The sequence below is a fragment of the Anarhichas minor genome, unplaced genomic scaffold (genome assembly GCF_050575085.1).
Source record: "Anarhichas minor isolate MPS153535 unplaced genomic scaffold, ASM5057508v1 ptg000028l, whole genome shotgun sequence".
Classification (NCBI taxonomy): domain Eukaryota; kingdom Metazoa; phylum Chordata; class Actinopteri; order Perciformes; family Anarhichadidae; genus Anarhichas; species Anarhichas minor.
In genome coordinates this window covers 18561651-18633739 of record NW_027466474.1, presented here as the reverse complement: position 1 = coordinate 18633739, position 72089 = coordinate 18561651, and the positions used below count along the sequence as shown (strand labels likewise).

The 72089-nt window shown below is 42.7% G+C and overlaps 2 protein-coding genes across 2 annotated transcripts; one reads left to right on the top strand and one right to left on the bottom strand.

The window, feature by feature from the left end:
• Positions 1–28569: 28569 nt before the first annotated feature.
• On the top strand, positions 28570–36376 carry dnd1 (DND microRNA-mediated repression inhibitor 1). Its single transcript, XM_076103448.1, has 5 exons — positions 28570–28593; positions 30614–30719; positions 31848–32173; positions 33090–33222; positions 35829–36376. Exons 1-5 carry the CDS (start codon positions 28573–28575, stop codon positions 36374–36376), a joined length of 1134 nt encoding a protein of 377 aa, XP_075959563.1. The 5' UTR covers positions 28570–28572.
• Positions 36377–40187: 3811 nt separating this feature from the next.
• Positions 40188–52998, bottom strand: myot (myotilin). Its single transcript, XM_076103974.1, is given in 17 exon segments — positions 40188–40324; positions 41421–41554; positions 42133–42298; positions 42471–42678; positions 42776–42914; positions 43288–43325; positions 43901–44002; positions 44243–44393; positions 44968–45935; positions 46090–46290; positions 50756–50925; positions 51037–51156; positions 51593–51616; positions 51872–52013; positions 52316–52378; positions 52572–52740; positions 52991–52998. Coding segments are annotated over 17 exon segments (2940 nt in total).
• Between the last annotated feature and the right edge of the window lie 19091 nt (positions 52999–72089).

The following is a 72089-nucleotide window of genomic DNA, read 5'->3' as shown; positions in this document are numbered from 1 at the left end:
ATATGATAGACAATTGACTGTTTTTAAACATTGACTCCTGAGATGGAGTGGTTGTGGTAAAGTGTGTTTTTTGTTGTTTTCAGTGTCCAAGGCCCAGTACTGTTTGGTGTGTACAGGTTTAGTGCACAGGCTGTGACACAAACCCATTACCAACTTTCAATCAAGTTTCCTTATCCCTATTCAATATGTGTATTGTGCTTTATTTGCTTGTTTGATTTTTTACATCTGTTTGTGTCAAATGCCGTATAAAGTTAGGCAGTATAAATTATAAAAACAATGTATCTAGCAAAACAAAACACAGAAGCAACCCATGTGAACGATAAAAATCATGTGACACCCCAGCTCCCACACACAGGGTATTTCTCCTTTATCAAACATCTGCCGATACTGTGTTCTGTTATTGGCTCTGGGCCTTGGTGAGTGACTGTTCCACGCTACTATCTGAGCCATCAGCACCCTTGTGTGTGTTGGACGTGTGTGTTTGTTTTCTGTGGTGGAGGGGAGATGCAGGGGTGAACAAACATGTCCTTTTGAGTCTCCGGCTGCAGAGCTAATATTGACCAGCGTGCCCGGCCACATGCAGAAGGTCAAATTAAGCACAGTAGCGACGGTCGCAGGGCACAAAGAGCCAATGACACGCCTTATCACCTGGATGAATTAGCCTCCGTCTGTCAGACTGATCACCAACACACCACCAAATGAGAGAGGGATTGGGGGGGGGGTTGTATTTTAAAGGATCCTTTTTCGGCATTTATTCTTTCCCGCCACCACCTTCTGTACAGATAAGAAGAACTGGAAAAAGGGCTTTAAGCATGTCGAACTGAAGACATACTACTAAGCACTCACTTCCTGTTCTTCTTCTTTTCTTTTCTTTTAGTAATTTATGAAACAATAATCCCTTGAAGCAAGTTCCTTAATTTAACTCTGAAAACAGGGTTAAATGAAACACTTTCAACACCTTCCTACATTAGGGTATTCATTTACACATTCATTGAAATACTTGAAACATATTTTAATTATAAATTAGGTGTTGATTAAGTTGTTTTTTTCAGATGCAATCACACACAAATGACACACATGAGCACAATTATTGAAACTGACACAGGTCTTGTTTTCGGCGTTGCACCCACTTGTCAAATTGACATGGCACTTTTTGCAACAAACTTCACACAGTTATCACTAAAGCCCTAAAAGGACCTGTGACTTCCTGTTTACAGAGCTCTTCTAGTCTTCCAACCAATCAAAGTACTTTAACACTACATGTCATCATTCACCCATTCACACTCATTCATACACTGATGGCAGGGGCTACCATGCAAGGTGCCACCTAACTAGCCATTTATATCCATTGATACACTGCAGGCACAGCAATTTGGGGTTAAGTGTCTTGCCCAAGGACGCATCGACACGGAGCCGGGGATCAAACCGCTGATCCGCTGATCCTCTTTTAATCATTTAAATATCTACAGTATAACCGAATTGTCACGTACATTGTAGCGATTACAAGATGACATTTGGATATCATCATTGGACCAACGCAATATTGTCTTGTGGTTGGTGATTGACAAACAACCCAAGGGAGAACACATTCCCTTGGAGTGTCATGTTACGAGTTTTGGCCAATTATTAGCATGAAAAAAGGATTAGATTAAATTGATATCATTTATTTGTCAGCCCTGAGGGAGGACAGGACCTCTACCCCCAACCACCACTTTCTTGACTCTCCTGCAGGTGTCGAAGTATTTCAATAAAATTGTAAGAGCAATATTAGACATATAAGATGTGTTTTGTGATTAAGTAACACAAATGTTGAAATGCTCCTTTAGTTACGCTACTGACTACGTCATAGCCTCTAGTTGAGGTTAATCAGTCTGCGGAGCAAGACAGTTTTTTGACCGTTATGCCAAGTTGAGCACAGAATGAATCTTGTAACTTTATTTTTTGTTGAGTAAACCTTTTAAATGGAGTTCCTGCCTCTGAAGACTCATTTTGCGTCAAGCTTATTGCCAATACACAGACTGTAACCGTAGTGGTAATGTGGATTATCGGATGGAGAGAGGATTGCCGCTACAAAAATGTTTGATCATATATATACAGTTGTGTGAAAAAGTGTTTGCCCCCTTCCTGATTTCTTATTTTTTTGCATGTTTGTCACACTTAAATGTTTCAGATCATCAAACAAATTTAAATATTAGACAAAGATAACACAAGTAAACACAAAATGCAGTTTTTAAATGAAGGTTTTTATTATTAAGGGGGAAAAAAATCCAAACCTACATGGCCCTGTGTGAAAAAGTGATTGCCCCCTAAACCTAATAACTGGTTGGGCCAGCCTTAGCAGCAACAACTGCAATCAAGCGTTTGCGATAACTGGCAATGAGTCTTTTACAGCGCTGTAGAGGAATTTTGGCCCACTCATCTTTGCAGAATTGTTGTAATTCAGCCACATTGGAGGGTTTTCGAGCATGAACCGCCTTTTTAAGGTCATGCCACAGCATCTCAATTGGATTCAGGTCGGGACTTTGACTAGGCCACTCCAAAGTCTTCATTTTGTTTTTCTTAAGCCATTCAGAGGTGGACTTGCTGGTGTGTTTTGGATCATTGTCCTGCTGCAGAACCCAAGTGCGCTTCAGCTTGAGGTCACGAACAGATGGCCGGACATTCTCCTCCAGGATTTTTTTGGTAGACAGCAGAATTCATGGTTCCATTTACCACAGCAAGTCTTCCAGGTCCTGAAGCAGCAAAACATCCCCAGACCATCACACTACCACCACCATATTTTACTGTTGGTATGATGTTCCTTTTCTGAAATGCCATGTTACTTTTACGCCAGATGTAATGGGACATACACCTTCCAAAAAGTTCAACTTTTGTCTCGTCAGTCCACAGAGTATTTCCCAAAAGTCTTGGGGATCATCAAGATGTTTTCTGGCAAAACTGAGACGAGCCTTTATGTTCTTTTTGCTCAGCAGTGGTTTTCGTCTTGGAACTCTGCCATGCAGGCCATTTTTGCCCAGTCTCTTTCTTATGGTGGAGTCATGAACACTGACCTTAATTGAGGCAAGTGAGGCCTGCAGTTCTTTGGATGTTGTTCTGGGGTCTTTTGTGACCTCTTGGATGAGTCGTCGCTGCGCTCTTGGGGTAATTTTGGTCGGCCGGCCACTCCTGGGAAGGTTCACCACTGTTCCATGTTTTAGCCATTTGTGGATAATGGCTCTCACTGTGGTTCGCTGGCTTTGTAACCTTTTCCAGACTGATAGATCTCAATTACTTTGTTTCTCATTTGTTCCTGAATTTCTTTGGATCGCAGCATGATGTCTAGCTTTTGAGGATCTTTTGGTCTACCTCACTTTGTCAGGCAGGTCCTATTTAAGTGATTTCTTGATTGAGAACAGGTGTGGCAGTAATCAGGTCTGGGTGTGGCTCGAGAAATTGAACTCAGCTTTCCAAAGATGTGCTAAACCACAGTTAATTTATGTTTTAACAGGGGGGGGCAATCACTTTTTCACACAGGGCCATGTAGGTTTGGATTTGTTTTTCCCCTTAATAATAAAAACCTTCATTTAAAAACTGCATTTTGTGTTTACTTGTGTTATCTTTGTCTAATATTTAAATTTGTTTGATGATCTGAAACATTTAAGTGTGACAAACATGCAAAAAAATAAGAAATCAGGAAGGGGGCAAACACTTTTTCACACAACTGTATATATATACATATATAGACATAACATAGCTGCTACCTGCGTCATTTTGTGATATTCTTTGGATCTCCTCAAAATAGCTTCCGAATTAGCTTCAAAATGAACCATAATATGTGGTGGTAAAATCATATGGTGCTACCATTTGAACATTAAAAAACTCCCTGAGCATCAAAATGCACACTGTACCGTAGGCTCATTATGCATATCCACAAGTCGCTTAAGTAGATTTATTGAATTTATCATCGTTACTAAGTGAACGGAGCAGTTTCAAACGAGCAAAGGGATGTAAAAAGACAAATATGGTGCTGTAGGAATTTACACCAATGAAGTAAAAAATGTAATTTGTATTGTTGAAAAATCACTATAGAGAGAAAAGAAAAAGCGAAGGAAGAGTAGCCAAAATATATTCTCAATGTTCCCATATTGACTAGTTAGATAAAGTAATACATAGGAGACAAAAAAAAAGTTTAAAATATACTTTGATTTATGCACTTGGCACGTATTCCTGACATCAGTAATAAAAGGGAAACCCAGGTTGTGTTAGTGTGCACGTCCTTATGACTGCTGCTGCTGCAGCCTAATTGTATTTTAAAAGATTTTACTAATTTCATTACAAAGGAAACAAAAGCCAATTTACCTTTTCCTGAAACCAACTGGAGGGTTCTTAATTGGATCAGTGAAAAGCAGGATTTCATTGGAATGTCTCTGTGGTGTGTATTCAGAGCCGAGGTGTGGGCCATTATTACCCTTTACAGACAAGCAGGAATAAAGGAGGTGTTCCAAACTGGTTCTCACAGGAAAGCATCGTCTGTTACTGTAAAAAAAACACACACAGCTGCATATCTGCAGCAGCAGGATTTTAAAGTGTTATCTCAAAAGCTTGTGAGCTGAATGAGACTGTCTTTTTAGGGTGTTTTCACACTTGGATCCCTTCAGCCCTCCAAACAACCTCAAAGCGATTTGTCGGCATTTTTGCAGCATATGTGAACACTCCGAAAGAACTCAGAACCTTCTGAAACAAACCAAATCAGCCCCCCTTAGGAGGTGGCCGGAGTGCGTTGAAAGAAGAATGAAGGTTGAAAGACTAAGGAGGGCAATTGTGACTATGGGCTGATGGATGGAGGAAAGCTATAACGGACCGATGTCATCAGGAGGCTGGAGGGAACCCGGAGAGTGGAGCCTTCTTGAGCTCTGATATTTACAGAGCCCCCAAGAGAGAAACGTTGGGAAGAAAGGCGAGTGTAGGCATATCTCATGCAGTTCAGGTTGTAGTGGATGTATGTGAGGTGTGCAAGAAAATACCAGTGGCCTAAAAATGTGATCACATAGTTGGGGATTCCCTGCCTAGAAGCAGTGGAGTCGCTCTGATGCGGAATGAATGCCCCAAGTATAACCCTGAGTAGATGGCTGTCGTCGGAGCGGTCTGTGCTGCTGTGATAGTCGATATCAATGAGGGAATAGCTAAGGTAGATGAGTCAGGAAAGGCAGAAGCATTAGCAAAATGTGCAAGTATCATGAACGTTTGTTTGCCACGGAGCTTATTTTCTGCAATAATCTGAAATCCAATGGAAACATCCCATTTTTGTCCAGAGAACCAGGGCAATACTAACTTCCGGTTTGGCCTACTGAAATATGTCATCCCTGCAGCACTCTGAATATGTTTCGCTCAGAAGTATGTCACATGACAGAAGCTGTTTCACTCCCTGTCAGTAAGGTACTTTACACCTGTTTTTTTTCCTATTAATAATTAGTTTAAAAAGAGAGAATAACAAAAATGAAGAAGGGGATAAAGATGGAGAGCATGCAGGGCTGGGCCTTCCAACATCAAGGTCCCTTCATTAGCGAGCAGCTGTTGAACTGCAGTCAGATGACTCAAGTTGATTTCAAAGTCTTTAAAGAGTTGACGCAGCCGAGCTACGGCTTGTGTGTATCGGAGGGGAATGAGGATTGAAAAGTGATGGAGAGTGACAGCCGACAGATTGCCGGAGCTCGCAGCTCGCCCTCAGGTGAGACTGGGGAAGACAGATCACCCCGGCTGATGTTTAGGCGAGGGAGGCGTAGAGCACAGCTGTGTGTGTGATGAGGGAGGGTGGGGGGGGGGAGGGAGGGGGGGTGCAGAGAGAGCAAAAGAATGAGCATACAGTATAAGCATGTACACACACAATCTTAAGTGCGTACATGGCGGATCGTGTGTGTTTCTGACAGTTTGGGCCCGTGTGTATGTGTTTAGGGTTTAGGGTGTGTGTGTGTGTGTGTGTATGTGTGTGTGTGTGTGTCAGACGAGGCCCCGCGGCTGTCGCTAAGCAGCTGACACTTCTTAGCGACAGACTGACAGATTTTCACAAACTAATTTGACTCTGAGGAAGACGACACGAGACGCTCATGAAACTTTCCACATCCTGCTCGTGTAGAATGCAGCGCTCATGAAGATGATGGTGAGCAAACCGCAAAAAACTCGAGACACATGCACGCACAGAAAGAGAGTGTAGGAGTGGCAGATAAATGCAGGATAGCACACCTTGTTGACAGAAGAAGACATGACAGGGATGGGGGGGGGGGGGGGGGGGGGGTGTTAGATCACCTGCTGACATGTATGGGAAGCTGATTGAGCAGAACAAATTTAAATACATGCAGCAACTTCCGTCAATGGGAAGCTCTAGATTTAACTATGGGAAAACTATGGGAGGCCGATTAGTGAAAAGATTAAGGGACTACGATTAGGGTGAACATGTTTTCATACGTGCACACAAGCACTAACAATGGGCACACATGCACTGTATATAGCAAATAAAGACATTGCAAATATTACACGCTGAAGTATTACAAGTTAAAATACATGTAGTTAGAAGCTATTGTAAGTAAAAATAACCAAATATTACAGGCTGAAATATTATAGGTTATAATTTACCTTAACCTTCATTAGTTTGCTAAGACTGAGCCTGCAGGGTTGCAATGAGGGCTTCTGTCACTCCTCAGGCTTAGGCTTGCACTTCCAACCTTTCATCTAGCGGGAGCATTTCCAATGTCTTGAAATGTGGAGAGCAGAATGTGGCAATTTTATGGGTGGGATTGATTTAAACTTTTTGTGTAAGAGCAGTCCTGCGCCGGTGCGTACGTGTTGGATGAAGCATGGATCTCTGCAGCACTGTGTTCATTGTTGTCCTCCGAATCTTCTGATGCATCTTTAAATGCCCTCCATGCGCTTTTCATGCCTCTTGTGCCGAAGCAGCTCCATACTGTTCCATCTAGTCTCGCTTTCTTGTAGAACAGCATGCGGAAGACTAAGCATGCTACCAGACTTCTTTAAGTACGTGACCAGGTACTTGCAATTAATTATTTGGTGAGGTCTGACGCATCACTTTCCTCGAATGTGTGCAAACACAAATTTTGACAGGCCTTCAGCTGATATGCTAGCATCTAAAAGTTTCTGGCTGATTTGTTTGTATGTGTTAGTGGCAGTTTTCTTTATTGTTGCGTCAAATTTGAGAGGAAATCACTCAACTCAACAGTTTCCAGTCTTCTTTGACAAAGTGACATGTCAGCACTGTACATGATCTCATATTGAAGCTGTCTGAATTGATGGAGCTTGTTGAGTAGGCTTGCTGCCATGGGGCAGCGGGTGAAAATCCGACCACCTGCCCGAATCTCTTCTTTGCATGCAACCTACGCATCGGCCGTTTTGTAACTTCTGTGATTAAGTCGGCCAGATCTTCGATGGAAGCCTCTTCTATCTGACGAAAAGAAATCCATGCAACAATAGTTTTCGCGCCGGCAGTGTACTATAAACAAAAGTTACAGATAACACTTGGGGAAAAGCACCAAACTCGAATGATGTGTGTATGTGTGTTTTTGAGAGAGAGAGGGGAAGAGAAGGCGGAAAGTGGACTGTTGCGTGACACACAATGTTGCTTTTAGTTATTAATAACTTGAAAGTGTTTAGTTCTGCCAAGTCCTTTTATTTATTTAGTTTATTTAGAATTTGATGTATATGTTTACTGTTCATCTTTTTGGTTATTCTTATTTGTCACATGTTGGAAGTTAATGTTGGAAGTTAATCTATCTGATATAATCCAAATTTATTTACAACGACATCCACTGAGTGATTCCAGACAAGCAGAAGTTCATTCCCTAACCTGGGTTTCAGACCCTGTAAAAGACAGAATCATATCGTCTATAGGGAAAGCCATATGAGTGCATAACAGAGCCAAGTAACTAGGTAGAAAAGAGGAGGGGACCCACAACCAAACCTTGAGGGACACCAGTGGTGAGGCTGCAAGGTTCAGACCTTCTCCACATTACCATGCAACCGTGGTCCTTGAGGTAGTATGTGACCAGCTAGAGTACAGAACCTTGAGACTCCCATTCCTTGGAGGTTGGTCAAATGGGTGTCAAAGGCTGTTGAAAGCAGGGGCATTTCTAGGATTCAAAGAAAGGGGGGGCTAAGCCCCAAAGGGAGTGGCATGTTTGCGCGCAGCGCGCGGCAATTTTTTTTGGGTATATCCATTGTTTCAGACAGTTCATAGTTTGATTCAATCAGAAAGAGTGTGATTTTGCTCTGTAGTTTTGCTTGCATTCAGTATATGATAACACAAGAGACAGAATTTCAGGGTCATACTGAAATTTGACAACACAAATATGAACTTTTCTCAAATAAAGAGAGAGAAATAATTTTCCTGCCTGTAAAGGAAAGACGGATAAACTAGCTTTCATATCCGCGTCACTCCCAAATCCTAATTATTAAAGGGACCGCACACAATGGATGGAGAATGGACCTGACAGTGTCAGCTTTATATCGTTAAGTATGATGATAGGCTATTGGATTGTAATTTGAAGGGGGAGAAAACATACAAACCAGAACGCACGCACAGATGTAGCATGTTAGAGTTATAAATAACTTGTCCATGTGAGAAACAATAGTTTAATTTAATGACATCACCAAAAAAAAGCCAATAATGCCAAATTATTTGGGGGGGCTGAAGAACATTTTAGGGGGGCTTCAGCCCCCCTAAAATAGGCCTAACGACGCCCCTGGAAAGGTCCAGCAGGATGACGATGGAGGAGAAGGAGGCTGCTCTACCAGTGTAGAGTTCCTCTGTGACAGCAAGGAGGGCAGTCTCAGTGCGGTGGCCTGCTATGAAACCGGACAGGTGGGAATAAAGATGGTTGCTCTGGTGGACATCAGAAAGTTGAGTGAAGAACACGTGTTTTAGAGAGAAATGGAAGAAAAGAGACAGGTCTGTAGTTCTTGACATTATAGGGGTTGAGAGTCAGTTTCTTTAAAGCTACTCCATATGAAGTCTTTGGTAGAAACATGTTCCAGTGAAAATGTTTCAGAAATAGATGTTGCTGTTGAGGTTTTCTCGTTACTTTTGGTAGCAGAAATCAATACATTCTGTTTATTCGTACTGTATTGAAGTGGAGGCAGAAGTCTCAGAGGATATCTCAAACGCTGGCTAAATAGAACGGGAACTATCTGCACTCGAGTTGATTTATTTGAACCGTGCCTTTCAAAGATGTGTAACACTAAGTATAACCTCTATGTGTAACTGAAAGTCTGAATGAAATAAATCCAACTACAGAGCTGATATTGTGCGGTATCTCTGAGCAATGGGCTACAAAACATCACAGCTAAGAACACTTTGAAAAAAAGAACAGGCTCTGAAAGAAAGATCACCACTTTAACATCAACTAATAAGTAAACGGTCGACACGCAGTCAAAGCTGCTTGGATCGCTTTGCAGAGCGGCGATACGTTTCAGCCTTCGCTGCTTTGTGAGGTACCAAGGCCAGTAAAAGAGTCTAATTCAAAGGCCAGACACACATTCACTGGGCCATCCACACAAGGATGCCACATCCACTCATCAAACATCCAACACTCGCACAGCTCTTGTGGGAAATTACAAGGCCGACACACAATGGACTTGTGTTTGACTGTGTGCATGTGCATGCTCGCTCGTGGCAATAAAAAAGTGTTGATGTGAACCTGTGGTGGAGCAATTTAGCAACGGACTGAAAAAAAGCAGAAATGAAATGCCACACACACACACACACACAGAGTCACGTAAATCCAACCTCTATATTAACTCCATGGGGACCCTCGGATGGTCAATAAAAATGCCCCGAGACTTTGATGCAGATCTGATTGTCCTGAAAGCGGCCTGGGCTGCTTATCTGCTGCGTGGAGATAGGCTACAGTAATTCACTTAGATCCCCGATACTTCAGATAAACTCCTCTGCTGGGAACACAACAACAACAAGACAGGCATGGCAGGAGGAAACGCCGTATTCCCAACTCAATATTCTCCCCCACAAACCATCCTCCCTCCTTCCTTCTTCTTCTTGTCTATCTGTCCATCTAAGTTCCTCTCCGTTGCCTTTCTTAACTACCGTCCAGTCTCATGAACTCTCTCTCTCTCTCTCTCTCTCTCTCTCTCTCTTTCCCTTCCTCTTGCTTCTCATCTGCAACATTCTGTTTCTCTCTCTCTCTTTGGCACAATGAACCAAGCAGACCACATCCTGCAGCAAAGGCATTATCTAAAAAACAAATCCATAAAAGTCATCAGTGTTTTTTGTTTTTTTTCATTTCTGATCCCGCTGCTTCAGCGAGCTGTACCCCCCAGATGAAAGCAGAGAGAGAGAGAGAAGAGGGTCAGTTGATCAGTAAACCTTTAGAGCAATGCCATTGCTACATCCTCACACACACACACACACACACACACACACACACACACACACACACACACACACAGGTCTTGCACAGCTTGTTTTTTATTCTGTCCTTCAAAAAAACACTAATTAACAGCAGTTTGCTGCTCAGCACACATTTCACTTGCTGCATTTGTGAGGACTTAAGTGGTTGAAGAAGTATTAAAAGCCAGAATTTAAGTCAAAGTCCTTTCGTCAAAATCCAATTTATGTAAAAGTATAGTATCATCAGCAAAATGTACTTAAAGTATGAAAGTTACATGTACTCGTACTGCCGAAAAATGTACCCTGTGACTGATATATTATTATTTATTAGTGCTGGGCAAGTTAACGCGTTATTATCGCGTTAACGCATTAACTAATTAACGCTGACAATTATATTATCGCGCGTTAACGCAGTTTTTTTTTTAATTATTATTAAGCGGACATTTTTAAGACAAGAACCAGGCAGCAAGCAGTGAACAGCTGTGTTCGTGTGGCGTCACTTCCTTCTTCCCCCCGGGTCTGGAACCCCTCCTACACTCCTTCACCGTCATTCACTCTTGTCTCACAAACACACACTCAAATTCCTGGGAATCCACATCACAAAGGATCTGACATGGGCCCTTAACCTCCCACCTGGCGAAGAAAGCCCAACAGAGCCCAATCAGGGAAGGACACGTCATGACTGCTAAGAACCAATCAAGTAGCGAACACGAGTGTGGGCGTCATCGTTTCCATACTTATCCGTTTTCGACCGTCCACACGAATACGCAACCCGGAGTTTTCAAGCTTATCCGTCTTCGGGAGCATTTTCAAACTCCTCCGTTTTCGGTGCTCGAAAACGCTGCCGTAGTGTGGACGCTGAGTGTAAACGTAGCAAAACATATGCGTTTTCAAATGGAAACGAGTAGTGTGGACATCGCCTCAGTCCTAAACAGCTAACACCCCCCCCCCCCCCCCCCCCCCCCCAAGCTGCTGAAAATTCTACTGATTTTACTGATACAGTTTTTACTCTCTCAAAACAAATGTTCACATTGCACTGTTTGCACACATTTTTAACTGTATTACTTTAATGTTCTTATTCCTTTTGTGTACTTACATTTTTAGCTGGGTGGAGCTACTTGTAGCATTTCTCTATAACGTAAAATATTCATCACTGAATAAGCCACAATCAAAGTTATAATTTGGGAGATAAAGAAAACATCATTATTATTGAAGAGGTGAAGATTCAATGTATAAGATATAGTCACATGCTCCAAACAAATAGGGTGCATTATTTCAGCGTCTAACCCCCAGGGGCTCAGGTTTGTGCTGGCTAAATGCTACGGCTAACCACTAAATGGCAAAGTAGGCTAATGGCGGCTGAAACGAAAATACGAGTCATTTTCTCGTTTCTGCCACTTTGGATTCCATCCAATAAACAAACTATCAGGATGCACACAGACCCTGTAACTTCAACGTGATTGACAAGTTCTTGGGGGCTGCTCCAGGTTCTTCTTCTTCGTCCTTTCATATGATTGAGGGCACTGGACGCTACAGTAGTATGGTCATTTGATACATTGTTATTATAAGAAATCAACTATAGCCGCTTAAGCACAGCACTAGAGTGAATATACTGTGTTACTTCCCAGCACAAGAACACTTCTTATTCTATACGGTTATTAATTAATCTCTAACCCTGCCTGGCAGACTGCTTTTTTTAAATAGATGTTGATAGAACACACTGGAGACAGAAAAGACAACAGTTACACACACTCGTGAGCGCGCACACACACACACACACACACACACACACACTCACAGTATCTAAACACTTGCATCATTAACACCGATCACCTGAGGAGTAACAAGCTGCACAGAAGCGGTCCCTCAGGGGCTGTTTTGTCACAGTATTTTCACTCTGCAGCCTCTTCAAGGCCACATGAATGTGTTCAAGCTCTTCATAAAATCAAAAGACACTTACCTCCTTCTCGGTGCATAAAAAATATCAGCTGTGACTGCTAATGAAAGAAACGGCTTAACTGTGAAAAATGCACAACTGTGCCAAAAGCCAACTATCGGGGTGTGAAAGCCCTATTTCAAACCTTTCTATATCTGCTTCACTAAACATTACCAGTGTGTCATTCTACAAACCAAGTGTTTCTTAATGCAGTTTCAATCCACAAATAAGGGACACTCTTGTGATACTAATACCAAGGAGGGTTAAATAAAAGAGGCTATTGAGTTGCATTGTGGGAGCTGTAGGATCCAGTGCTTTTGACGTCTGACACATTATTTACTGATCGTGAACTTACAACAACTTATCGGCATCCGTCCATCTTTCCACTAACTTCCGCTTATCCGGGGCCGGGTCGCACAGTTGCACATTAACTTCCCTACAGGCCTACCCATAGAAGCGAGTTATCGGTACCTCTAGGTCACAGTAGTCACACACTGGATGGAGTTTGCTCAGGGTCAATAATAATGCAATAGAGTTGCATTATGGGAAGTGTAGGACCCAGTTTTTCTGGAGCTTGGCTCATACTAGGATCTTAAATTCAGGATTCCTCGACCTCTGCTGAATACATTTTGTACATTCTTTTGTAAATCTGTCTCTTGCAAGTCCCTCAACATCATGGCACAGTTATAAATCCCTGGAAAACTACGCTCTAATAATATTTTCAAAAATGATGACACAATAAGGCTGCATTTGGGGTCCTTAGTGCTCTGGGACCACCAGCAGTTGGCCCTGTCAGTAATCCAGCCTTGGTGTTTACAGAACAGAAGTCTGCCTGTTACAGAGCTCTACACTGGCTGGACACGCCACCATCTGAATAAGTGTTGAATGACCATGCTGGTGCTTTTCCATATCTTTTGCCCATAAACTATAAATGGCCTTCTTACTGCCAACCGTTCTCCAAACCAAAGCATATGCTTGTAGATTGATTTCCCACCTTCCAGGCAGCCGGTGAACTGTGCCGAGTTGCAGAGCATCGACGATGAGTGTAGAGGAAATGTTGGGATCTGGAGGCTCTGCTGGGCACTGAAACAGAATCATTACGCTTGATTGTTTTTGAGATTCTCATATTGAGAAGCCCCCCCCCAGCTTCCTTATTGCTTTGCACATATCCATCAGGTTTTTTTAGTGTATGCTCTTTGCTATGATGTTTTAATAGTGCAACAATTAAACAAGTGTAATCAAGGAGTATGCGTTTATTCTGTCTTTTTTTCACATTAAGTGTTTTAATACATGGCTTTTGTATTTTCCTCTTTTGTTACTCCCCTTTTTCTAGTCAAATTATAATAATTTAACACATTCTTACCAAACCCTAAACTCTAATGCTAAACTAATTTCAGTTTGATCCCCTAATCCTAACTCTAAATCCAAAACCTAATCTTGAACTAAACCCTTTAAAATGTGAGGAGTGTTTTCAAACTGGTCCTCACAAGGATGGGAAAACAAGAAGCACACACACATGAACTGTCAAGCACAGACGGTTGTTACTGAATAAAACATTTGAAACACCAGTAAACTGATTTTTTCTCGCCAGCTGAAGCCGGGCTGTGGGAGCGGCACGAGCCTTGATGTACAGATGTGTCGGGGAGTTGAATGAACAGCTGGAGACCTTCCTCTTCCAGTTCACGCAGTCAGATACGCTGCCTGTCTCACCACACATGGTACCTGCGAGACAGTGGACAGTTGGACCGGGCTTTTGGTTGCATGCAGGTAAACAGTCCGTGTGGAGAGAAAAAGAGGTGGCATGCATTGGCTGAAATGCAACCAGGCGGCAACCTCCGGTTCTGCCAAGAGAAGCCGGTGTGGAAGTGTCTTAAAACTTGCATTCTCTCTACTGAACAGCAGGGGGCGACTCCTCTGGTTGTATAGAAGTCGCGTTTTGTGTTATCCGTCATTCGGATATACAAGGCATTCAAGAAATATCTACAATTTAATTTATTTACTTTAAATAGTCTTCCCCCATTGTTGGTCTTCGTGCTAAGCTAGGGCAAACTAGCCTACAGCAAACATGAGGATTTACCAAAATGCCCGACTCCCCTTTCAAGGATCTACAGCCTAACCATATGACTCAATCAGGGATATAATGTTTTAGACACAAAATTAAAAATAATTTGAAATGTATCTTTCAATGTATTGAAACTAACGATATTCATCTATCTTTCTCTGTTCCGGCTTCTAACAGATGAGCATTTGTGTGTGTGTGTGTGTGTGTGTGTGTGTGTGTGTGTGTGTGTGTGTGTGTGTGTGTGTGTGTGTGTGTGGTGCAGCAGGAGTGTGTGGAAGCCAGGCTAGACACACACAGGTGGAGAAAAGACAGAGACGGCCTGTAACTAAAACAAATAGCTCAGCTGAAAATCAAAGTCAGCGGCACCGCAGCGTTTTGCTTTCCCTGTGAGGTATAATGCAGCTTTTTGTTGTCTGAAAAAATATTGTTTGTGGCGCTGACAAAGCAGCAGTCCTCCATCTGTGCCAGAGGCCTATACTTTATCCTGTGACAGGCAGAACGACACACGTGGCAGCACATAGAGAGAAAACTCATCTTTGTGGTGAAGGTGAGGCCACGTCCTCAAACTTTAGCCCTCTTCTGTATACACTCACCGTATAGCACGAATCAATGTTTTATTTAAATTTGTTTTCCACTATTTTTAAACTTCAGGAACTTTTCATTTTAAGACTGTATGATCTACATAAGTAAGCAAGACCAGCATTGACAAGATTGGCCATTTCCATATTGTTATTCTTAAAGGTAGAGTTGGTAGTCTTCTTCAAAAACATTTTGTATTTTTTTTGTGGAAATTTGTCTTACATCTTATCAGCAATCAATGAATCAAATGCTCTGAGAAAAAAAGACAAACATCTGGTATGTGGCTGACGCAGGGCTGTAATAAGCCAGTCCAATCATTTCATTCTGTTACTTGGCGACTTACTTGCTAGATTTAACAACTTTTGGAGCTAGTTCTGCTGACTTTCATTGGAAAAGAGTTGTTCTATTTGATGGCTTTTCAAATCTAGCACAAACCTAGTTTCTCACGATTACCAACCCTGACTTGTTATTGGTGCCACCAAGTCAGACTCCAACAAAATCATGCAAGTTAACCATGCTTCTTCAGCTCAGACTCCAGCAGGCCTCCAGCAGCGACTTGCCCTCCACGGACAATCCATAAGATAAGCCTTCACTGCGACCTACAGCAGGAGCTCCGACGGGAGGTGGAAAGCTCCGCCCCATAGTAGCAGCAGCTCCTTCTCCACCCAGGAGCAGAGCTTTGCCTCGCTGCTCCCAAATTTGAGGTTTTCTAAAGGGACTGGTTTACAAGTAAACTACATTTTTTTTGTCCACAGGGACTGCCAAAATCAATAACAAATGTGCTTCCTCGCTGCTTTAAGTGTATTATATACTCAATAATGATACAAGTTCAAACTTAGTCAGGCTTTATAAGGTTGAATAGACCTAATATTAGTTTTAGAAAGAGTGCTACAAAGAAGGTGGATAGTGTGCACCCTCAGATGGATACAGGGCCAGTAAAGCAAAGCAGCATGCTGTACAGAGAGGTCTATGTCAGGTCAATATCAATGTGAACAAAAATCAAGTTATATGTACAAACAAACAATGACGGCTCCATCTACAATAAGCACGTGAAGGAGGCGGGGTTTGTTGCTAACAACCAATCATATGCAGCATCAACTTATTCAGAACAGAATATTTGAGATCAGATGAAACTGTTTATTCTTGTTACAAAAATGTGCTCATTGCAACAGTAACAAGTAGAAAGTAACACCAACAAAACCTAAATGAGTGCGTTTTAAATAGGAAAATGTACTTGGGTAAGACACTAAAGGCAAAAACATTTTGCTTCCATAATATGTCTTCTTTCAAACATCCAAAACACACATTTCGCTGTTTATTTCATTATTTTGACCATTTGCATATAGATAATGTCTCATTTGCATATTTAAACATAACCTTGTAATACAAAAAGATGTCTTTCTGTAAGTAATAAACTGGGTAAGTTTGATGGTGATATGCATTAATCATTTTCTTTACCCTATTCACCTGTAGCTTCTCTGCTAAGCAATCCTTTTCTCTTCAGTGACTGCCTTTCTCCACGGATGGAGTCACCGCTTCAAGAACCTCGTCAGTGCTGACATATATTGGCCTTTTCAGGGGGGCTGGATCTTCACGACATATGCTTCAAGTGCCTCTGCAAAGACCATGCAGAGTGTGTGGTGTTCAGAAGCCACAGGTCTGCCCCGCCTGCCAAGCGCTGCCCAAGATTCAATGCAGCAGTGGGATTATTTCCAACGCTTTGATGTGATGCTCTGCTGTAGGGAGGACCAACCCTAACCCTGCCGTTAGGTTATGAAAAGACGCGGATTGCTCTCTCTGGAGACCATGTTCACTTTGTCTGTTCTGGGCTGCCTTGGAAACATGGCGGTGAAAAAGGCCTTTTCAAATCTACCAAAAACACAACAATTCTTACTTTCCGGTCATTATACACTAATGAAAACATAGTTATGAATATTGTACTCCATTTTATCTAATAAATCTCCCTACATGTTACACACTCCTTTAAACTAAAAGTGAAAAAGCATCACCATAGAAATATACTGTGAAGCCTGACACATCAAATAATATTCAGAAAATTCAGATATCTTTTGATATTCAAGTGTTTATTGGACCGTTAGTCAAAAAATAAAAGTGCAGTGCTTGCATCTCTGTCTGGTTTCCCATGTTGGGAAGTGATCAATGCCATCCTTTCTCACATCAGGAGGCACACTAGAGTTTGGCCTTTTGCGCAGGGGTGCTGGAGAGGATAGTGGTCTGCCGCACGTGATTCTGCCCTTTCCTGCGCTTGTGAGAGAAGTGGCCACAGAAACCTGAAACCTTGGCAAGGCCATGGGTTTCTTCCGGGGCTCCAGTTTCTTCTGGTAGAGGTTCCATGCATTGATCATCTTCCACTAACTGCTCCATGTCACTTGAATTGCTATCAAGAATCATGCTGGTGACATTTTCAACACTGTACCTTTTTGCCATCTAAAAGTAAACACAAAAAACAAATGATTGTTTACTCTGAATTTCTTGTTTTTAATTAAGCGATATAACAAAAGATTATGACGGCCAAGGATTTTTTATTACATATAAAAAATCATTAATTTCCACTCAGTATCTTACTATGACATTTATACCTTTAATTAGTTTAATTAAATGATCAAAACAGTGTATTTGTCATTGTGATATGGCATAACGAAATACAATACAAGGATTTACAGGTGAATTATTACTTTATATACCAGCTGTCTCATATTTTATACCTAAGATTTATATTTTCAACACAATTTTACTATAAAATAAGGAATGAAACATTAAGTAATTATAGGTTGCCTTAATACAGTAAATATTCATATTGAAATATTAGTAACACTATAAATGTTATTCTTATCGTAACTTTCAAAATTAGCAACAATTTCCCTGCCGAAAAGTGTGAAGGCTGCCATTTTGGAAATGGCATTTAAATGCCTGCTTCTGCCTGCAGTGCATGGAAATCCAGCAGATGGCAGAAGACATGTATAGGATTGTATGCAACAGGTTTACAGGAAAGTATTGCTCATGTTAATCACGTAGAGGTCTCTGAAACTCATGTAGCAAATATGATACAAATGGTACCAAAAGTAAAAGTACTTATGATGCAGATTGGCTCATTTTAGAATAATATCATATTATAATGACAATAATGTGCATCGCGTTTAACTACTTTATATTCAGCTCAGACTCTGCTGGTTAGCTTAACCTATAATAATACGTCATCATTTATTTGTTGAATTATATTTCATATTGTTAATCTGAATCTGCAAAGTAACTAGTAACTAAAGTCAGGTAAATGTAATGGACTAAAAAAGTACAATATTTGCCTCTGAACTGTAGAGGGGTAGAAGTTGCATAAAATGTAAATACTCATGAGTCCACCTCCACATTGTGCACTACTTGAGTAAATGTACTTAATTACATTCCACCACGTAAAATGCAAAACTCTTTGAAACATGTATTACTTTAAAGTTCTAACACATTTTTCCCAATCATACATTCAGTCCTCATAGGAAAAAAACGTTTTCTTCAACCCAAACATCTGGAATGGGTACAAAGTAAATGGATTTTGGTTGAAGTCAATACGATCAAATATTACATTTTGGAGATTTTTTTCTAATACTAGTGAGATCATTATTCTCAACATATATTCTGCATGAACTGTGGTTCATTAAGCTGCACGCACCTCAATGAGAGGATGTTTATCTGTGTGTGATCTCTCAGCAGTTTTCCTACGCAGGGGAAACAGACATGATCCAACACTGACACCTTGTGGAATCTTACTTCCTGTGATGGTTTACAGTCACATGTGTCCATTTCTTTTTGTGTGCAGAAAATCCTTTTTGTCCAGTTTATTATTAATGGTTGTCTATGGAATCTTGCATGAAAGCTTCTATACAATGGCGATGTGATTTTATTAAAGATGTATGAGTCAATACTATGACCTTTTGTGGAGACAGACTGTTAGTATAATGTTACACTGACTCCTCAAATGGTGTACCCTCTCGTTTACCATTACATCTTTACAAATTCTGTATTTTTTATATTGACTTCATTTACAATGTTATTTGTTTTATGACATCTTCCATCTTCTGCTTCTAGATTTATTTTCACTTCACTGGATTTGATCTAGTTGGTTAATTAAATCAATCAGGTGAGGCATGATATTGTTGAGGTATCCACCAATAATGTCCGAGACACGCTACTATCTTGGTGTTAAAATAATGAAAACATCAGTTGATTAGTCGATTTAATGTAACTATGATTAAACAAATACTTGTATCGAGGAGAAGACTGTAGTGCTGGTGTGGACTACAGATGAACTCTGATACTCTAAACCAGACCTGGGGTACATCCCAAGTCTCTTAATTGCATCCCCGTTTCCCTCACTTGCGTCCTTTCCTTGCGTCTTAGGGTACATCCCAAGTCTCTTAATTCTCATTTCCTCGCTCCTCGATCCTCGCTTGAACCGGAAGTTGTTCTGCACCGTCATATTGACGGCCGTCCCAAAGCTCTTATTTAGCTCTGAGAATCGAGGATGGAGGAGGGAGGAGGGATCTCTGAGGAGCCATGAGCAGGACCCACGAGAACAGACTTCCAGGAAGTGTTTTGACGGCCGACACGCCCCCTCATTGTTCATCTGTCATGTGATTGGACGCTGCAGCCGATCGGACTGATGAGATTTTTTCAACATGTAAACAGTGAAGACAGATCACAGATTAAACTCAAGCTTTATATTTGATTCGTTTTCTGATTCAACATCTGGTTTAAATAAATGTTCATTGTAGACTGAACAACAAAAGGACCACAAACAACTTTCTTCATTTATTAGAAAGATTTGTCTTTTCATGATCTGATATTTCCCTCAATAACTTTATTATGGAAATAATTAAAGTCAGAGGGAACTGGAGAGACGAAACACTTATATATATATAACACTTATATATATATATATATATATATATATATATATATATATATATATATATATATATATATATAGAGAGAGAGAGAGAGAGAGAGAGAGAGAGCTGGAGAGACGAAACACTTATATATATATAACACTTATATATATATATATATATATATATAGAGAGAGAGAGAGAGAGAGAGAGAGAGAGAGAGAGAGAGAGAGAGAGAGAGAGCGCGCTGGAGAGACGAAACACTTTTTACATCATGTATCATCATTTCATTCAGTCACGTGAGGCTGTTCATTCCTGATTGTCGGGTTTGATGAGTTTTATCATTTAAGAGAAACAATAATCGTATTCAGGGTTATTTAATATCGACGTCACAATCTGAATTTCAAAACGTACAGACGCAAATAATTCATAAATAAGACGATCGCATTCCGGCGGTAGAAATGGATCCTGTGCTTATAAACAGAACACAGGACACAGTTTGTTAACAGACTACAGAGAGAAACACCTCTACAGTGATGATTACTGTGTCTTTATTAGTTATTAGTATTATTAGTTACTATTATTAAGTACAGTGATCATGTGAACAGACACAAACTTATCAAAAGTCTCTCCAGCTGTTAAAGCCGACTGACAGCTGATCCAGCTGTGATCAGCTGATCCTCCGTCATCAGAAACAGATGTCGCTTCACGTGACGCAACTGAGGAAAGGACGTCTCATGTCTCTTAAAACATATTTCCTCGTTCCTCTCTCCTCGCATGGTTTCCTCCATGCATCCCTGGTGGGAGGGACTAAGACGCAAGGAAAGGACCCAAGTGAGGGAAACGGGGATGCAATTAAGAGACTTGGGATGTACCCTTAGTCCCTCCCACCAGGGATGCATGGAGGAAACCATACGAGGAGAGAGGAACGAGGAAATATGTTTTAAGAGACATGAGACGTCTGTTTCTGATGACGGTGCTGATGATCACAGCTGGATCAGCTGTCAGTCGGCTTTAACAGCTGGAGAGACTTTTGATAAGTTTGTGTCTGTTCACATGATCACTGTACTTAATAATAGTAACTAATAATACTAATAACTAATAAAGACACAGTAATCACCACTGTAGAGGTGTTTCTCTCTGTAGTCTGTTAACAAACTGTGTCCTGTTGTCTGTTTATAAGCGCAGGATCCATTTCTACCGCCAGAATGCGATCGTCTTATTTATGAATTATTTGAGTCTGTACGTTTTGAAATTCAGATTGTGACGTCATTATTAAATAACCCAGAATATGATTATTGTTTCTCTTAAATGATAAAACTCATCAAACCCGACAATCAGGAATGAACAGCCTCACGTGACTGAATGAAATGATGATACATGATGTAAAAAGTGTTTCGTCTCTCCAGCTGAGGAGCGAGGAAATGAGAATTAAGAGACTTGGGATGTACCCCTGGGCATTGTACGGCCCGCGGGCCACATCCGGAAATTAGGAATGAAACGTAAATAAGTGTACATCATGCACAGAATAGAGCTGCATTGCTTTTATTTTGAAGGCGACTTTTGTTGTTTTTTTTCTTCTCAATTTACGTATGTTAATGAACGTATGTGAGCAGCAGCGCCACTGCAATGTGTTGGTGAACTGAGTTTACGGGAGATGTGAGTTAGCTGTTGGCCCTAAAAAATGTCAGCCTGTGTTAAAAAAAGAAAGACTGACACAGAGCGTAGAGTTTTTAACAAAATATGGACTTTAAAGTGTTTTTTTACTGAAGTCAAAGGTAAAGCCGCGTGCTTAGTTTGTGGAGAACAAGTCGCAGTGTTGAAGGATTACAATTTGAATCGTCATTATGAGAGGAAACACGCGGAGAAATACGAATAATTGACGGATGCAGAGCGGGAACGGACGTCTGAGGCTTTGCTAGCTAAGCTGCTAAAGCAACAAGGCCTTTTTACCAAGCTTCACATATCCAGGGATGCAGCCGCCAACACCAGCTTTGTGATATCCCACAAAATTGCAAAAAACAGTAAGCCATTCTCTGATGGGGAGTTTATCAAAGAGTGTTTGGTGGACTCTGCTGCACTACTAGGCCCCCAGAAAAAAGACGCATTCGAGAATGTGCAGCTCTCCAGGCGCACCGTAACGAGGAGGATCGAGGACATCGAGGGACATCTGGAGCTTCAGCTGCAAAAAAAAGCAGACAATTTCCAACTCTTCTCCTTGGCTCTGGACGAGAGCTGCGATGTCCGCGACACAGCCCAGCTACTCATCTTTGTACGTGGGATAACGAAAGACTTCGTGATTACAGAGGAGCTGGCAGCAATGCAAGGGACGACGGCGGGGAGTGATTTGTTCACGGAGGTAGATGCTTCCACAAGCTGGGACTGAAATGGGACAAACTGGCATGTGTCACAACCGATGGTTGTCCAAATCTGACGGGGAGAAATGTCGGACTTTTAAAGCGGATGCAAGATAAAGTGACTGAAATCAACCCAGAACTGAAATGTGTATTTTTGCATTGTATTATACATCAGAATGTGTTGTGTAAGTCAGTGCTAAAACTATGTTATTGATGTTGTAACTAAAATAGTTATCGTCATCAGGGCAAGATCATTGAATCACAGACAGTTTGTTGCACTCTTGGAGCAGCATGAGACTGAACACAGCTGTCAGTGGCTCAGCCTGGGCAAAGTGCTTAAACGAGTTCGGGACCTGAGAGCAGAGATTCAAGAGCTCTGTGAGAAGAAAGGCAAGAACATCCCAGAGCTGTGATGTAAACTGGATGACAGATTTTGCATTTGCTGTTGATGTGACGGCACTAATGAATGATCTGAATACCAAACTGCAAGGCAAGGGCCTCTTTGCACATGACATGTAGCCTGGTGAAGGCTTTCATGACAAAGTTGCAGTTTCTTTCAAGCCAGATGCAGGTAACACTCTCACCCACCTGCACACCCTGAAAGAAGCCACAGCATCAGTTGAACATCTCCACAGGTGGTACTCCATGTTAGGGGCACAGCATGGTGAGTTTTCAAGACTTCAAAACAGTTGAGAGTGAAACATGATTTCTTCTCCTTCACGTGCAGTGTAGATAATGCTCCCAGTGATGTTCAGCTCCAACTCATTGACCTGCAGTCTGATGCAGGACTGCAGAGCACTTTAAGTCAGTGTCACTGCTGGATTTGTATTCTTCTCTCAAAGAGGAGAACGTTCCACACATGAGGAGGCATGCTCAGAAGATGTTGGTTCTCTTTGGATCGACCTACATCTGTGAACAAACATTCCTCCGTGATGAAGTTGAACAAATCCAGATCCAGATCCTCTCTCACTGACATCACCTGTCAGCTGTCCTTCACATCTCACCTCACACATTCAGCCTGACTTCAGAGCACTCCTTCAAGACCAACACAGACTAGAGTTATGGCACTGAACTGAAAAACAGGTCATTTGTATGGTAATAAAAGTACTAATTTTGCAAAAACATGATCCCTGTCACTGTTCTACTATTTAGGTTTGAAAAATGATATTGTGCAAAGTAACAATAAAGCTGGCAGACAAATGTAGTGGAGTAAAAAGTACAATATTTCCCTCTGAGATGTAGTGGAGTGGAAGTACAAGGTTAAATAAAATATAAATACTCAAGTAAAGTACCTTGAATTTGTACATAAGTACAGTACTTAAGCAAATATACTTAGTTACATTCCACCACTGATCATAATATTTACTCTTACCACTCACAGCTCATCAAAACCATACAATGTACTGTTTTTTATAAAGAGGTGGAATAATATTGATCAGGATTGAGTTCAGTCTATTGGTCCGGCCCTCCACAACTGTCCTTGTTTCTCATGTGGCCCCTTGGGAAAAATATTTGCCCAGCCCTGTTCTAAACGAACCATCTCAGCCTGAGGGGCGAGAGCCAACAAAGAAGGTCCAAGGATGACTTTATATTTAATGTATGTCTTTATATCCTTAAGCGAAGTATAATCATGTGAGTGTCCTTAAAGCATAAAACACAGGAAGATACAATGAGTGCATGTTCTCGAGGTCATAAAGAAGGGGGGCAAGCGATCAGAAGCATGTATCACATGTTCCCATTACACCCATTTTTGAGAAAAGAAGGGTTAATGGGGAAGTTGTCGGGACCTTAGAAGTTGACCTGTCGAAAGTAATGAATACTTCTACTGTTTTGTTAAATGATCTGAGCAGGACCTATTGTCTACCGAATATGGACATGAAGGATGGAGAGGAGAGCGGTTGAGGGCTTTTTGGCTTGACTCGCGGACGTGAGGACCGAGTGGATGACTCCTGTTAGGTGCATGCTCTAGACAACTTTGACACTTTGTAAGAACTTTTCCGATATTCAATTTTTTTAATTCGATCATTTTACTTTTTGTGAAAACCAAATAAAACCGGCTTGTATTTTGTGCATTCTGACCAAAGTCCAGTGTTGCTCCCCTAGTCTCCTAAAGGTAAGAGTGCTCTTCCCCTGGGAAAGGCTGACAGTAAGAATTTAGATTAGACATAGAATTTAAATGTTATTACTGTTAAAACATAAAGATAAGATAAGTGATGTGATTTACTGACTCGGTTGGATCAGACCGATTTCATAGCTCTGTTATGAAAATTGATAATTGTTTTTGTATTTGAGTAGACGTAGACTTCTGATGAGAATTGATGTATCCCATGTGATGTTGCAGTGTTGATGATAGTGTTTAAGCGCTAGCAGTTGTGTATTGAGAAGCAATAGGGATTTAGATTGGTACTTATTATTAAAGGGGTGTTAGGGCCAGGGTCCTGAAGCCGCCCTAAATTAATTAAAAACCAAGCGAGGTTCCCAACCACACAGGGTTCCTCCTCCAGGCGTGACCCAAGAGAGAGGGTCCACCCTGGGGTACTTCCAGTCCTCCCACACCCATTGCACACGCACACACGCACTCACACACCTAAACCCGTTGATATCCGGCTGTCGGAGAGACCGACGTTTTTAGTCTGAAATAAGAGATACGACGGGGGCTAGTGGTATTAAGTTATCCTGGTTGTAGCCCCTCTAAGCAGACCTGGACGGTCTTGCGTGTAGATTTTGGGGGGTGCGTTTGATTACCTAGGTCAGAGGTTATTGGACAAGCCGTCTCCCAGCGCTCCGTGCGGAGGGGGAGAGGGTATTGGTTACGCAGCGAGGCTGTACACCTTTTCAATATTATTCAAATTACACACCATTTTCAAACTTTTTTATCAATCAACTGAATCTCTTTTTCCAGTCCACTATTTCAATTCGTGGGTATACCTTGTAAAGGGAGTGGACCTCTTCAGGATCCTACAGAACTACGAATAATTGGTTATTGTTCAACACATGACGGAGAAAAAACTTCATGCTACAATCACTTCTATAGCAATGTCCTCTGTGTATTTATATTTTAACAACACAGACTTACCTTACTGAGCAGATGGAAATACTATCCCTGTGCTCAACCATCTGTAGATGATAAAGATGAATATTAAAAATACAAACTATTCCAAAACTCTACACATTGCAATTTAAACAACTCGGCTCCCCAACAGCTTGCTGCAGTGCTGGCAGCAGCTTTACCACGGGTCCTACAACTTAAACATCAAAACTAAAACACTGCAAGAGGGGAAACACACTTTATTTACCACTAATGTAACTGTTGCTGCATCCTGGCACCAGCTGTGAAAGTACCACCTGGTATGCCCTCCGACCCTGGCCGACTGGAGTTCTGGTAGATGGCCAGCTCCTCTGCGGAGGTGAAGTCAGGGGCATCTCGAACCACCTTAACTTTTTCTTTTGGCTCTGCCCTGTCCTTGTTTTACAGAGTGCACTCTCACAGAATGATCAGTAAGCAAGTACAATAAATAGCAGAGAGAGCCCAAAACAATACCCTTCTGTAGGATTTTTTTTATATTTCATTTTAACTTGCTCCCATGTCCCGTTTGGTCCACCGATTCAAAGAGCAAATTATATAATTGTTCTTTTAAATTCCAAATTAATGACAATGTAGACATGGAAAAACATGACAAAATTACATTTGAGGATTACTTAAGCATATCCTTTATTTTATTCAGCCAGACTTTTTGTCTTGTTTTTGCCATATTGCCTTTGGTCGTAAGCAGCCATTAAACTCCCCATAACTACATTATTAGCTGCTCCACTGCAGAGAAGAATTGGGCTTTTCTTCAGCCATTTTTGCAGTTCTGACGGATGATCGTGGTTTTCCTTTTTCTACTTATATAGGTGGAAGTCAGGTGACGTAGTATAAAGACCGACAAACGCAGGACTTTTAACAAAGGAGGATGCTGTTAATGTCCTTTGTGAAACTAGAAGTCAACATTGACCTATTTTAACATTGTTACGGAACAAACTTAACTAACGTCATGAAAGTAACCCTAAAGGGGTACCCAGTGTGCTAAAAAGTGACGCCACAGTTTCTGAGCAAGTGTCCGTATGTAACAAGTTAGGTGTGAAAACAGGTTGCCCTACCAGTGCTACCCCGGAGGCAGGTGCCCCAACCAACCAGCAGGCTCACTAAAGTAGCACCAAGGATGAAAACCCTAACTGGCTTCGCACCCTCAAACAGACTAACTTGTGTCCTCGATAGATAAACCGAGCTGGAGATATCACTACAATGGTGGAAGTGGATCATGGGGCAGGAACTTCACCTTTGCTCCATCACTCCAGTTTGTAATTTATTGTATGTAAAACTAACTTGTAAAGAAAGTACAAATAAAACTATGTATTGGATTTCATGTGATGCCTGGTTTAACTGTTTAAATGACATGTTCATTCTTCACAGTAGAGTAAACTGAATTGAAAATGTATTGTGACTGTAGGAGGTATTGCAGAAGAAGTATTGTTCATAATATAAATCAAAAGTAGAGCCTCTGATTACCTCATGAATTGTTTAACATAGGTAGGTAGATAGATAGATAGATAGATAGATAGATAGATAGATATAAACTTTATTCATCCCCAGGGGGAAATTAGTGCATGTGCACTAGTGCATTAGGGCATGTGTGTAGCCATTAGAGGTGGGTAGGCACCGCCGACCTGTCTTGAAACTGATGTGAGCCTGGTGTGGGATCATGCTCTGTACTGTGCTCCAGTCTCTGTAAGGAACCGCTTGTGTATTTACATTACTAATGGAGGAGATGTTAAACCGTATGCCGTTGGCTAGGTTGCAACATTGCTGTTGGTGATACTGTTGTGTGTAACACACTTGCAGTAACTGTAATGCTGTTGCAGAGCTGGAATGTAGCTATCAGAAGCTTTGATGTTGTTAAGCACACTGTGTAATTGTGACTGTATTGTTCCATTGTGTTGCCACCCAGCTTGTTGCTGACCATTAATAATTACATAAGAAATATGATTGAACTCTTGTCATTGTAGTTAGTTATTTTTTTACAAAGTTACTATATACTTCAATATGAAAAGTAATTTCCCTCTTGGGACAAAAAGGACTACTTCACTTATTATTCAAATAATAATAAATAATAATAATAATTCCTGAGTGAAAAGCAGTTTCTCAGCATCAAAAAATCAGTTTCTGTTTTTATCCTAACCAACATATTGCTTCGGAACCAGTCAAAAAGAACTGCAGAAAAGAAAATCAAACTAATTTTCTCCATAATAGAGAGGACACACAGACACGTACGCTAATGTAACACAAGGTGTTTCCGGTCCCAGTGTGTAATGCAAAGATATGGTCAGACTTTTAGTTTAAAACATTCAAAAAAAGAACAATTATTATCAACAGATTGTGTTGACGTTATTTCAAACACATCCATGTATTGTATTGCAGAGATATCTAAATGAGCATGCTAACCAGCTATCCCGGCCCCTCCTGTCTTGTAATACCACTTGTACCTGGAGGGGGGGCATAGTGAGCCACTGTAGCCTCCAGTCTGCCCTACAAAGAAGTAGAGCTGCCCCGAGGGCTTGATACATATGTTGAATGTACAGGGTTTGTGTAGGTTTTGATAGTTTGTTGCCACCACGGGACTACTTTGTTGAGAAGGCGGGCGGCGGCAGCTCCATGAGATGGACCTTGAGGTAGCTGGTAGCTCGAATTCAGCCAGGGAAAACCCCCAGCAACAGGGGTCAGATCCCGCCTTTCGGCGCGAGGGTTTGGTTAACGAGACTTTTTGAGTGACTGCTGCTCGCTACTTTCATTGGAAACACTATGTTGGGTTTTTTCGGTTGGATCGTTTTTTAAATCTGGCATTCTATTGCTAGTTTCTCAAGAGTAGCTACCCTATCTTTAAATCCATCAAAACAACAAAAAAAAAAATTAATTAAAAACTGACTTGACTTGCCAAACTGCATTTTTTTCTCACTAGCTGTTTGTCATATGTGTGTTGTGTTAAGGCTTATATGGAACACATTTCTATTAGACTACCCGCAATAATTTTTTCAGTTTTAAACTAGCCCTCCATACATCTTCCAGGGTCCACTGGTTAATCTCCTTGAGGCTACTTTTGTTACAGAGTCGACCCATTTCCTGTGAGTAATCTTTTCTTTTTGCTCACATTTGAACTGAATACGCGCCGAGGAGGTGGCCTACGGCACGAGCTGACCGTGAAGGCGGCGCGGTGTCAAGTGTAATTTGCTGGCCAATAGTGGGCTCCAGGTGCGGCCTGGGGGGGCTACAGAGCAGCGTCACCGTCCGAGCGAACACAACACCGGTGGAGACGATGGAAAGCAAGCAGAGCCAGGTAACCTGGTCACTTTACTTTGTTTGTGTTCCATTATTTTATTTATTCATTTTTTAATGTGGCTGCCTTTAAAGTAAACCGAAAATGGCCTGTTTGAAGAAAATCGAAAGTTGGCCTGGGCCATTTGAGCGAAAGCTCCACTTTTGTCGGCGCGAGGCGGTTCCGCTTTGATTTGACTAACTAGTTAGTTTGTTTCGCGTCCGCGGTCTGTTTTTAAACACTTTGGCTACATTGTGTGAAGTGTCCCTCAGGTCTCGTGCTTAGTAATGTCACTTGTTTGTCGTGTTTTCTTGTGGAAACCATTGTTTTGCTGTTTTTTGTGTCCTTTTTTTGCCGCTTGGTTGAGCCCCACCTGCCGCTCATTACATTGATAGAGAGCCCCCAGTGTTTTTTCAAACATTTTGTGGATTGTTTTTCTAGAAAGAACACGCATATAACCAGACGTTTCTCCTGGACATTTCCATAGTAAACCCTTGTGTTTTAGGAGATTTAAAACGGGTTGCCAACTTGGAGTTAGCTATGTTTCCCCTCCACTTTAGTGTGGTGTGTATCTGAACCGTAGTTCTGTACAAGCGCCATTGCTTCTTCTCTCACACTTAATTATCTCACAGCAGCAACGTTGACAGCAATACTGTAACACATTAAAGTGAATGTAGGAGATGTGTTTAGTTCTGCAGATACATGAACATGGCTGCTTTCAGAAATCATTAACACTAAACCATGCCTTTGGAAATGGTCAGTTCAGCCAACTGAGTGATTTTGACTAAAACGATTGTAAGACATTGTTTTTATGTAAAAATATATTAAGGCAAAACATAACTTTTTCATGCACTGGTCAATTTTGAGATTTTTGTCTCATTAGCTGTTCTTCTTTTATACTAGTGGAACGAAAACATCCGAATGAGATTATAGCTGTTTATTCTACTCTGTGTGCTTTCTCCTTGATTTACCAAACATTAGCATCAGATAATACCTCATTTACATGTTTAAACAACATACAAGCATAATTGTTTTAATCTAAGTAATCAACTGAGAAAGTGTAATGGTGATGTCTATTAGTTATTTAGTTAAACTATTTGCCTGTAGTGTCTTCTAAATGTACATTTTACAAAAGCTCACGCATCTGTTTTACTAAAAACTATTCTCTGGTTTATGAATTTATGCAAAGCCTTTTACTCAAATATAGCAACATAAATGAAATAAGAATTGAACCTGGCTTTGTCCACTCCTCAGTTTTCTGTCCTGTAAATGAACACGTATAATAAGATACTTCCTTATTTGCATATTTAGAGATACAAATGTCACAAAACTTGTAATACCAAAATAATGATATAGTAATAATAATGTTAGAAATCAACTAGTGAAATTTCATGGTGCTATATATATATATATATATATATATATATTTTTTTTTTTTTTGTTTACCCTATTTATCCGGAATGTCTCCCCAACAGATGTTGTTTTGTTAAACAGCTCCACACATTGACCTGTAATAAATATCTTATCAGACTTCATGGTTTGTTTTTAAACTGTTCTTTATTGTGGTGGTTTTTTACACAATATTAGAAGCATTTCACTTTTACCATTGCCTACTTATTGGTCATGTTTTGTGCTGTGGAATAAATTAATACAAGTCAACAATGTATCAATAAACAATTTAGTGATCAATTAACGGTCAGTATTTAAATCATCACCACCAACAAGTGAGCTCTACATTGAACGTAGTGTTGTTTACAGCAGCTCAGTTGAGAATGTCAGACATCTGGTCCTCCTACCAGTCTCCTGAGGTTTCATCATGAAGTGATGCAATAAGTACATCAGGGATGCTATCACGAGGGTTTTATACTCCTCAGGTCCGAGAACCAGGTGATGTCCAGTTTCATCAACTCACTGTTAGCTCTCATCTACTGGAGTAGGCTGGATGTTTTACTAAATGGGCACAGAGAGATACACTGATCCTGTTTGAGGATTTATCTTTCCTGTTGGAAAGGTGCTGTTACTGAAGAGCTGTTCCCACCAGGTGCTGAACCTCGAGCAAGTGCAGGCGCTGCAGACCTGGCTGAAAACAACCAATACAAAGCTGACTCAAGTTAACGGCCAGAGGAAGTACGGAGGACCACCCGAGGGTGAGGGAGGCGTTACGTTAACTGTCGACAAACTGAGATGCAAACATGTGACATTTAAGACGTCGACGTCGCAGTCGCAGGACGTTCAGTGTCGGCACATTGATTACATTACGTCATGCTCCAGCCTTTGCTGCTTGATACAAAAGGAAAACTCCAACGGTTGTGATTTCCATTCATTACCTACAGGTGCAGCCACCTACACTCCTCCTTCTAGAGTCCTTCAGACTTACAGTAGTTGCTGGAACCTCAATGAAGTTTGCAGTCCAGCTTTCAATAGTTATTTGTAACTGCATAAAGCTGATTATCTGTGGTGCAATATAACTATGTAATAAGTACATTTACTCCTTATAGAAATATGAAATACAATAACCTAGATATTACATATTTTAAAACTTTAGTTACTATTTGCTTCAGTTTATTTCTATCAATATATAATCTATTGTAATAGCTTAAGCCCCGCCTTCACCAGCTGCACCATTATAGTGATGAACACACAATAACGATAATTGAATAACATAATATCTGATTCTGATATATATATATATATATATATATATAAATAATTTGGCTATTCTCCATAATGGACACTCAGAGTATTTTTACACTGTAGTATTACTAGGCCTACTTTACTCAAGTAAGATATCTGAATACTTCTTCCAGCACTGCTCATTTTTATTTCACCTTAATTATTAATTAATGCCTTTATGACTTTATTAATGACTAAAAGAAGCAACCCTCTGACAGCACCTCAATCATTGATTTGATTAGCTATTTGCCTTAATGGTTCCTGCTTGACTTGAGTTTAAACTACACTCTGTGTTTGTTGTAACTGAAAGAGACAAACTCACTAAAGTCAGTCCTCAGAACACACCCACTTATCAACACCAGTTGTACCAACGACATGTTAAGTCTCACGTCTTGCTAATTGAAACTGGTTCATGAGAATGTAGCCCAAGCTCCTTTATAAAAGGATCAAATGTTTGATACCGATGACTCCAGCCGTATCCTGTAATGGAGTCCTTTGCCGGTCATTGATTGTTCGATTTGTCATTCATGATGAAACGTGTTAATGTATCAAATAATCAGGTAACATCACCAACTCCCCTCCCCTCTCCGTTTTGCTGTCAGTGTGGGATGGGCCCCCCCCAGAAGCCCGCTGTGAGGTCTTCATCAGCCAGATCCCTCGGGACACCTACGAGGACCTGCTGATCCCTCTGTTCAGCTCAGTGGGGCCCCTCTGGGAGTTCCGGCTCATGATGAACTTCAGCGGCCAGAATCGCGGCTTCGCCTACGGCAAATACGGCTCGCCAGCTGCGGCTAACGAAGCCATCCGCCTGCTGCACGGTCACATGCTGGAGCCCGGCTCCCGCCTCAGCGTCCGCCGCAGCACCGAGAAGAGACACGTCTGCATCGGAGACCTGCCAGCCAGCACCAGGCAGGAGGACCTGCTGAAGGTACAACACCTCTGGGACTCCTCTTTTGACATCGAAATATGTTTTTTTTTTTAGCTGACGTAGAAGAAAATTATTTTGAATTCACTGCCATCAAAACAACAAAGATCATCTACCACTGCCATAAAGAGCTGAAGTCCTGTCACCACCTCCAAGCGAGCCTCTGAGTAACTTACTTGTGTGTGACTGTTATCCATCTATGTATCCATATTAGAAGACAAACAAGCAGCACCTGGTGTTAAGATGAGGTCAGGTTTTAAAGGGTAGTACGCAGTGTTTTTGTGGGCTTGTATGAGTTACCTATCCACAGTCGATGTGTTACCTACTGTAGATGGCGGTCGGCCTGCCCCAGTTGGGACAGGAGCAAAGCCATGTACTGCTGTGGAGGGGGGGGGGGCAGCAATACGTAAAAAGGCTCACCTTCAAGTCCAGATTCCTTTAAGTGTAGGCTATATTTGCTCTGTATTTTCTAAATATAGAGTACATATAAACATTGTTTTGCTCCCGTCTCTTTCTCCAAACTGGGGACGTGCCAACTGTCCTGTAACATAAGTGATGCCCCGACTATGAATATACCTCATGCTAAAGTACCATGCTTTAAAAAATACAAACTATCCCTTTAAGTTAAAGGACAATTCATTTAATAGGATACTAAAGTGCAAAGTACTTTATTCTAAGTTTTTAGCAGTAGTCTGTACTGTGTAAAACACAAACATGGACATCCTTCAGTCTGTCCTGTCCTGCACTGGTTATATGCATGTGCACACATTCACACCAGCTCTGATCACTCCACTGGCTCCTTGTGTTGAACTGGTATCCTTTAACTCACAAAGGTCTGCAGAGTATTGGACGTGGTTCCTGCTGTGTGAACAGGTGTTGTGTTTGAGTTCATGTCTTTGTCTCTGACGTTTGCTCCCAGGTGCTGCGTGTGCTGGCCGAGGGGGTGGAGAGACTGTCCCTGAAGGCTGGGCCTGGTATAGAGGGAGTGTCTGCTATAGTGGCCTTCACATCCCACCATGCTGCTTCTATGGCCAAGAAGGTGCTGGTGGAAGGTATGTTGATGGAGATACATGGGATCAGTGTGTAGTCAATGCAGATGCAATAAGTCAATCGGTGGAATTGTGACAATTAGTACAGCTAGTCCAATCTAATCCACACTTGGTACTATTTTTGTGGGAGTTTTTTTTGTTGCTATTTGTCACTGATGTATCTTTGTAGCTCTGGCCATGTGAGACTTGACTTGAATGCAGAAAGCTCAGGAGATTGGACTTTCTGAAAGTGCTCCACTGAACCTAGTTGTGCCGTTTGCAGCTCTACATTACCAGGATGCACTGTCTCCAGGATTAAATGGAGAAAGCTCTAAATTCAGATGAGAGGAATGAATCTTTTATTATAAAATGAGTCCATATACATAAATGAGTAGCTCAATAATAGTTTCCCTCCTCTCCAGCGTATCTCCTATTCCCCTCCTTGTCTCGTAAACACACAGCTAGATGCTGAGAGTATCATGAGCTTCATCAACACAATGTCCTGGTTTACAGTATCAAACGCCTTCTTTACTCATGTGATCTGTTGGGTAAAATCAGATTTTCTGAAACCAGATTGAAATTCATACAGAATCTTGTGTGACGATAAATATCAGTTTGTTCATGTATGACTCTATGACCTTCGATAGTGAACACAGGCTGGGGATAGGTTCTAATGTGCTCCCCTCTTTGTAGAGAGGCTTCACTCTCGCCAGTTTGAACTTGCCTTGTCTAATGAATAACTGTTCTGGGTTATGCAGAGAGTGATGACGTCAGCGGCAGCTCATACATGTTGGTGGAATTGTTATCATCACCTGTTGCTTCAGAAGGGCTCAGGGCTTTAAGCTTTTGTGCTCTATTATCGTCAGACACTTTATTAACCAAAGAAAACGCAACAGACTGAGTGTTAAATGTCTTGTTTCTGTTCAATTAAAGTAGCTGCTGTGATTTTTGACATTGAGTTGTAAGTACCAAACATCGAAAAAGAAAACCTGTTTCCTTCTAAGCTAAGGCCAGTGACCTCCCGGCCTGTCACATGATCTGACCAAAATCACAACACGCAAGCATCCGTATACTGTAGAGCAGGGGTCACCAACCTTTTTGAAACAGAGAGCTACTTCAAGGGTACTGAGCAGTACGAAGGGCTACTTGTTTGATACAAACTTCATGAATAACAAAGTTGCACAGATCACCTTTTAACAATAATAATATATGTGAAGAGACTGATCACATGTCAATGTGAATTATTCCTCACAATAATTATTAACAATGATTGTGTATTTTGTTCAAAATCGCACTTGTTAGATTTTTGTAAAAATGATCATTTCTAAAATAAAATTAGGAAATCATTAACTGTCATATCTTCACATCATGACTCGTTTGTACTAACCACTACCTTTGTAACATTTTTGAACAAATCGTGAACTCTGTCCCATGTTTATACAAATTATCAGTAATGTAGAATAAAAAAAAATCAACTCTTTCACATGTTTAAATGAATCCTATTACATTAGTACTAATCACCACATTTTGGGAAATCTGTGTCAACTTTGCATTGCGCAATGAAGCCTGCATGCCGGCCTGTAGTCTGTAGTCACCAGCTTTTTTTTTGGGTACCTTTTTCTCCACGAAGAAACTAGTAAAAAGTCTCGTCTATAGCCGAGCGGGGGATCCAACCCTCCGAGGCACGCGAGCGTCTTTGGTCGCCTGCGTTCAAACCTCTAGTCTGGGCCTTTTCGATCGTACTGCGTTGCCTCGCCTCTACCCCCGCCACCCACGAGTTGTTGCCCCGCGGCCTGTTCCGAGGACTGACGGACCTGACGACGGTGTGCGATCGCGGCGCGTCCGGTGCCAACGGGAAGCGCCCGCCATTCGGAACCTGAAAACCTAGTGCGGTCTTCCTTTTAAAATCTACATGCTTGAATGCAAGCGTTTTTGATTCAAAAAGAACAGAAACTACAATTTTTAGACGGAGCTCCATGGGGACCTAGTGCTATTTTTAGAACATGCCTTGCAGGCGACTCGCATGGTCCCTGCGGGCGACCAGGTGCCCGCGGGCACCGTGTTGGCTACCTCTGCTGTAGAGTATACAGTCCTGTGATGACGAATCCTTCCTGCCGACACATGATGGCTGTAGCAGTGTAGTGCCCAGGCTTCACGAAGAGGTGACGACACGTGTCAAAACATGGCTCCCCCCTGCAGAGAGAGTAGCCCTGACATGTGATGGACAGACGTCTAGAGCCACTGAGTCACATGTTACGGTCATGTCACACCACATCTTTGAGGAGTGGGAACTAGTTTCACGTGTTTTGCAGACACGGTCAATGCTCGAGAGCCGTACAGGCAGTAACATCGCGGAGCTACTGAAAAGTGAACCTGGAGGAATGGGACATAAAAGCCATAGTGACAGGCTACTTTACTTAATGCACTTTATTTCCTATGATGTTTATGGCATCTACATGTAAGTTACACAATCAGAAAAGAATACTAGGATACTAATGATCTATTTCTGGTTGCTGAGAAAACAGCCTTTTGTGTTAAATTTGCTTTGGGAAAAATGATGAGTCATTCTTAGCTTCACTAGAAAACAGCTGTGGGCCTTACTAACGTGCTTGTCTTCTTCTTGTGTCCAGCATTCAAGAAGCAGTTTGCATTGCACATCTCAATCAAATGGCAGTCCACGGTGAAGCCGAGCTTGGACGAGCAACTGTCTCCACACAAACCGTCAAAGAGCCTCCTGCCGTCAGCCCTGAAGCCGCCGCGCCACATCCCGAGCTCGCCACTGACCTCGGCCCCGCCCCCTCGCATGGTCCGCCCTCCATCTGCCCCCCTGGGTTTCTGCAGGGCAGTGGGAGGACCCACTGTCACCCAGCACCCTCCCCCTCCCAGATCCTCCCCCTCTTCCTCACAGGGGCACCTCGTGTCCACGGCGCTCTTGTGTAAGCTGTGTGAGGCGACCGGCGTTGGCCAGCCACTCTATGAGATGTACTACAGCCACGCGGTGCCTGATGGATTCCTCTACTTCACCTATACGGTGTGCATCCCCGGGATAACCACGGCCTTCAAAGGGCTGGTCATGATCTTGCCGGGACCCACTGCCACCGCCACGCTGGAAGAAGCTCGGCGGGCTGCAGCCCAGCAGGTCCTGCAGAGGCTGCACAACAATGAGCTCGCCCACTGACGAGCCGATCAGATAATATACAGTACTGTTTGTTTTGTCAATGATGTTATATCTAAAAAGAGATGTTTAATCTTATATGTAGTTAGTTGATTTATGCATGCTTTTATAAGTAGTATTAGTAGACTCGTTTGTCTTGTTTCCATTTGTCTTTGTTTTATGCATGTTTTTTTAATGTGTGTTAGTGTTTGATTGGTTCCTCATTTTAATTAAATGAGATTTGAAAAGAAAGGATGAAGGTGGTGGTACTTTCTATAAATGTTTAATTTTGTGGTTGTCATGACATTTTAATTTCTGCGTTAAAACCGCATCATTTTGTAGATTAGTTTTTTATGGTGATTTGTGTTTTATTTATGACTACCGTATTTTCCGCACTATAAGGCGCACTTAAAAGCCTTTAATTTTCTCAAAAAACGACAGTGCGCCTTGTAATCCGGAGCGCTTTATATATGGATCAATTGGTTAATTGGTTGATCCATACTGGTTGTACACGGCGCTCTGTCAAAATGTTTCAGTACGACTGGTAAACTACAAAGCTGCACCGCGGTAAACACCGGTACTGTGCTTACTCCTAGTCCAACGCCACTTGTGTGTATAAAGACCCCAAAATGGCACCTTTCAAGAGACACGCTTACGACACTGAGTTCAAACTCAAGGCTGTCAGCTACGCAGCCGAACATGGGAATAGAGCAGCAGCGAGAGAATTCAACATTAATGAATCAATGGTACGGAAGTGGAGGAAGCAAGAAGATGACCTGTGCCAAGTAAAGAAGACTCAGGGAAAAGTTCCCCTCTACGTTTAAGTTACCGTATTGTGAATGAAATCAAAAATCAATAAAGTTTGACTGAATGATTTATCTGACTGTTTTGACATTCCCTTTAGCACAGCTCCATCTAGTGGATGCATAACGCAACCCCAGTCAAACGTTTGACTGTAGTAGCTTCTATTCTATGCGCCTTATAATCCGGTGCGCCCTATATATAAAAACAGTTCTAAAATAGGCCATTTATTGAAGGTGCGCCTTATAATCCGGTGCGCTTTATAGTGCGGAAAATACGGTACTTGGACTGATTGGTCCAGCTTTTGGTCCCACCCAGACCCTCACAGGCTCATTGTGGGCTTGATCCCAAAAGAAACGCACAGAAAAGTCAGTATGTGTAGTATATATAAAACAGTTTACGACGTCAAGTCATTGCACAGTATGTCAAACAAGTCATGTATGGTCTGAAACATCCTAGTATAGTATGTAAACAACATAGTATGTTGAAGTAACAGTATGCCAACAAGTCATGAAACAGTCAGAGTATAGTATGGGGAGAACAAATGTCACAAATTACAAGTCTTAGTATGTCAAATCATAGAACTGTATGTAAAAAATAAGTCATAAAATGTCATTACATTTAGTAATCAAAGTCAAAGTATAATTTGCCCAAAGTCAAATGTAACAAATCATGATTTCACAAATCATGAAATATTACAAAAAGTCATAACGTGTGTAGGATAGGACGTCCTTAAAAATACATATTGAACAATGTCAAAGAAAGTCGTAGTATAATGGGTTGAAAAGAGTCAGTATAGTTTCATGACAAGTCATGTCATGTAAACAAATCATAATAAAATTTGTAGTATAGTTTGTCAAAAGATGTTATAGCATAGTATGTTGAAAAGTCATTAAAGTAAAAATAAATTTAAATGAATAAGAAAATTCATAGTAAAGTTTCAGCACCGAGTGGCTTAGAGCAGGAAGAGTACAAATGCTGAGCTAACGTTACAGGTCCAGGTTGTGTTATCCAAAAGCTCACGCTGCATATCAGACTATTTTACGTAGTGGCTCCAAAATGAACTAAATCGGTAAAGGACTAAGACTACTGTTGGGTTAAACTGTGCTAACACACTTTGGAGAGAGAAAGATGGACAGAGGTAAACAAGCTTCTGCTTCTACATTCATTAGCAGCTCTGTGCATTCCTCTAGTCACGTGAGCTTTAAAAGTCATTTCACTGCTGGAAGAGACGTTACAGAACAGCTGTAGTACCACATCAAGCATCTGAGTACTGATCTGGGACCTGCTTCATGTTTCAGGGAAAAGAAAAAGTACAAAAGAACAGGAGGCAAAGCCAGGGTCACATGACTTTATTCCTCATTCATCCAGCGATATGTAGAACTTACACAACAAACAATAGTGAGAGAGAACACACACTACTACCTGCTTTTTAAAAGCTCAACAGAAAGGGCCTAACTCTCCAAAACGTTTCACCATGTTTGATCCAAACACCATGAACCTTTGGTTCTGAGTGAAAGTACATATTTTAGCCTCATCTTAAGGGGGATTCCTGTCAATGAGCACACTGACTTGTGGTTAAATACCACATCTCTGCATGTACAGCATCTGTTTTTATGTAAGGCTCTGGTCACAAATGGAGAGTTTGGCAAATCTGTCCGCAGGTCAACTGAACACACACAATCAATGCATTGAAGGAGAAAACAACGTGTAAAGTGTAAAAACACTGCAGGTGTGCTCAAATGGAAGTTGTGTTCAGTCTTTAGAGGCTGGGCTTGTTGCTGCGTCACTCACTGATGTGACACACCTCTGGTTGCACCCTTTTCACAGGCCAAGAGAGGGGCACCGATAACTAATAGCTTCAGCTCATTCACGTACGCTGTATATTAGAAAGCAACCATAAAAACACACATTAGACTGAATTCATTCCACAGCAGAGGATCGGAGCAGCGAGTGACATCTGAGCTCTCTTCAGTTAGCAGAGCTCTACGGACACATCCTCAGAAGCAGCAGCAGCTGTCACTCAGGGACAGGAGCACCAACTCATCGACAGAGGAGCGGGGGGGCTGGAGGAGACCGTCGTTAGGGTTAAAGTGCAGCGCAACATGTTTGCAGTGTTGCACTGTGGGTACTAGTGATGCGCGGGTGTGCCCACCCGACATGTTACGAGAGTCAATCTGCAGAAAAGTGCGTGAATCAACCACCCGACCCGCAAACCGCCAAATGTATGCATCATAGTAGCACAATCGTCAGGTCTGAGACAAGGGGATTTGAGTTTTTAATAATTTAACGCTGCTTTGTCACTCTTTGACCCGTGACAAGTTTAGCCCGAAACCCGCCCGACCCGCGGGTAGTGGGTCGACCCGCTCATCACTAGTTGGTACTGTACTCTCAGGTTGCTTCCTGTTCTAGTACTGAATGACCCTGTGTGCTGTCGTCAGTGATCTGAGGGGAAATCAGAGGGTTTTTGCGTTGCAGTCCTGTAGTTAGTCTGACTGTGCCCCACCGTATCCAGGTCTATGAATAAATCCATGACCATGAGGCTTTAGCTGAGAGCAGCACAGACAGGCGTATAGGCATGGACCAGACATCAGATCTGCAACCGTTAACACACAGACAAGCACAGCGGAGACAAACAGCAGCAGATGGGCAGCGTGAGTGTGGAGACACATGCTCCTCATGGAGAGGGTTGTTTCCTCAACACGTAAACATCTAACGGGTTCTTTTGAGCAAATTCAAACCTTTTATAACAAAAAAAAAAAAAAGAACAAATACCATATCGTAGTAGATGTTGAAGGGTTTCCCTTTAAATGTACCTTAATCTTAAATACAACTGTAGTGTTTATAGTACAATAACAGACCCACAGTGAACCTGACCTTTGGCCTCACAAGCGTTCTGCGTCCTGGTCTGCTGAACGAACCAAAGCATGATTAGTACCAAACCTGCCCTCCAGATGACAGCAAATACAGCTCTACACTTGTGAGATGTGCCGCCGCTATCTGAGGATGTGACTGGGTTGAGGTGGGGGGGGGTCTACAGCTCCTCGCTCTCATACAGAGGGGCGGTGTGCTGGGCGGGGCTCTCCGCGGTCAGGGCGGGCACGTGGCTCAGAGAGGACAACAGCTTCAACGTCTTGGAGCCGGGGGGCGCCGTCTTCATGGGTGTGCGAGCTGCAGGGGCAGAGAAGGGGGGGGGGGGGGGCATCAATGACACATGGACACATCTCTGACAGCAAACACTTCGAAACGTGAAAAGATAACTGTGCAGTTATTATTACCAACAATATTATCATTTGATTCCAGTATGACCTGTTTGTAATGTCATTTAAACACAATGCCTAATATTATTTTACATTTAGAACCAACTGAAAACTTGAGGCGCAAATCAAAAGTTTTATATCTAGGAGATTACTTATCTGTAAGAAACAATATACAACTGGTTTTCTGATACTATAAGTACATAACATACTGGAGAGTGAAGCTGTAATGCTCCACCATGGGGTGAAAAATACTTTTATATTATATTTATATTAATAATAAGGAATAACACCACTGGTGTCACCCTCGGCAGCGACCGCTCCTACTGGTGGAAAACTGGCTCATCATTCCATTCATGCCAGGTGTCTGAAAATAGCTCTTCTGCCCCGCTCCCCACAGCCGGGACAGACACATATGGAACCAGCACACAGTAGAGCTCCACGGCTCTCCACACAGAGAGAAGTCCTCTGGAGAGAGTCATGCGTCAGAGTTATACTGTTGTACTACCAACTGTACTACCTTGTACACTTGCTGCCGACTCTGCAGGTGCTTGAGGGAAGTTATTACACCAACTACAAGTGCTTAGTGATGTTTGCAGTGTTGCACTGTGGGTACTAGTGATGCGGAGTAACTCTGTAAATGGTCCTGGATGACGTCCTGGTTCAGATGTGGTGGTCTGCTTGCTGAGGGGCAGAGTCCAGCTCAGGTAGTTTGTGTGTCCTCTCACACAGCAGCTGGCGTGTCATGTGATCGAGCAGACACCTGATATCTGCGGTGTACTTTCCTCCAGTGAGCTCTCTCATCAGTGGATGCTCGGACTCAGTGAGTGCTGCAGTATTCTTGAGGAGAGCTCCGTGCGTTCGTCAGGTTTCCGCTCGATCACATAACACAACATGTGTTTGGCGCATTGCAAGCTGGATTCACTGGAGCATGGAGCGTCCTCCATATGCTGTCTGATTCTACTGCCTGCACTACCATGGTAACCAGATAACACACACGCTTTACTTACTGCCCACATCCAGCCTGGCGTTGCATGTGGACATGCCGGCTTCATTGATGGCGGATAGAGTGTACCAACCGGCATCGGACTTCATCAACCTCTCCAGCAGCAAGCACTGGTGGCCTGACCCGTCCTGATACAGACTGTGGACACACAAAGAGTCAGTAGTACGAGGTGTTTAATGTGGGCTGAGACAACAAAAGCACAATTAACAAAAACAATAATATGAGAAATGATTTAGATTACATATAGTTTCCCATGTGAGATGATTGTGCAGTAGGAACTAGAGACTGTATAAACTATGTTCTATGTCTCTATTAAAAGTATAGCTGTGACCTGCCATCAGGAATCAGACTCTTCATCCTCAATAACATGAGAGCTCAGTGTGCACATTGCCCTTTAATACAAAGGCACCCTTTAAATAGGGATTCTTTTTCATTTCTTCAGGTCTGATTAAAACCTGCTGTACATTTTTGGCCACCGGGAGGCAGCAGAAACAAGTTGTGAACACTAACATTATCTTTTTATGTAGATATTGGAACAGTTGCTTATTTACACATGCAGCACACATGGAGCAACGTTCATTTGGAGTTCTGATCTGATGAATGCAGGTCTAATATCCACTCTGTCTCTTTATCTGCTCCACTATGGTTCACCAGCTAGCAGCAGACTGTGTCTGTCAGTTGGTGCTGGGCAGGTAGTGAGCAGGTTTTTCAAGTACCTCATTCTGTTGGGATCGATGCGCAACATGTCTTTATCTTTCTTCCAGAAGAGCTGTGGGGGAGGGGAAGCATCCACTTTGCACTCTAACCGCACCGTGTCCCCCTCTAGAGCTCTGGAGTTGGACATCTTCTGGATGAAGATGGGAGGACGGAGAGCCTCCTGGGCTGCAGAGAGGAGGACGCACAGCACAGGGGTTCAAGTCTCTCAAAGCACAGCTGGCATAGATTAGTAAATCAATCCGATCATTACTAAGCTACACTTTGATGATGAAATTCTATTAAAGAAAGACAGCAGTTCCAGCCTGAATAGAGGGTGTACTGCAGTGACATTTTTTACCTAACACATTGAGCCTCATGGTAAACTTGCTCTCCCCTGCTCGGTTCCTGGCCACGCACTCATAGACGCCGGCGTGGTGCACTGTGACGATCTCTATGAGGAACGAGTGCATCCCTTTTTCACACACCAACATCTTATGGAAGTCGTCTGGACGGATGGCTTTACCGTCCAGGTACCAGCACACGTCTGGTGTGGGGAGGCCTTTGACCTGGATTGAGAACACGACCGCACCATAATTGCATTGGTTCTTTCAGGTATGAGTTGTGCTAATATGAGCTTGTTATGATACAGGCGTGAGTGTTCACCTTGAAGTCAATCCTACAGAAGCGTCCCTCCTCTACAGTGAGGTCTGCAGGGACCTGCATGAAGCGAGGAGCGTAACATTTCTCCTGGATAGCTGAGCCCTCATTTCCCCTCTCATCTGTCCCTGTGTGGCGCCTCCCCCTGCAGGGAGAGGGAGAATATTTAACCAACCTGACCTCACTCTCTATGACAACCAGTGACGGAACAGGTTGCTTGTGTGTGAGAGCCGTCTCTCCCTCCTGACAGACAACGAGTAATATTCATAGCACATCACAATGTGGAGATGAGGTAAGAATACAGTTTTAAAAGTAAAACATGAAATGCCTGTTTCCATCATACATGACTGTACAGAGCAACAGCACACTCACAAGCGTCAAATACTCATGAGCTGCACAAATGACTAACATAGATTATAATGCACTTCTTTGTTTAAAGATGGATGGAGTGAATACATACTGCTGGATTGGAGCAAAATGTTATGAGCAACATTTATACAGAAGTTATATTTATTTACCAGAGTCCACCTGTGTGTCTTCCTTCTGGTGAATCTGGCTGCAACAGAAAAGACACTCGTATAAGCAGAGGTAATCAGAGGGTTGAACTTTGAAAAGCAACCCATTTTAGTCTGGCACAATGAGTGTGTGTGTGTGTGTGTGTGTGTGTGTGTGTGTGTGTTCTGACACAATAGTCCTGTTATCACCAGTGAAAGGGGCTCCTTCTCAGAAAGCAGGCAAGAAATAGCAGCTGACAAATATGTGTGTGTTGTGTGTACATGCATGTGTTGTGTGTGCAAGAGAGAGAATAGATCGTGCAAAGCCCTGTGAGCGACACAGGCTTTTCGGACAGAACAATCCTGCACACACACACACACACACACACACACTCAAAATGACCAGAGACCCATCAGGAGGCCCTGAGAGGGAGGCGGGCTCCCTGTGCAGCCATTCAAACCCAAGTGAGTGTAATAATGTGTGGTCTTTACTTAACAGCTAAGTGAACGCTAATGGGCTTTGGACCAGAGCCAACACAAATGTTTGTGCAGCACAGTCAGCACTGCAACACACATCAGGACAACGCGCTGTAATCATGAAGTCCAATTCGCTAAGAGAAGACGGCTGTTGTCGTACCTGGTCGAGTTGGGAGTCTGAGAGACTGTCCTGGTCCACCGTGTAGTTGGCGTTGTCTGGACCCAGCAGCCTACGAGCCATGCGCTCCTCGTAGGACAGTTTCTGTTTGAAAATCAAGCTGGATTCTGTTAAACTGTCATCTTTCTCGCACATACGTTGCGTGCTGTAGTTTGTTTTGGTAAACTATTTTAACTGTGTCTTTTTTTACATTAAAGAAGGCACACACTGCCCGTGTGAATGGGCTGAAGTGTGTGTGTTGGTGGGAGGAATGTTTTGTAGTTTTTTTCCTTTATTCTTGCCCTTCCTACACAGTCTGCAGGACACACACACACACACACACACCTGGCTGTTTCTCCTCCTGGCCTCCTTTGAGCGCAGCTTCTTCTCCAGATCCTGGATGAGGGCGTCTTTGGAGCCCTGGATGTCTTCGTCTGTGGAGCGAGAGGAAGATGGCCGAGGAGCCACAGACTTCTTCACAATGGGCTTGGGAAGGCTGAGGGTGGAGTGATACAAAGGAGGGAGAAACACAAGTTAGATCGATCAAAGTAAGGAAGTAAAGATACAAACTTTTATCCAGCCCTTGTCCGTAGCTGACCAGTTTAACCCTGCAGTGACCTGGACCCGTTGTTGCACTTCATTGGGTGAACTTTTCTTTTTTTCTTACTAGATGCTATTAAATGCATTTAATACAGAGACTGCAAAAAACTGGTGGCCACGCTTGCTTCTTGCTTTTATATAACTGATTCCATCAAATAACACCACTCCTGTTTTGTTATGAAAAGACACAAAGATGTAATTATTGTCTGTACACTAAATACTAGAGGAAATGTTTCTCACAGTGTGAGATATGTCAGTGAGCAACATTGATTTTGACGCATATATTTGCCCTTAACGGTCTGAGTTTATTTTAACTGCACAGTTTATTTATAATCGGAGCTGAGGTTCCAAAATTTAAAAAACAAATAACTATTAAAAAGTCCCAAATGTCCCTACTGACACATAACTGGAGAGACTCCCCAGATTTCTTTCAAATCGTGGATGCCAAATTGCCGTATACTTAGACTCACATGCTTGGTGCTGCCTTGTAGCTGGCGGGCAAGGAGACCACAGCAGGAGGTACTCTGTTCTGACCGTTGGGAGTGGTGGGCTGTTGCAGAGAGGAGGAGCAGGAGGGGGAGAGAGGGGAGCGAGGGAGGGACGGTGACACTGGGAGAGGCTGCTGGGCCGTCATGGGGAGGAGAGGGCTGCAGGGGGCGGGTGGGAAGCAGGAGGGGGAGAGGGAGAGGTGGGGACGGTTGGAGTTGGGAGACAGCTTGGAGGAGGAAAAAGGGTGGAAGGCGGACGGGGAGGGCAGCACCGAGCAGAGGTAGGCAGCGGGCGCCGATATGGCGTCCTGATTGGCCGGCAGGGTGGCGCTGCCGAGGCCGGTGGCACTGGGGATGCTGGGGGTGAGGGTGATGGTGGAGCGCATGGTGGTGCGGGGGAGAGAGGCTGAGGAGGCCGGGATGGTGGGGGCAGAGGGACTCAGCATGGGGGCAGTGAAGGACTGAGGAGGCGCAGAGGAGGAGGCTGGGGTGGCAATGGGAGAGCTGAGACTTGAAGAGGAGGGGGAGGACTTACCCATGCCGTTGGCGTGGGTCTGGATCTGGGTCTGGACCTGGGCCTGGGTCTGGATCTGGCTCTGGACCTGGGTCTGGCTCTGACTGAGGCTTAGTGACTGAAACTGCGCCTGGGTCTGTGACAAAGACTTGGACACTGACTGAGTCTGAGAGAAAGACTGACTTTGCGTGGACGTCATTTTAGCTTGACTCTGTGTCTCCGTGACGTTCGAATTACTTTGGGACCGGCCGAGGTTCTTCTGGGAGTGGTTCTGATTCTCCTGGGCCTCCTTCAGAACGCTGTCGTAGCTGGGTGCCTGAAAGGCAGGCTGAGATTGGATGAAATGCCGCGGTCGCTCATAGTTGAAGGCGCTGGGGGGGAAGACGCTGGGAGTGAAGGTCGGCAGATCGGACAGGTTCATGTTGGGGCCTGCTGGCTGGGAGGACTGGGGGGGCTGGGGTGACTGGAGGGAGACGACACACACATTCACAAAAACTGAATGAAGGTAGAATTCTACCATTTGTGATGAAGACAGGACATTGAGGAATGAAGCTACTTAACACAACACATTGTGTAAGACATGTTCTTACAGTGAAGCTGAGCTTGGATGGGCTGAACAGCTTGGGCGTTTGGGCGATCTCCTTGACCTGGGTTGGTGGTGGTGGTGGTGGAGGGCTGGGCATATAGGCTCGGACGGGGACCCCTGGTGACCTTTGGCCCCCTGAGCTCGGGGCGCGCTCCTCCTCGCTGCGACCAAAGGGCTCTTCAGAGGAGTGGTCGGCCGGCTGAGGCTCTGGATAACTGACAGAAGCAGACATGAAGGTAAAGATTAGGATTTATTCCTAAAAACTACCGGCTCTGGGATGAGCAACAGAGAGCGCAGGGAACCTGAGAGTCCTTTAAGGGTGAACTGATTGAGGAGTGAGGGGGGGACATAAAGAAGCAATACTATGTCTTAAGTGTGCCCATTGAATTGGATTGTAACTATGCTGCGACTCCTACCAGGCTCGCCACCTTGGTCTGGATGAAGGCTACATTCTTGGCAGTCTGGTCAAGAACTCTACTAGCAAAGGGCTTTGGGTTGGAGGTGGAATATAGTAGTGACGCTAAAATATCTCATCTGCCTCCTGCAAGTCCATGCAGCGCAAAATGATTAACATGGAAAGGTGTCTTTTCTGGTGAGGGAGGGGGGGGTCAGAGGGATGTTTGTTGTTGTGTAAATCATCCGCTTATGATATGGTAGGTTTGTCTCTGTCTGCTTATGACATGGTAAACACACACCGAGGACATGATTTAGATCGACTAGATCGAGATGCAGGGTCGTCTCATGAATAGAGTCGTGTTACATAGCTTCAGCAGGATTACTTTTAGGAACTCTGTCCAACAGGAGTTCCTGTACTGTTGTCTTTCTGCATTTCTCCTGGTCCCCTGAGGGCACAGGACAGCATCAGCTGACCCAGAGTGACATTTTACAGCTAAACACTGCGCTGCTCCTCAGGGAATACACCATGTTCTAGCACCTGTTTCTACACTACCTGAGACACATTGATAGTATTCTGAAAGGAAATTCATTGTGACTTATCGGCAGTCATATAGCCCAAAGCTGATGCAATGAATCTGAATGAGACGTTTCATAGCAGACAGAGCACAGGTTCAGTAGTAATGATAGTGATCCTGGCTCATGGAGGAGTCACACCTGAATGTGATGCACCAGTGACTTATGTTATCAATCACAGTCAATATGAGTCAATATGACATACACAGAAACCAGTGTTTATCAGTTTGTGTTGTACTTACTGTTCTTTAAATACTACTATGATAATAATAATAATACATTGCATTTGTATAGCACTTTACAGGTACTCAAAGGTACTCTACATGGTAAAACAGAAACAATAGAAGCTAGTACAATATAAACAAGGGAGAGATAGATGACATTCTAAATTATATATAGGTGAGTTTTAAGTGACGGAGAATGAGGTGTTGGGGGAGAGAGTTCCAGAGGGAGGGGGCAGCAATGGAGAAGGCCCTGTCCCCCCAGGTCCGATGCTTGGACAGAGTGGGGAGAGTGGGGGGGGGGGGGGGGGGGGGTGTAAGGAGGTTGGTGTCAGCGGTTGGGTGTGTGTCGGTGCAGGAGGTCTAAAGGTATGAAGGGGTTTAGGGTTATGAAGGGCTTTGTGTGTGATGAGGAGAATCTTGAACTGGATTCTTTGCTGTGAGGGGAGCCAGAGGAGGTTCTGAAGGACTGGGGTGATGTGGTCTCTGGTGCGGGAGTGGGAGCAGACTGTGTGTGTGTGTGTGTGTGTGTGTGTGTGTGTGTGTGTGTGTGTGTGTGTGTGTGTGTGTGTGTGTGTGTGTGATATATTTAGTATGGTGATGGTATACACAGTATGTGTATTTGTGTTTGTATAATTAAGTGGGCGAAGCTATATTGGTCTTGGAATTCGGACATCAGCTGGCAGGTGCAGGCGCTCTACTGGTGAGCCAATACTTTTAAAACACACACACACAAGATCTGCATGGCATTGTGGGTAGGAGAATGCTAAGCTGCCCTAAGTCCTCTGTATGACCGGCGAACAACAGGAGGGAAGTTACCATCAACAATATATGGATTTTATATTTATATCATGAAACGAGACTAGACATCGCATTAGATTTTGGATATCATAATATGGCATACGTGTTGTAGTTTCCTTTTTTTAAAGGCTGCATTACAATAAAGTGATGTCATTTAAAGTGTCTGTTCTATTATTTGACTTTACCCACTCAGTCATTATATCCACGTTCTTATGATCGTTGAATAAAAATGTCTTTCTGTAAATATTTAGTGAGAGCACCAATGGTCATCCCTACATTATCAATCAAAAATATCACGGTAGTTGATTTTCCCTGTGCTGCCCAGCCCTAAATGTCTCCAACAAACTCATCAATCAGGTTGAATAACTTCTTTACGACCGTATTTTGGTGAAAGCCCAACATGCCATACGAAATGCCTCCAAGAATTTTTGTTTTCACAGCTGACGTAATCTTTAAACGACAACGACAACTCGTCAACACCTTCTCGTCAGACATCATTATTAAGGACACCGACGCTATGTGTGCTCTCCACATGAGATCACCAAGACTCTCCTCCATGAACACTCACTGGTCACCATTAATGACACACTCGCTGAATCAATCAGCAACAACACAAAAAGCTCAAGAGATAAAGTATGACCTAATATGAACTATCGTCCGTGGTATTTTACATGTGCTGTGATATGAATGCACTTTGGGTGGGATAGTTTCGAATATCGTATCCAGTGTTTTCCAACAAGCTGATCATTTATTTGTGGTGCAATATTAAACACTGCAAAAAATAACATTGTATTCCAAAGCTAGTGTCTGATTATACGCCCGCACGTGAATGCAATTCAATTAAATTTATTTTGTATAGCCCAAAATCACAAATTCTCCTCAGAGGGCTTTACAATCTGTACACATGCGACATCCTCTGACCTTTGACCCTCACATCAGAACAGGAAAAACTCCCCAAAAAACCCTTTAACGGAGAGAAAAGAGGGAGAGACCTGTGGGAGAGCAACAGAGGAGGGATCCTCTATCAGGATGAAGTGTGATAGATGTCATGTCTACAGAATGAACAACAAAACAGAGTTTCAACACATTCAATGCATATTCAGACATTATTCATAACGCACCATTCCGTTTTCAGTATTTCCTTACACTAAATAGAAAAAGAGAACCATTAGCTATTAGTATGTGCTGTCTGTCATACTGCAAACACAACTCCACAGCACAATAAAGACCGGAAGCAGCTCCACAACATCCCACAGAGAGAGAGAGTGAATATCACATTTCAGCTGTAACGTTACGTTACATGTATCAGTAACGTTACCAACAGGCGTCGAATTTACTGCCGCTTGATATAAAAAACAACCCCGTAAAACTGGCTTCTTTTGACAAATAAACGTGTTGGATAAAAGCGAGGAGGACTACCGTCAGACCGTCACTGTGTCCCGTTAGCTTCATTAGGACGCCGGCTGGTTGAGATGACACAAAGCCCCAGAATAGACTGAAGTCCACTTCCCTAGTGCTCTAAACATAGTTCGACCTTTTCATGAGGACAAAACTAACGTATTACTTTTCCATGATGTAAACAAGTCAGACAAGTTAGCTTGTTCAGACACTAACGTGAATGTAGAAGTACACCACAAGAGGTTAAAAGTATGACTCCAAACAACAGAAGTCCCCGGCAGGTTGGAACGGGACGATATCTTCTTACCTTGTTTCTGCACCACTTTCCTTTAATACTGGCTCAACAAAGCGCACTTTCCCCGCGTGAAGAGGAATCCCAGCACCGGGTTGAGAGTCGGAGGCTGATTGTAACAGGTGACACCGCGCGCTCACGAGGCAGAGAGACTAAAGGGTCGCGCGGGTCCCGCCGACTGGTTGACTCTTTTCCAAAAGTTCAGACTCGTCATCATCACAACTGCATGTGTGTGAGCTCAGTGGTTCAGTACACACACAGCTGCTCTCTGACCAACAGTCACCTGTTTAAAATATGTTTTTCTTTCTATTATTCAATTTAGTTTGACATCAATTTGTATTTTTACAGCCCTTCTCAAAAGCTGCATGTATTGTTCTCCTTGATACGCCTAATCAATATAGTGTATTTCTCGTAAAAGAAAGAAAAGCAGAACGAAAGAAGGGTGAACTTGAAAACTGTCTTCTTCAATTTTAGAATGATACAACAGCGACCTCGTCTGGATTTAAAGAGGAACTGCAACGGTTTTAACATCATTTCTTGGAAACGTGTGCTCCTGAACACACTACATTGTAACAAAAAAAAGTGTGTGAATGAATTGGATACATAAATACACTTATAAGCCTGTTCCATGAACTGAAATGATACTTTGTGTTTCCTATAGACACAATACAATTGACCATCATTTGCAGTAATGACAAGACTGACTGCAAGTAACTATTAATAATAAGGTCAAGGGTCAGAGGTCATTCCAGCATGTGGGGAATGAGTGCAGGTAAAATAAAGGATTGTTTTTTTACTCCACAATAAGACAATTGTAGAGCACGGTGGAGCACCACGTGCACACTATCACACATAAGCATTAGCGCCACAAAAGAAGCAGCACATTGCTGGTATTAAAATAACGGTTTGTGCATAAACACTGGGGTCAGTGAATACTGTTCACAGACTGATTGACGTGTGTGTTCTACGTGTGTGTGTGTACCATCTACTCACTCTGCTACAGGCATGTTATCTTCTACAGGGCTGTCGGGCCACTCAGGAGGTGGGAGGGTCATGGAGTCGGACAGCTCAGACGGGAAGTCCATGTCCTGTTGGAACGCTGCCTCCTCTTCCTGCTGACCAGCGGCCTCCACCTCCACCTCCAGCTGCTCCTCCAGGTCTGCATGACGGGGTGCAGAGCAAAAGATGACTCACTCTAAAAGCTGATCATTGCTATTGTTGTACACAGTTCGACAGGTGAGCTATTTGCTGTATGAATGAGCCATCTGACCATTGTAAACTTCCAGGAGCGCTGAGCAGGAGACCGTGCCGAAGGAGTTGAAGGCCACGCATTTAAACAGGCCTGAGTCTTCTGGAAAGGCCTCCGAGATCACCAGGGTGCACAGCTCCTCTGCAGCCGGGCGACACCACAACATAAATGTCGTTTTTTTATAATTAAATGAAAAGTGCACACAGGATGAAAGCTGCAAGTCAAGTGCTCAAACTCATCAACTCATGCATCTTGTTTGTTGAATGTTTGCTTCTAGAGCCGGAGAAATATGAATTCTCTCTCGATGAATAAAGAGAATGCAATATTTACCAATGATTGTTTTGTCCCTTATTCCGTGATATACTTATGAAATTGTACATGACTGCATGATAACTGAAGTTAAAACTGTTTTCAACTTGTTCCTTCTGGCTTGTGTAAGTAGTATGTTTGGGGATGTGTTTGGTATATTCCACATGACATGATGTGGTTGGATTCAGTCAGCTACCCCCCCCCCCCACGATAGCAATTCTGAGCACTAAACTCCTTTATAACAATTATTGAACAACCAATACTCTACCTGGCACTGATGCAGAGCTGGCCTCTGGGAAAACAAGAAGAGAGAATAGTAATTTGTCTTTGAAGTGAACTCATCACCATCGATATAAATACGTCTGAAATGAATCACGCTTTACTTTCACCTTATAACATTGCCGCATATAGAGTCAGTTGTCATATAATGCTGAAGTTACAGCTTCAAAAAAGACTTTTGATTCGGTTATTGGAGCTAAAATCCCGTCCAAGTCACGTGACCCCCCCCCCCCCCCGCCCCCCAGCCCAGTGCCGAACACGCGCTCACTCTTGCGCAGTATCCTGAAATCGTCCGAGTCCAGCACTTGATCGCCCTCTCTGTACCACATGACCTGCAGGGGGGGGGTTCCCCTCAGCCTGCACTCCAGGACCACCAGCTGACCCTTCACTGTGGACACATCATGGAGGCACTGGCAGAGGTCAGATGAGAGGATAGAGAGAGAGGATGTGATCAGTAATCTTTCATGTATATGTCATACCAACATTCTCTTTATAATATTTTCTTCATACTAATTTACAGACATGAGAGTTTCTATCGTCATATATACAACAAAATGATGTGTGGTAACTTTCAGTGACCAGCAGCAGCAGAGAACAAGACAAAAACAAGATCATACAAGAAAATAAATCATACAAATGTATTGCATAAGATAGATGTTTATAATAAAGTGCATTAGCATTGTATGTGCACGTAGATTAAAGTGTGATTCACCTTCACAAAAGTAGGGGCCACTCCATTCCCTGAATACTGTTGATTGTAGATGGGACTCTGAGTCTGGAAATGGAAAACAATACATTTCATTCAACTTGTGTAACAATCATTTCATTCATTTGGTGATTTGTTAAAGTGTAACGCAACACAAAAACAGGCGTTTTGAGTCAGCTAACTGCATGTTGAGCCATTGTTTCATTGACAAGTTAAGTCCATCCATCAAATGAGGTGATTCATTTGAGCGGGATGCAGTTACCCTCTGAGGGCTGACACACAGAGGCTGCACCAGGCTGGAGTGTCTCTGGGCCAGGAGGGTGGAGGAGGTGGAGGAGGAGCTGGAGGGGAGCCCTCGAGAGGAGGATGCAGAGGAGGAAGAGGAGATGGTCAGGGACATGGTGCTGGTCTTCTTCTGCACCCTCTGGATGCTGCACAGTCACACATCGGCACATATCAGCAGCGAACAGGAAACCATTATATCTGCTCATGCTTTCTGCTTTCTTCTGCACTTCACGTTGTATCTCTTAGATATGTGGCTGGGGAACTTTGTTATTCTAACAAAAGCTAAAAATATATATATACATGCTATTGAGACTATGCATACTGGAAATTACTTTTAAATTGAACCAGTCTGCCAGTGTGTGTGTGTGTGTGTGTGTGTGTCTGTGTGTAACTCACTGAGCCATGTTTCAGGCGTTCCAGGAGGAGCGATGGAGGTTGTTCTCTCTACAAAGACAGAAGCAGAGAGACAGACATGTTACTCTCTCTCCTCCTGTGCTGCTGCCGACACCCGGGTGTGAATACATTTAGCTATATAAATATGAAGTAGGGTCCGGAGTGCATGCATGGTCAGCTAAATCCCTCCTCGGATACTAAAAGTTTTGTTTTGCTTTTTAACCACAGAGGTGTTGGGACATAGCAGCTGCACGATGCAGGAGATTTCTGCACACACAAAAGGCACCGTTGAGAAAGGGAGTGAGATCTCAATGAATGAAGCAATGTGGTTAATTGATTGACAAACTAGATTTTGTTCCTGAGATTAATATACTTGCAGTGTGAATTTGAACAATACACCGAGTGGCGGAAATCCTCAAAAACAAAATTACAGTTGACTGTTTCTGTATCTGTCCATCATTAAAATGAATGCAGTGCTAACAATATTCACCAAATCCTGATCTGATCTGACCTGATCTGCTCCTTCTGAAGGGTTGCAAACCTTAGCGGAACAGTTATAGTGCAAGAAAATAAAAAAAAGAAGCTTGTGTGCTATTCTCTGTGGGAGCAACAACATTCCAACAGATGTTCTACAGGGAACACCAGGTGGTCGATTTCATTTGATTCTGTAATTATATATGTATGTAACACCAAATATTCATAAGACACAAAGTAAAAAAAACAGAAAACACAGATTCAATCGTGTTTTCGTATGAAGACAAAACATATACAATTCAATTAAATAAATCAAATCATGAATAGCATGCACAAGGTACAAGACACAGGATAGAAACACTCTAAGTATTTATTTCTGTGGTAGTCTGACTTGACTTTTCAGCTTAAGTCTGATATCTGCAATTACACAATGTGTTACCTGATTGAAGAAGAGTATGATGATATACGTGTATATATATATATATATATATATATGTGCATGTATACTGCCCAACCCAGATGTGTGCTACAACACAAATGCGCGTGCGCACACACACACACACACACACACACACACACACAAACAGTTATATCACCTTTCAGGTCAGGAGGGGAGTGAACCATTCAAATCTAAATGTGGAATGTGTGATGATGACCCCTCCTATCCACTCGGGGTAAATGGTGAATGAATGGATTTGTATCTCCCTCTGAGCCGCAGCCTTTCCCCGGCGCCTCTCAGTCTTGCAGGAAGTTGATCGTCAGCTGACGAACCTGAGGCCCGGTGTGGTTCTGGCTATAAAAGCTCACTACTTTAACACGGGCCTCTCTTCATTGGCTGACACTTGGCTGCTGCTTTGGTTTTGTGTGTTTCAGATATTTTCACACACTTTACTGATTATTGACTTTCCACATTTGTTCTGTGCTTTTGATGCTCTTTGTAAGTAAATGTGCTTATTTATTACGTTTGTCTGGTCTCCCCCTTTTCTGCAGCAGCAGCAGCATTTGAGCCTGCCTGTAACATATGGGCTCTCGTCCAAGATCCCAACCCATTGTCTGGCAAGCTAAGAGATCAGTCTAAGAGATCCGCTGCTCTTAAATGCTTAGGTCAAATGTCATAATCGTGGTTTAACTTTGTTTAGCAACAGTATGAGCGATGGCAGCTAATCGTTCATTTCACACCCATAACACCCCCACATATGCAGCCCTCTGGGGCTCTGCCCTGGGCCCAGAGAAGGAGCTGACAGAGGAGGCACAGGTTCAGGTTTCCAGGCTAAATTAAACTCCGCCACCTCCTGAGCACAGCAGAGTCTCTCTGACCTGAGATAAATCTGCGTCCACATTAAACAAGACACACAGACAAGTAGCACCAGGTCTTCATTTGAATTGTCCCTCTCTGTCTGTCTGTGTGTCTGTCTGTTACACACTATGTTATACACTATAAAGGGATCGCAACACTGACATCCACCAAGACTAAACCTAACCGGAGCATCACAGCTTAAGAAGAAATAGCCGCAGCATGTGGACGTCCAGTTTTCCCCTCAGATAATCACTCCCAGCATGTGTGTTTGTACGTCTGCGTGCACCTCGGTGGAAGCCTCCTGTTGATGAAACAACAGCTGCAGCTGAACCCCTCGTATCAACTGTCTCTCCGTTACATAACCAAAGGATTTATAGCAGCGGCACCAAGCTGCACGCATCAACTCTGATATGTTGCAGGGCGAGCAGGATGGAGACATGCAGGCAGTGGAGGAATGGTTCAACCACGACTTTAACAAGCACACATTGTTCAGAATGTAAAGCCCTCCTTGGCACCCTGCTTTCTTTTAACGGAGCTAACAGCTAACAGCTAGCGAAGGTTGCATTGACTTGCTCTATAATGCGTTCCGGCTCTTCTTAGTAAAAATTTGTATTGAGTGAAGTTAAATTATAACACTATCATGATGTGTTCAAATGTAATCTAGTAAAATGTATTTTTTTTGTATAAAATACATATTAGAGAGAATTTGATTACCTGTTTAACTTACAAATACTATATAAGTAGAATTATCAATGTCAATATCAAAGCAAATATTTAAATATAAATATGATCATTTATTTCCTAATCATCAAATTATGTTCATTGAGAGGAAATCAGAATTGTACAACATGTGAATAGGTGGGACTCTCCACTAGAGACCCTCTACTGATAAACACCCACGTGTTTCACAGTGGGGTGAATTGCATATTTCATGATCTATTAACCAACACAACTACCGGTTTATGGTGTCATGAATGTATGGAATCTAATGCAGAATTGACATATTATCAATTACGATTTCATTCATCTTATTTACAACAAGTACATCAAGTTTTGGTCAATTCAGAGCTGGACGATATTGGCTGAACCAGATCTGTCATTAAAAGACCAGTATTACTACTATTACATCCACACCGTAATACATCAGTACAAGCCCACTCTGCATCTGTGGGGGGACTAAATCAAGTGTACTACGGTCCCTGACTGACCCAATAAACTCCCCCAGTGACCTGAAGTCATGTGTGAAGCTGCCGTCTGCTTTTGGATCTTCATCCCTAATTTAAGATACACATTGTACAAACAGATTGCCAGATAGCTCCTAACATACCCTCCTGCAGGGTTTATATTTGCCTGGATGGTTACAGCAGCTGTAATTGTTACAATATAATCTATAATTGACTCATTTTAGACTTGGGATGAAATGAGTGTGACCTTTCTGCTGTTGTTTATAGTCATTAGACGAGTCAGAAATGGAAAAATTGAGTTGTGATTGACTTCAGTTTACGTTCTTAATATAACATCTGCTGTAACAAACAGCAGTTTTTGGCTGGTGTTTTTAACCAGGTATCCTCCTGAGACGATGTTCATCATCCCACATATTCTGCTACAAAGGCTGCATTTTCTCTGACATTCGGAGCTCCATATCACTGCCACCCGTTCTCACCAGACGAGAGAGAGTTAGACGTTCAGTGTGAGTCACGATGGGGAACTTTGTCATTCAGTTTCCTCTCTGCACGGTAAAGTGTTCACAATCTGTCAGTATATATGGGTAGAGAGATAGAGGAGAACACTGCAAGGTGACTCACGTGTCAGCTGTTGCTATGGAAATATCCTCTTGGCTGCATCATTTTTTGGTTTGTGCATTGGACTCTATACTAACAGTCACATGAATTCCCTGTATTTCCAAATCTACACATTACAACACAAAACATGCACTGTACTTCTTAATTTACATGTCTGCATTGTTATTATTCGTTACAGAAAGATGAACTGTGCTGACTTCTACCGACAGATTTCAGGGGGAAAAAAGGAGGATACCAACACTAACGCCTACCCACAATCCACCTTGTTAAATTGAAACAAACCACCCATGGGTAATTCTAGCCCTCCAGCCCCGAGCAGCTCTCGGCTGTGGACAGAGAAGCGGCATATTCCAGCGCCGGAGCGGGATGAGTGTGGAAATGTAGCAGTGAGCAATCATTACGTAAGTCTGTGGGCTCTTCTTTGATTGACAGGGCATCAAAATCTATGGAACAATGAAATCAGATTCTGCATCCAGTGACCAAACGACAGTCAAAAGCATAAGAACAACTATATAAATATGCACAGTGTAAAGCTGCTGTGCACCCTTCATGCATGCATGTACATCACTGTGAATCTAAACAGTACACAACTACAAACTGTTGCTTTAATTATTGCAAATATTACAAAACTAGTGTTTCGTGGTACATATGTTGTTGTTGCCAGTTCTTTTTTTTATTCCTCGGTTCTTTTTTCTTAAACCTCAAATGAAACTCTTTGTAACCATTAAACCAGATGGAATAAATTGTGACCGAATCGTTGTCGTGATGAAAACAGTGTTTTTTATGTAGACTTGGAAAATTAATATTTTGAGCATAGAGGGCAGCAAATTGCAAATCATTATATTTATGCAACTTCCTAATCATTTTAGTTTCCTGCGAAGAATTCTGTAATTTAGTACGAGTTATCGGTAAAGTTGGGATTTCCCTTCAATAAAAATAGTTTTAAGTAAATATTCATTCATTCTCAATCTGTGATTGTAATCTTAATTCTGCATATACTGTAGGTCTGATCGCACACTCAATGACAAATTTAACTTTTTTACATGTGACCTGCTGTGCACTGACTGAAAGAATCTCTGGGTGGCACTAAATTGGAATAATATATACAACATATATATATATACACAATATATATATACTCTGTTTTAAATTAACGCTATTCCGGGAAGACTTAGATAAGATAAACTTTATTTCAATCTTCATATATGTACATGACATTTGACCTCAGCGTTTAACCCATCTAGTGGGTGAAGTTTAAAGTAACAGAAATGACATAAAAACTCCAACAACACCCAAAGTGTACTGCTCTGCTAGCGGCTCTGTCAGGCTGTATCATGGACTGAATACAACGGGCTGTGCTGAGGCATAGCAGTACTTTGAGCTAAATGCTAACGTGTAAATGACAACGACAACATGCTGATGTGTATCCTTTTCATCATCTTAGTGTCGAATGTCAGCATACTAACCGTTGCTAAGCAGCTCACAGCTGATGATGATAGGAGTTCTATTAGTTTTGCAGGTATTTGTCTATCAACCAAAGAATTGTAGGAATTAAAACTTTTATCTCATCATGCGTTAGATGAATGGGATCACCAAGTCCTTAGGGTTCACCGTCTGGAAACCATGACTCTCTGTAGAAGATTGTTGTCCATTGATGTTAAGATACTTGATTGGATATGTTCAAACTTTGACCTGTTGGTGGCACCTTCACTGTACACGCCCCACTTTGAGGTTCACATTTCTCTACTATTATATATCTTGCCTACAGCAGCTTTCATTTTTAGTTCAAAATGTGATTTCAAAAGGTTCACTGGGATTGGAATTTATTTTGAATTTTTCTCATTTGCATTATTCTGAAAAAAGCTCCACCTCCATCTCTCCAATTCTCCAATTCTCCTAACTCAACTTGTCTGCTCGCGGGACCGATTTAGCCCGGATGGGATCAGCTGATCTCTCTGTCGACCAACCATGGCTCAGCGGCTGAACACTGCGTCACACAGGCATGCCAGGCTCGCACTGCGAGCCCCCCCCCCACACACATACCCCACCACCCACTCAGCTGTGGCTGGGATGTCTTGTGTTGCCTCACCCTGCTGGCTATATAATTGACACACTTTTTCACTTCTACCCTTTAAACTCCCAAACGGATGTAACAGATTGACGGAGGGGGACACATATCGATATATATAAATATATATAGATACATATCGACACATATCGACACATACAAATACATATATATACATATCGACACATATAGATACATATAGATACTATCTATATGTATCTATATTATATATCGACACATATAGATACATATAAATACAGACAGACAGACAGACAGACAGACAGACAGACAGACAGACAGACAGACAGACAGACAGACAGACAGACAGACAGACAGACAGACAGACAGACAGACAGACAGACAGACAGACAGACAGACAGACAGACAGATAGATAGATAGATAGATAGATAGATAGATAGATAGATAGATAGATAGATAGATAGATAGACAGACAGATAGATAGATAGATAGATAGACAGATAGACAGATAGACAGATAGATAGTGGTATAAGGACACATGACACAGCATATAAATTTAGCTCCAGACAGATCATCAGCTGTCCTCTTCTCTCTGACTTCAAACTCATTCACCACATTCAATCCAACACTTGCCCGCAGTATCAATAGCATGCAGTATCAGGAACATGGCCCCTGACCAAGTGAATTGCAACATATGATCATCTGATTACCCAAGCAGTATCTATCACAACAGAACCATGACACAGAACTTTGCTTCATTGAATTTTTCACCCTTGCCAGAACTTGTTGTTTGTTTGTTCCGGTCCATGTGCAACAAAAAAAAAACAAAGAAACATCTGGTGCATCAACTGGATCAGACGGGTGCCTCCACCCTGCAGTGAAAGGATCTCGGTATGATTGTATCTTACAGTTGTGTTGCAATTCTAGTATCGATCCAACCATGCGCGTAGCAGTAAAACAGGCGCAGCTGCACCTTCAACACACAGTTCTAACCCAATATGTGGAAAACTTTAAAAATGTTCTCCTGCTTACCTGTCTGGACTTTTTCCTTCTAAAAAAACAACAACAACAAATGTATTGATCCAAAAGGAAAGTGTGAACCATCCAAAATCTAAATGCCAAAGGGCTAAGTGACTGTGTGGCTGCCAGTCACGGCCTGGTCGCCGGACGTTCCCTACTCTGGGAGAGCTGACACACATTTGCACACAAACACACAGACAGGGGCATGTGTGCATCGAGGGGGGGGGAACGGGGTTGCAGTGGGGGAATATGAGGCTGGTGAGAGGAGGGCAGGAGGGGTTCAGTGGGAGGGGTACCAGATTTAGAGCAGAGTGTGGTGTTCGTCAACAGTGACGAAACAGGAGTGAAGCTCAGATCTGCTCCAACGAGTCCTTCCAGACAGGGATCATTCGTTGCACGGATCACAACAATCAGTGGATTTCAAAAGATGACAATGTGGCCGATATATGGCAGCTGGAGGCTCGGTGATGCTATCTTAATCCAAGAGTGTGAGACAGGAGCCAGGAAACCTACAGCTGGTGCCAGGGAGTCTTCAGGGGCCACGTGAGATGAGACCTTTTGAAATGAGAGATTCAACAGACCGAAAGAGACATTCTATAAAACGCTATGTTAAACACAGAGAGCCACCAACACAAACAGAACCATGAGAGTGCAGTGGAAGGTATAGTGATACCAAATAGTATTTCATTTAGCGGTATGTACTGCTCATAACTGATGCCTGACCCAGGTCTCAAGCTATCCCCAATTAAGGCAGAAACCAATTTGGTTAGTGCTGAATGCACCTGCAGTGCAGTGGAACACATGACAAACTATCAGAAACAACTAGAAAAGGCATTACCTGAAATGGAATGCCAAAGCCCTTAGAGGTTACTGGCCGATACAAATCTATAAATTCATGAGAAGCTGTGAACGTACAGTAAAATAAGAATATAAATGGAAGAAAGAAAGAAAGACGGGAACAATGACAGACAGAGAGAAGGAAAGGGAAAGGGAAAATACAAACTCAATGAGATTGTATTTTTAAAGTTTTCAGCGCTCCAGAAGCCTGCCATATGCTCCTGTTGCGGTCTGGGAGCTTTTATTTTGAAACTCCAGCCTACTCCAGAGACCCCCAGTAAGTTCCTGTTACAAGGTGGACACTTGAACTGCGTTCTAAATCGCATACTTTTGCTTTTTACTTTCAGTACATACTGCAGCAGCCCTCACAAAGTATGCACTGTTGAGCCAATGTTGAAGTGCCTTAAACCTGCATTCTCTCTAATGAGCAGCAGGGGGCGACTCCTCTGGTTGTATAGAAGTCTATGAGAAAATGACTACTTCTCTCTTGATTTATTACCTCAGTAAACATTGTAAACATGAGTTTATGGTCTCAGTCTCTAGTTTCAAGTCTTCTTCAATACAGCATGATGTTCATTGAGTAAATTATGGTCCATTTAGAGTCAAACAGACCATAAAGCAGGATATGCTTTAAGGCGGGTTTACTGTGATTGACAGGTCTCTACCAGAGCCGTATACGGCGTCTCTACGTCACTCCTCCTCAATCCAAATATGGTCACTTCTGTTTACTGGTCAAAAAAAACCAAGATGGCGACGGACAAAATGCCAAACTTGAGGCTTCAAAGCCGTAGTCCACTAAACAATGGGTGACGTCACAACGAATATGTCCACTTCTTATATACAGTCTATGAGTAGAACATGCTGGTATTTTTTTAAGATACTGCATTTTACAGAATATGTATCAGGACATACAAAATCTTTCTCCTGCATACTAAATAGTATGGTAGTATAGGTATTAGAACACAGGTATTCCCATAGTTCATTGCTGGTCAAACCCATTTGGTCTGATATGACCAGTGGTTTAACATTAGCTAATGTAAACTCTGGGTCTGTGCCTGACATGCAGTCACTTTAATGACTCGACTTGTGTTACTGTTGCACTATTGGATCTTTTAACAACCACCACTACAGCCACATGCTGCTGTTGATGCAGCACAAGTGACATACAGTGGGCTTGCTTTAAAGGCAAATTGAATGATAGTATATCTAACTAAATTCTCAATGAAATGCAATGAATATGGCCAAATTAATAACTTATTTTATGTCGATTTCCATTGGCAGAACTCATGGCAAATGTACATTCAGCAGCATTTTAATCCAAGTCATGATGGCCATCATGTGTTTGAAGGTGTTGGGTCCCAAATCACTAGAGTATCCTCATCACCAGAGTATCTTCATCACCAGAGTATCTCATCACCAGAGTATCCTCACCACCAGAGTATCCTCATCACCAAAGTATTTTCATCACCCAGAGTATCCTCATCACCAGAGTATCTTCATCACCAGAGTATCCTCATCACCAGAGTATCTTCATCACCAGATTACCCTCATCACCAGAGTATCTTCATCACCAGAGTATCTTCATCACCAGAGTATCCTCATCACCAGAGTATCCTCATCACCAGATGATTATCCTCTTCACCAGATGAGTATCCTCATCACCAGAGTATCCTCATCACCAGAGTATCCTCACCACCAGAGTATCCTCATCACCAGATGATTATCCTCTTCACCAGATGAGTATCCTCATCACCAGAGTATCCTCATCACCAGAGTATCCTCACCACCAGAGTATCCTCATCACCAAAGTATCCTCATCACCAGAGTATCTTCATCCCCCATGGTATCCTCAGCACCAGAGTGTCCTCATCACCAGAGTATCCCCATCACCAGAGTATCTTCATCATCAGAGTATTTTCATCACCCAGAGTATCCTCATCACCAGAGTATCTTCATCACCAGAGTATCCTCATCACCAGATGATTATCCTCTTCACCAGATGATTATGCTCATCACCAGAGTAACCTCACCACCAGAGTATGCTCATCACCAGAGTATCCTCATCACCAGAGTATCTTCATCATCCAGTGTATCCTCAGCACCAGAGTGTCCTCATCACCAGAGTATCTTCATCACAAGAGTATCTTCATCACCAGAGTATCCTCATCACCAGAGTATCCTCATCACCAGATTATTATCCTCTTCGCCAGATGAGTATCCTCATCACCAGAGTATCCTCATCACCAGAGTATCCTCATCAACAGAGTATCTTCATCACCAGAGTATCCTATTCACCAGAGTATCCTCATCACCAGAGTATCTTCATCACAAGAGTATCTTCATCACCAGTTCATTATCCTCACCACCAGAGTATCTTCATCACCAGATTATCCTCAACACCAGAGTATCTTCATAACCAGATTATCCTCATCACCAGAGTATCTTCATCACCAGAGTATCTTCATCACCAGATCATCCTCATCACCAGAGTATGCTCATCACCAGAGTATCTTCATCACCAGAGTATCTTCATCCCCAGAGTATCCTCATCACCAGAGTGTCCTCATCACCATATTATCCTCATCACCAGAGTATCTTCATCACCAGAGTGTCCTCATCACCAGATGATTATCCTCTTCACCAGATGATTATCCTCATCACCAGAGTATCATCATCACCAGATTATCCTCATCACCAGAGTGTCCTCATCACCAGAGTATCCTCATCATCAGAGTATCTTCACCACCAGAGTATCCTCATCACCATATTATCCTCATCACCAGAGTATCCTCATCACCAGATGATTATCCTCTTCACCAGATGAGTATCCTCATCACCAGAGTATCCTCATCACCAGAATATCCTCACCACCAGAGTATCCTCATCAGCAGAGTATCTTCATCACCAGAGTATCCTTACCACCAGAGTGTCCTCATCACCAGAATATCTTCATCACCAGAGTATCCTCTTCACCAGATGATTATCCTCTTCACCAGAGTATCTTCATCACCAGATTATCCTCATCACCAGAGTATCATCATCACCAGATGATTATCCTCATCACCAGAGTATCCTCACCACCAGAATATCCTCATCACCAGAGTGTCCTCATCACCAGAGTATCCTCATCACCAGAGTATCTTCATCACCAGAGTATCTTCATCACCAGAGTATCCTCATCACCAGAGTATCCTCATCACCAGATGATTATCCTCTTCACCAGATGATTATCCTCATCACCAGAGTATCCTCATCACCAGAGTATCCTCATCACCAGAGTATCCTCACCACCAGAGTGTCCTAATCACCAGTGTATGCTCATGACCAGAGTATCTTCATCACCAGAGTGTCCTCATCACCAGAGTATCCTCATCACCAGAGTATCCTCATCACCAGATGATTATCCTCATCACCAGAGTATCCTCATCACCAGAGTATCCTCATCAACAGAGTATCTTCATCAACAGAGTATCCTCATCACCAGTGTATCCTCATCACCAGAGTATCTTCATCACCAGATTATCCTCATCACCAGAGTATTTTCATCACCCAGAGTATCCTCATCATCAGAGTATCTTCATCACCAGAGTATCCTCATCACCAGAGTATCTTCATCACCAGATTATCCTCATCACCAGAGTATTATTGGGGCAGATTAGTGAAACAATCTTTCACTTGGTGATAAAAGCAACAAATTTGGCACAAATTATCTTCAAGACCTATATTTTCAAAAATGATGGCCGCCAGTAAATGCCAATATGCGATTTACAGATATACAGGGCTAATTAGATAGCATTTGGGACACTAAACTATACTTGAACTACTTTTAACACTACAGTTACTAGACTACAACTACAGCAAGTACACTAATTAGCCGACAATGAACTCCATGCTGAGTCTCACAGCAATGATGTCACCAGTGTGCCCTGGTTGTGCTTTGACATCACTCTTTTATAAACAGAATGTCACCTTATATAGATCAATCAAAACATTTTAATTTGGATCGAAAAGATAACTTGGAACTTGGACTACTACTTCATCCAGCTGAAACCTAATCTCTGATCAAAGAACGACAAAAAGTGTGAATTTTGAGTAACAAATGGCCACCATCTTGAAAAATTCCGACAATATTGAATTGTTATTGTCACCATTGAATTTCTCATGTCAAAATACATACATTTTGATGTCTAGATTATTAAAATATGTCTAGCCATTCAATTTCTACACTGAAAAACCTATTCACATTTTCGGCGACGTCCATCTTAAAAAATCTTGGATTTTCAGGTGGATACCGGGCTTTTCTGAAAGAATAGTTCCTAGGCATTATTCATGCCAAATTTGGTGCTTGTATCACCAAGTGAAAGATTCTAATGGAATATTGACTTAATCTGCTGCACTAATCATCATCACCAGAGTATCCTCATCACCAGAGTATCCTCATCACCAGATGATTATCCTCTTCACCAGATGATTATCCTCATCACCAGAGTATCCTCATCACCAGAGTATCCTCACCACCAGAGTATCCTCATCAACAGAGTATCTTCATCAACAGAGTATCCTCATCACCAGTTTATCCTCATCACCAGAGTATCCTCATCACCAGATGATTATCCTCTTCACCAGATGAGTATCATCATCACCAGAGTATCCTCATCACCAGAGTATCCTCACCACCAGAGTATCCTCATCACCAGATGATTATCCTCTTCACCAGATGAGTATCCTCATCACCAGAGTATCCTCATCACCAGAGTATCCTCACCACCAGAGTATCCTCATCACCAAAGTATCCTCATCACCAGAGTATCTTCATCCCCCAGTGTATCCTCAGCACCAGAGTGTCCTCATCACCAGAGTATCCCCATCACCAGAGTATCTTCATCATCAGAGTATTTTCATCACCCAGAGTATCCTCATCACCAGAGTATCTTCATCACCAGAGTATCCTCATCACCAGAGTATCCTCACCACCAGAGTATCCTCATCACCAAAGTATCCTCATCACCAGAGTATCTTCATCCCCCAGTGTATCCTCAGCACCAGAGTGTCCTCATCACCAGAGTATCCCCATCACCAGAGTATCTTCATCATCAGAGTATTTTCATCACCCAGAGTATCCTCATCACCAGAGTATCTTCATCACCAGAGTATCCTCATCACCAGATGATTATCCTCTTCACCAGATGATTATGCTCATCACCAGAGTAACCTCACCACCAGAGTATGCTCATCACCAGAGTATCCTCATCACCAGAGTATCTTCATCATCTAGTGTATCCTCAGCACCAGAGTGTCCTCATCACCAGAGTATCTTCATCACCAGAGTATCTTCATCACCAGTGTATGCTCATCACCAGAGTATCTTCATCACCAGAGTGTCCTCATCACCAGAGTATCCTCATCACCAGAGTATCCTCATCACCAGATGATTATCCTCATCACCAGAGTATCCTCACCACCAGAGTATCCTCATCAACAGAGTATCTTCATCAACAGAGTATCCTCATCACCAGTGTATCCTCATCACCAGAGTATCTTCATCACCAGAGTATCCTCATCACCAGATGATTATCCTCTTCACCAGATGAGTATCCTCATCACCAGAGTATCCTCATCACCAGAGTATCCTCATCACCAGATGATTATCCTCTTCACCAGATGAGTATCCTCATCACCAGAGTATCCTCATCACCAGAGTATCCTCACCACCAGAGTATCCTCATCACCAAAGTATCCTCATCACCAGAGTATCTTCATCCCCCAGTGTATCCTCAGCACCAGAGTGTCCCCATCACCAGAGTATCTTCATCATCAGAGTATTTTCATCACCCAGAGTATCCTCATCACCAGAGTATCTTCATCACCAGAGTATCCTCATCACCAGATGATTATCCTCTTCACCAGATGATTATGCTCATCACCAGAGTAACCTCACCACCAGAGTATGCTCATCACCAGAGTATCCTCATCACCAGAGTATCTTCATCATCCAGTGTATCCTCAGCACCAGAGTGTCCTCATCACCAGAGCATCTTCATCACCAGAGTATCTTCATCACCAGAGTATCCTCATCACCAGAGTATCCTCATCACCAGATTATTATCCTCTTCGCCAGATGAGTATCCTCATCACCAGAGTATCCTCATCAACAGAGTATCTTCATCACAAGAGTATCTTCATCACCAGTTCATTATCCTCACCACCAGAGTATCTTCATCACCAAATTATCCTCAACACCAGAGTATCTTCATAACCAGATTATCCTCATCACCAGAGTATCTTCATCACCAGAGTATCTTCATCACCAGATCATCCTCATCACCAGAGTATGCTCATCCCCAGAGTATCCTCATCACCAGAGTGTCCTCATCACCATATTATCCTCATCACCAGAGTATCTTCATCACCAGAGTATCCTCATCACCAGAGTGTCCTCATCACCAGATGATTATCCTCTTCACCAGATGATTATCCTCATCACCAGAGTATCATCATCACCAGATTATCCTCATCACCAGAGTGTCCTCATCACCAGAGTATCCTCATCACCAGAGTATCTTCACCACCAGAGTATCCTCATCACCATATTATCCTCATCACCAGAGTGTCCTCATCACCAGAGTATCCTCATCACCAGAGTATCCTCATCACCAGATGATTATCCTCTTCACCAGATGAGTATCCTCATCACCAGAGTATCCTCATCACCAGAATATCCTCACCACCAGAGTATCCTCATCAGCAGAGTATCTTCATCACCAGAGTATCCTCACCACCAGAGTGTCCTCATCACCAGATGATTATCCTCTTCACCAGATGATTATCCTCTTCACCAGAGTATCTTCATCACCAGATTATCCTCATCACCAGAGTATCATCATCACCAGATGATTATCCTCATCACCAGAGTATCCTCACCACCAGAATATCCTCATCACCAGAGTGTCCTCATCACCAGAGTATCCTCATCACCAGAGTATCTTCATCACCAGAGTATCCTCATCACCAGAGTATCTTCATCACCAGATGATTATCCTCATCACCAGAGTATCCTCACCACCAGAGTATCCTCATCAACAGAGTATCTTCATCAACAGAGTATCCTCATCACCAGTGTATCCTCATCACCAGAGTATCTTCATCACCAGAGTATCCTCATCACCAGAGTATCCTCATCACCAGATGATTATCCTCTTCACCAGATGAGTATCCTCATCACGAGAGTATCCTCATCACCAGAGTATCCTCACCACCAGAGTATCCTCATCACCAGATGATTATCCTCTTCACCAGATGAGTATCCTCATCACCAGAGTATCATCATCACCAGAGTATCCTCACCACCAGAGTATCCTCATCACCAAAGTATCCTCATCACCAGAGTATCTTCATCCCCCAGTGTATCCTCAGCACCAGAGTGTCCTCATCACCAGAGTATCCCCATCACCAGAGTATCTTCATCACCAGAGTATCCTCAGCACCAGAGTGTCCTCATCACCAGATGATTATCCTCTTCACCAGATGAGTATCCTCATCACCAGAGTATCATCATCACCAGAGTATCCTCACCACCAGAGTATTTTCATCACCCAGAGTATCCTCATCACCAGAGTATCTTCATCACCAGAGTATCCTCATCACCAGATGATTATCCTCTTCACCAGATGATTATGCTCATCACCAGAGTAACCTCACCACCAGAGTATGCTCATCACCAGAGTATTCTCATCACCAGAGTATCTTCATCATCCAATGTATCCTCAGCACCAGAGTGTCCTCATCACCAGAGTATCTTCATCACCAGAGTATCTTCATCACCAGAGTATCCTCATCACCAGAGTATCCTCATCACCAGATTATTATCCTCTTCGCCAGATGAGTATCCTCATCACCAGAGTATCCTCATCACCAGAGTATCCTCATCAACAGAGTATCTTCATCACCAGAGTATCCTCATCACCAGAGTATCCTCATCACCAGAGTATCTTCATCACAAGAGTATCTTCATCACCAGTTCATTATCCTCACCACCAGAGTATCTTCATCACCAAATTATCCTCAACACCAGAGTATCTTCATAACCAGATTATCCTCATCACCAGAGTATCTTCATCACCAGAGTATCTTCATCCCCAGAGTATCCTCATCACCAGAGTGTCCTCATCACCATATTATCCTCATCACCAGAGTGTCCTCATCACCAGAGTATCCTCATCACCAGAGTATCTTCACCACCAGAGTATCCTCATCACCATATTATCCTCATCACCAGAGTGTCCTCATCACCAGAGTAACCTCACCACCAGAGTATGCTCATCACCAGAGTATTCTCATCACCAGAGTATCTTCATCATCCAGTGTATCCTCAGCACCAGAGTGTCCTCATCACCAGAGTATCTTCATCACCAGAGTATCTTCATCACCAGAGTATCCTCATCACCAGAGTATCCTCATCACCAGATTATTATCCTCTTCGCCAGATGAGTATCCTCATCACCAGAGTATCCTCATCACCAGAGTATCCTCATCAACAGAGTATCTTCATCACCAGAGTATCCTCATCACCAGAGTATCCTCATCACCAGAGTATCTTCATCACAAGAGTATCTTCATCACCAGTTCATTATCCTCACCACCAGAGTATCTTCATCACCAAATTATCCTCAACACCAGAGTATCTTCATAACCAGATTATCCTCATCACCAGAGTATCTTCATCACCAGAGTATCTTCATCCCCAGAGTATCCTCATCACCAGAGTGTCCTCATCACCATATTATCCTCATCACCAGAGTGTCCTCATCACCAGAGTATCCTCATCACCAGAGTATCCTCATCACCAGATGATTATCCTCTTCACCAGATGAGTATCCTCATCACCAGAGTATCCTCATCACCAGAATATCCTCACCACCAGAGTATCCTCATCAGCAGAGTATCTTCATCGCCAGAGTATCCTCACCACCAGAGTGTCCTCATCACCAGATGATTATCCTCTTCACCAGATGATTATCCTCTTCACCAGAGTATCTTCATCACCAGATTATCCTCATCACCAGAGTATCATCATCACCAGATGATTATCCTCATCACCAGAGTATCCTCACCACCAGAATATCCTCATCACCAGAGTGTCCTCATTACCAGAGTATCCTCATCACCAGAGTATCTTCATCACCAGAGTATCTTCATCACCAGAGTATCCTCACCACCAGTGTATGCTCATGACCAGATGATTATCCTCTTCACCAGATGATTATCCTCATCACCAGAGTATCCTCATCACCAGAGTATCCTCATCACCAGAGTATCCTCAGCACCAGAGTGTCCTCATCACCAGAGTATCCTCATCACCAGAGTATCTTCATCACCAGAGTATCCTCATCACCAGATGATTATCCTCTTCACCAGATGAGTATCCTCATCACCAGAGTATCCTCATCACCAGAGTATCCTCACCACCAGAGTATCCTCATCACCAGATGATTATCCTCTTCACCAGATGAGTATCCTCATCACCAGAGTATCATCATCACCAGAGTATCCTCACCACCAGAGTATCCTCATCACCAAAGTATCCTCATCACCAGAGTATCTTCATCCCCCAGTGTATCCTCAGCACCAGAGTGTCCTCATCACCAGAGTATCCCCATCACCAGAGTATCTTCATCATCAGAGTATTTTCATCACCCAGAGTATCCTCATCACCAGAGTATCTTCATCACCAGAGTATCCTCATCACCAGATGATTATCCTCTTCACCAGATGATTATGCTCATCACCAGAGTAACCTCACCACCAGAGTATGCTCATCACCAGAGTATTCTCATCACCAGAGTATCTTCATCATCCAGTGTATCCTCAGCACCAGAGTGTCCTCATCACCAGAGTATCTTCATCACCAGAGTATCTTCATCACCAGAGTATCCTCATCACCAGAGTATCCTCATCACCAGATTATTATCCTCTTCGCCAGATGAGTATCCTCATCACCAGAGTATCCTCATCACCAGAGTATCCTCATCAACAGAGTATCTTCATCACCAGAGTATCCTCATCACCAGAGTATCCTCATCACCAGAGTATCTTCATCACAAGAGTATCTTCATCACCAGTTCATTATCCTCACCACCAGAGTATCTTCATCACCAAATTATCCTCAACACCAGAGTATCTTCATAACCAGATTATCCTCATCACCAGAGTATCTTCATCACCAGAGTATCTTCATCCCCAGAGTATCCTCATCACCAGAGTGTCCTCATCACCATATTATCCTCATCACCAGAGTGTCCTCATCACCAGAGTATCCTCATCACCAGAGTATCCTCATCACCAGATGATTATCCTCTTCACCAGATGAGTATCCTCATCACCAGAGTATCCTCATCACCAGAATATCCTCACCACCAGAGTATCCTCATCAGCAGAGTATCTTCATCGCCAGAGTATCCTCACCACCAGAGTGTCCTCATCACCAGATGATTATCCTCTTCACCAGATGATTATCCTCTTCACCAGAGTATCTTCATCACCAGATTATCCTCATCACCAGAGTATCATCATCACCAGATGATTATCCTCATCACCAGAGTATCCTCACCACCAGAATATCCTCATCACCAGAGTGTCCTCATTACCAGAGTATCCTCATCACCAGAGTATCTTCATCACCAGAGTATCCTCATCACCTGATGATTATCCTCTTCACCAGATGAGTATCCTCATCACCAGAGTATCCTCATCACCAGAGTATCCTCACCACCAGAGTATCCTCATCACCAGATGATTATCCTCTTCACCAGATGAGTATCCTCATCACCAGAGTATCATCATCACCAGAGTATCCTCACCACCAGAGTATCCTCATCACCAAAGTATCCTCATCACCAGAGTATCTTCATCCCCCAGTGTATCCTCAGCACCAGAGTGTCCTCATCACCAGAGTATCCCCATCACCAGAGTATCTTCATCATCAGAGTATTTTCATCACCCAGAGTATCCTCATCACCAGAGTATCTTCATCACCAGAGTATCCTCATCACCAGATGATTATCCTCTTCACCAGATGATTATGCTCATCACCAGAGTAACCTCACCACCAGAGTATGCTCATCACCAGAGTATTCTCATCACCAGAGTATCTTCATCATCCAGTGTATCCTCAGCACCAGAGTGTCCTCATCACCAGAGTATCTTCATCACCAGAGTATCTTCATCACCAGAGTATCCTCATCACCAGAGTATCCTCATCACCAGATTATTATCCTCTTCGCCAGATGAGTATCCTCATCACCAGAGTATCCTCATCACCAGAGTATCCTCATCAACAGAGTATCTTCATCACCAGAGTATCCTCATCACCAGAGTATCCTCATCACCAGAGTATCTTCATCACAAGAGTATCTTCATCACCAGTTCATTATCCTCACCACCAGAGTATCTTCATCACCAAATTATCCTCAACACCAGAGTATCTTCATAACCAGATTATCCTCATCACCAGAGTATCTTCATCACCAGAGTATCTTCATCCCCAGAGTATCCTCATCACCAGAGTGTCCTCATCACCATATTATCCTCATCACCAGAGTGTCCTCATCACCAGAGTATCCTCATCA

Bases quoted from the DNA above. Each gene is read 5' to 3' on its own strand.
- dnd1 (XM_076103448.1), top strand. From the start codon at position 28,573: ATGGAAAGCAAGCAGAGCCAG. The intron at 32,174-33,089 runs GTACAACACCTC...GTTTGCTCCCAG, and splicing joins GGCAGGAGGACCTGCTGAAG to GTGCTGCGTGTGCTGGCCGA. The intron at 33,223-35,828 runs GTATGTTGATGG...TCTTGTGTCCAG, and splicing joins CAAGAAGGTGCTGGTGGAAG to CATTCAAGAAGCAGTTTGCA.